This window comes from Takifugu flavidus, chromosome 12 (assembly GCF_003711565.1).
Source record: "Takifugu flavidus isolate HTHZ2018 chromosome 12, ASM371156v2, whole genome shotgun sequence".
NCBI lineage: Eukaryota > Metazoa > Chordata > Actinopteri > Tetraodontiformes > Tetraodontidae > Takifugu > Takifugu flavidus.
Window position 1 is genome coordinate 11,398,907 of NC_079531.1, and position 72,089 is coordinate 11,470,995.

General features: G+C 42.5%; 3 protein-coding genes across 11 annotated transcripts in view; all 3 read left to right on the forward strand.

Annotated features, from left to right (window-relative positions):
• The first annotated feature begins 4,690 nt into the window (after positions 1–4,690).
• Positions 4,691–49,633, forward strand: LOC130535032 (galactosylgalactosylxylosylprotein 3-beta-glucuronosyltransferase 1). Of its 8 annotated transcripts, XM_057049819.1 has the most exons (10): positions 4,692–5,138; positions 26,002–26,144; positions 35,032–35,077; positions 36,987–37,125; positions 38,680–38,822; positions 40,420–40,491; positions 40,581–41,092; positions 44,586–44,882; positions 46,842–46,948; positions 48,500–49,633. In XM_057049819.1, the coding sequence occupies exons 5-9, from the start codon at positions 38,711–38,713 to the stop codon at positions 46,926–46,928; spliced, it is 1,080 nt and encodes a 359-aa protein (XP_056905799.1). In that variant the 5' UTR covers positions 4,692–5,138; positions 26,002–26,144; positions 35,032–35,077; positions 36,987–37,125; positions 38,680–38,710; the 3' UTR covers positions 46,929–46,948; positions 48,500–49,633. The 8 variants fall into 8 exon arrangements, with proteins under 8 accessions (XP_056905802.1, XP_056905800.1, XP_056905799.1 ...); XM_057049822.1 differs by lacking the exon at positions 35,032–35,077 and having other exon boundaries at positions 4,691–5,138; positions 40,459–40,491; XM_057049820.1 differs by lacking the exon at positions 35,032–35,077 and having other exon boundaries at positions 4,691–5,138; positions 36,987–37,121.
• A 12,349-nt stretch (positions 49,634–61,982) lies between these two features.
• ilvbl (ilvB (bacterial acetolactate synthase)-like) lies at positions 61,983–67,913 on the forward strand. Its single transcript, XM_057049201.1, has 14 exons — positions 61,983–62,380; positions 62,740–62,941; positions 63,059–63,186; positions 63,312–63,562; positions 63,664–63,763; positions 63,856–63,953; positions 64,128–64,264; positions 64,550–64,684; positions 64,820–64,934; positions 65,295–65,464; positions 65,647–65,717; positions 65,859–65,930; positions 66,680–66,785; positions 66,901–67,913. The coding sequence occupies exons 1-14, from the start codon at positions 62,267–62,269 to the stop codon at positions 67,077–67,079; spliced, it is 1,878 nt and encodes a 625-aa protein (XP_056905181.1). The 5' UTR covers positions 61,983–62,266; the 3' UTR covers positions 67,080–67,913.
• Positions 67,914–68,524: 611 nt separating this feature from the next.
• The window catches only part of fam118b (family with sequence similarity 118 member B), a 10,123-nt gene continuing 6,558 nt past the window's right edge, over positions 68,525–72,089 (forward strand). The window contains exons 1-3 of one of the 2 annotated variants that reach the window (XM_057049203.1): positions 68,525–68,749; positions 69,516–69,605; positions 71,159–71,411. In XM_057049203.1, the coding sequence (XP_056905183.1) occupies positions 69,523–69,605; positions 71,159–71,411 (336 nt within the window). In that variant the 5' untranslated portion in view covers positions 68,525–68,749; positions 69,516–69,522. Of the gene's footprint in view, positions 68,988–69,515; positions 69,606–71,158; positions 71,412–72,089 lie in introns of both variants that reach the window. The other variant, XM_057049202.1, reaches the window with a different exon arrangement.

Sequence of the window (72,089 nt, forward strand, 5' to 3'; positions counted from 1 at the left end):
GCTTCAGATTTAATTTAAAGGTTAATGTTTAATGGTAAGGGGCCTGGAAATGTATTATGGTGGTAAAAGTCCCCACAAATATTGATAGTGTGTGTGTTTTCTGTCTTCATTCCATGCAATATCAGGATTTTAGAATCAATTTGTACATAAATCTACAATAGCTGAGTTACAATACAACTGACTTATTTTGAATTAGTTTGTCTCGCTGTGCCAGTTTCTATTGACTAATGTTCTCATAAACTAATGGGCATCATTTCCTGTAATCCTGAAGTAAAGATGATGACCACCATCCATTTTCCCAAAGATGAGCTCGTCTGGAAAAATGCTGTAAGGAAGAATCCCAGTTTGTCCACCCAGTTAAAAAAACAGTGTCAATTCAGCCATTTCAGTCCTGCCCTGCTCTCATGGTGGAGGGAAACTATTTACTTCTATGGAAAAGAACAACGTTTTAATTGAGTTTAATGGGGGGGCTATCTTTCTCTATCTCTGCCCAAAGAATGATTTCAAGAATTATATTTCTAACATCACAAACAAGCTCATCAAGCCCCATTAGGGAGGGTTTTTATACGGTGACTCAGACATTTTAGAAAATGTGGTCACTGTTTATTTGAGCATGCTTATGACACCTCTTTGTATTTTTAGAAAAAAAATTGCATGGTTCTGTCTGACTGTGGGAGAACCGACACGTCTAATATCTCTCTCTGCACCCCCGGGGGCCTCTTGCAGAAGTGTATCTAGCACAATGGTGCACCGTGTAGGAAAATTAAGCTGTTACACATAGAAAATGTTTTGTTAAAAATGTGGTTCTTTGTTATTGATGTAATGAGCTCTGACCATAGTAAATGAAATCTATTATAAAAAATAATTTATGGATGTAAACTAAGACAAGGAAAAGCTATGGGGATGTAAATAATCAAGTTAAAATTTAACCTTTTAGAGAAATAGAATTATAAGAAGTCGAAGGAGACTTTAACTAAAATCGTAAACAATTTGGTGAGTATTTTTATGATAAAGTCCATAATTCTCAAAGGAAAATCTTATCAACAAATGGTGATACTTCAAAACGAAAATGTGTTAATTTAACATTAAAAGTGTAACTGTTGGCAGTTAAACATTTCATTGATAAATGTAAGGATCGACCTTCCAGTATAGATATTTTAAACGTTAAAATGGAAATGTCATCGCGGTCCCTGTCAGCCAAATTAAGAATTGAAGAATTGGAAACTATGTTCATCACAGGCATTTAACAAAGAACTGTAATTCTGATAGAACATCACTCCAGTAGCTCTTTATGATTGTTACTGTTTTGGTGTGTTTTAATGTTATTTAAGGTAGTGCTGGAGTATAGAAGGAAATCTGAGTGTGTAGGATAAGTTGATTGATTTTGTAAATCTGTCAAAAGATGAGCATTAGATTTTCCTCTCCGTTTTGCTTATTACTGTTGTTTTAGCTTTGGTATTTACAAATGTAGGTACATAAGAATGTTTTGGTGTATGCTGCCTGTGTGCCGGACCCTGGGAAGAATAGCCAATGCTGTTGTGGGTGCTAATGGGGATCCAAGTAAAAGGAAAGAAAGGACATGAGACTTTCAATGGACCCCAAGTGGTGCATGCCCAGTGGGCTTGGCTCCAGTGCCATCAGCATATCATGGCCTCTTCCATCTGTTGTCTTTGTCTCTGTGTTCCCATCGCTGTCATCTGCAGAACACTGATGCCTCTCAGTGTTTCCCTCTTATCAGGCCTGAAAAGAAACACCAGATGGCTGATGGGAAAAACAAATCATGCTCCTTCCAGAGGGAAAGAGTCCACCACCCGCAGCTTTGATTTAGCGCTGAAAGATTCATACGTAACACACACATGTAAAGATCCTGCCAGATCACAGTTGACCAATGACGTCACTTTCCATGAAATGACTGACAGCAGCAGATAAATCAGACAATCAGTGTAGAGACAGATCGTTGATATAGTGTCCATCCACACGCGGCCTTGACTTAATGGCCACGCCGTTTGTCAGAAAAGCTGGTGTGTGTAACCGTGTTCCATCTGTGATCTGAATGGTGACGTCAAGTTTATTTATAGCATCATTCAGCGCGTCCATACATCAAACACACTCGACCTGTACAGCGGGCGCGCGTGAACACGTACGGGGCTCTGACCTCGAACACAGCCGGAATAAAGAGTGCAGACCACTTAAAAATACAGATAATCAGTTTGCAAAACAAATGAATGAAAAGCAAAACCCTCAACAATTTAAAATTTAAAGAAATAGGAGGAAAGAGCATAACTAGGGCTGGATGAGAAATTAACAGATTTAACCAGTGTGTTCCATAGAGTAATGACATTAGATTACATTAGATGTGTAAATTCCACAAAAAACGTATTATTATTTTAGTTCATACATTTAATTTTTTTACATAAAAGAAAAAAGCAAATGTATATTTACATGAAAACTCATTTAAATTGGGAGTAGAGAGAATAAATGTTATTTTCTCCCCTTTAACTTCTCCTATTAGCGTCCCAATTTAAATACATTTGAATAAAATTGCCGTAATTCCTAATTATGATTTTTTTAACCTTCATCTCACACAGTACCCTAATTCACCATGTTATAATATTTAATACACTTGATTTAATGCGTTTTTACAAATATACTGATTAACCTTGATTCATTTTTTCTTGAGATTCTTCCATAACTTAACACCTTTCACTACAATACTCACACCATCACTTTGGTCCTAAAGCTGAATAGTGAACAACTAATAGTATCAGTTTACAATTGCACTGTTGTGTTTTCTAGACCCAAATTCAGCAATTAGCAAAAATAAAAGCTTCCACAGTTGTTTGTGCTTGTCTAAGCTCCTGCTCAGGTCACGGTGAGCATAAGTTGCTATGGGGAGCAATCCAGATCAAAAGAGACACACTCCTGATTCTGAATCTGAGGTTTGACTCATCCCACCCCGCTCACACTTCCACCCCTCAGCCCTGACACAAACGCTCCCTCGAACAACACCTGATGAATTCATCTCTCTGTCGAGCACCTGTGTCACACTCTACTGTTTTTCTTTGGATTCGGCAGCATCGAGTCATCTGACTGACAAGCTGGAAGCTGAAAATACCACATAACACTTTTCAGCAAAATGTAGCAGGCAGTTGCAAGAACATCTGAAGGCATTTTCCTCAGGCTGTCCAGGGGTAAAGCGCATAAGCGCCACATTAACGACAACATTAATTCCATCAATGTCACTGTCTACATTTTAACCTACTTGAGGGTACTTGATTAAAATGTTGGCAAGACAACATAAATCAGCGGTAACTGTAAGATTTCTGTTCCAGATGTGTTCGTAATCATGTGACACACTGTGCCTGTCTGCATGGTCATGTTTCAAATATTCTAATCTTCCATCAGGCCTTTAAATCAGAGGTTGCAGCAGCCTGACTGTACTGTAGTCACATCAAGGTGGGTTGGCTAGTTGTCTTAATCTTCAGATCAAAGAAAGAGAAAGATACCATTGTTGTTAATTTGTACAAGTTATCTGCTGCTAAATATTGGTGAAATGCTGGGTGATTGGATTGAGTCAGGCTGATGGAAATGTTATTTTAAAATCAAATGCCTATCAGACCCTCATCACAGGCTGCGGTGGCTTCACCTCTCCTTTGAAAACGAACATAAAAACAACAGACACAGCAGGTAAACAGTCATACATGAGCAACTCTGTTAAGCCTTTTGCTGATTGGATTTCGTAGAGTTCAAAGAGAGACAGGTGATGCACGGCCTGCAGAAAGCTTCTGGGAGTATGTGTGATGTGATGTGATTGTGTGTTTGCTTCAGAGTCTGACCACAGCAGGGGGTCACATGGTAGCAGATCAAATCCAGTCCTGTATAGACTGACTGAGCTTAGTTCCATGGAAATATTTCTGTACATTTTGTCCCAGTTATTTTCTTCTTTGCTTTTATTTTTTAGCATGAAAGTGTTTCTCTAGGTGGCCCTGCCAGACTCCCACACAGACCTGCCAAAGTCTCTTGCCCCCGTCCCTCCTCCTTGTCCACCTGTTTGGCTGAGCTGAGCTCTTCAGATCTCCTCTGCATGCTCTGAGGAGGCAAACTGGCCTTTCATTCTCCCGCCAGCCGTTGTGTCACCTCAGCACTTTACAGGCATGGAAACTTAAACTTTTGGACTTCTGTTAGCTGAGACCACCTAAAATTTTATTTCTCACAATATTATGGGGGGAAAAGAGAATCAGAGGTCTGCATGATTATTTATTTATTTATTATTTATTCGTTTGTTTGTTTGTTTGTTTGTTTGTTTGTTTGTTTGTCTGTCTGTCGCTAAATCAGCTAATCGTGCAAGGTTAGAGATATTTCAATGTACACTGTATTTATTTAGATTATTTCTATGTTTATTTTTCACATCAAATGCATCATCAATAAATCTTTTTTTTAATTAAATAAAACTGATACAGAGATGGATGTGGGATTTTTTCTTTTTTAGAAAACAATAATTTTAATAAAAATTAGTCCATATGTCACAACACACATTTTTTTCTGGAATGTGATGGAGAACCCTGTCAACATAATAGCTGTCTCTTCACTACATATTTTGACAACCCCCCCTCTCTCGGCAGAATGCTGGAGCCCACCCTGCTCTGAGGTTTAATGGTACGTGCCATTATAAAGCTGGAAGGGGAGGAGGGGAGGGTGGTCTCAGTCTCAGCTAAGAGGCTACTTTAGAAGCACATTCGCTGGCGGATGCCTCTGCAGATGTAGAGCCGTCACAAGAGTTGCAGTGGACAGAGAGAGGGACTCAAGCGAGAGGAGAGGAGAGGAGAGGAGGGGGCTCAGCAAGAGAGACGGCTTCCTCCACGCGCCTGTTTCTGCGGCTGTGCGAGCAAGACGAGGATAAATAATCCCGGGAGCCCGTGTCCTCTTCCAATCTGCATCAATCTGAGGAATGCAGGCGGGCGTGAGCTGGCATGGCAGAATAACAGAGAGGGATGCTGTGACTGGTGCCTCCTTCTCGACAAGGGACAAGCAAGAGGAAGTGCACACAGCAGGGACAAAAGCAAAGCTAACTAGAATGAATGGGACTCCTTCTGTCGCATGCGCTGGGAATAAGAGTCACTCTCAAATCTCTGAATGAGGTAAAACAAACCATGCTACTTTATTTTCAGCTTGATTGGCTTGCAAGGTCAGATGCAGATCGGAACGGCACTAAAAAGGGTGCATGCATGCATGCCTGACAGACAAACCAATTTCCATGCTGATCAGGTTGGGAGCAGCAGTGGGGGAGATTGCCATCTTTGTCCCTGGGTCTCTTTGTGCAGCAGGAGCATTGTTGAGGTGAGGAGACTTATGTGCTGCATGCTGCAGAGTGGCATCATGAGCAAGAGACAGAAGAGCCGGTGTCAATGCGTTTAATGAAAGGAATTGCTGATAATCCTCGTGATGAGCGCTTGGTCAGTGAGATAGGAGCAAATTGGGAGATTTCTTCTGAGCTGTGGAGCAAAGCTGCCACTGATCAGAATTTAGATGCTGCAAGTTGAGCTGATAAATGCAAATTAAATTTACTGTCTCAAAAAAATTCCTTCTTAGCCGTCAAGCGCAGTAAAATGAGGAGTGGGGGGTCAAACGCGATGGAGACTTGGTGACAAGAGTCAGACACCAGTTTTTCTGGTGGCCCAGGGGAGCTGTACACCCCCCAGACATGAAACAATGACAAGATGGGAAGATAGGCCAGTGTCAAATACCTGTAAAACATGGCAACTAAGACTATGTGGTTTATATAGTGCCTGCCCACCTATACATGCCAAGAGTGTTGCAACACAGGTGGGAATTGACCCAGAGTCACAACGTCAAGACTCGTTTAGGAGTTTGTTATCATGATTAAAAGCACTTTGACACATATGCTGCAGTGGCTGGGAATTGCCCCGCCAACCTTCTGATCGCTGGACTCTCAGCTGTCTCACTGGGGGAAAAAAATTGTGCACAGATGGATTTCTGTGCCAGATGTCTGAGCTCCTGTCTGAAAGTGTTCCTGCTGGTGAGAGACTGATGTCTGACGTAACATCTGACCGGTGCAGGCGCACCATGTTGACACCCTTCACAGAGTCCGTTTGACTTGGCAAATAGGACGCTCATGTCCTCTCAAGCTCAAGTTTGTACATTTAAATGGCTGTCAGTCACAGAGGGAATGCTATTGTTGTCATTTCTAGAAACATGGACAAAATATGGATGTGTAGCTCAGGATAATGGAATGTGTCATTTGGACAAAAGCTGATGTTTTCAGTAGAAATCAGGGGAAAAAAAGCCTCACATCTAAAGTCAAAATGTTTACATTTAGTCTAAATATGAGCTTAATATCAAGATGGTGGGGTAATTAGCACTGTTTCCTCACAACCAAAAGGTTTGTGCTTCAAATCCCCTGGGGACCAGAGCTTTTCTGTGTTTGCATGCTGTCTGTGTGGGTTCTTCCCCCCACGGTCCAAAGACATACATTTGGAAGGTGACCTGGTTATTCTAAATGAGCGTCAGGTCCGAACGGTTGTCATTTCCTTTGTGATGAGCTGGGGACTTGTCCAGACTGTACCCTGCCTCTTGCCCGTAGGCAGCTGTGACAGGCTCCAGCCCCCTCCTGCGACCCCGTTAAGGCAAAAGCAGTATGGATTATTTATGTTTTTAGAATATCAAAGCCAGGATATTTATTTTCAGCTAACGAGTATACCGAATTGTCTTCTTCTGTGGTGCAGAGTTTCAGCTACGGTACATGATGGCAGTCACGCCGAGCACTCGCTCCTCCTCCTCCTGTCGCCGTGCACACGTGCCAGCCAGCCAGCCAGCTGTTTCGGGCACTGGCCGCTCTGCAGTCGATGGCCACAGATATATTTAGTTTCTGCTAAGTCTTTCCCTGACAAACGGCACCCAGGCCCCACTTATGGAAGCTTGTCACTTCCCTTTGTGTTCACGCTTGCCCCCCAGCCTAACCCTGTAAAATACAGAGGGATGAGGTGGCACTAACACACACACACACACACACACACACACACACACACACACACACACATGCGCACAATCACGCAACCTGGCTACAGCTCAGCCCACAGCCTATTCGGCAACATCACACAACACAATTCATATACACAATACAACATATACTTCTTTATTTATGAGATATTATGTGTGTGTGTATGCTATTACTTTGTACTTTGTGTGGAGGAACCAATCAGAATATTCTTACTGCATGAAACAAGCTTCTCCAGTGAAATCAAGCCTTTAACCAGCATTTGTTTTACTGGAAGCAGAATACTAATCTTCCAGCAGAGAGTTAAATCTATAAATATTTTAGCACATCATAGGTGTAGCACATAGAAATGCAGAAGTTGCACATCTTGCACAACAGCCGTCCCCAGGAGGAGAACGGTGCACCCATATGATGAGAGAGCCGTGGCTGCAGAGGCGCCAAGGGCAGTGTGTTGGATGGAAGCACGGTCGCTGCTCCCAAATGCAGGCCCGGGAACCGGTGAGGAGAAATTCACCAGTTTGAAGTGTGATCAGCATATGCGCCTTCAGTTTTTCCTTTTAAAGTGGATTCACAAGTCTGGACATGTCGTCAGTGCGGCTTCAGGCAGCAGACACGAGAAATGTATTTCATAGCTCACCGTGACAGAGAGCTCAGACGTGCAGCAGTTTATACAGTCAAATTCAGTCGACACTGAGGAGGAAGACACACCCAAAGAACACTCCGTGCTTTCTTTACACAAATGGATGAATTCAGCAGCTTATGCTAGAAAAGAAGTGAAACTGGCAAATATTCATAATCATAAATATTCATCGCTCTCCCTGCTGCAGCCGTGCACAGACAGGTGCACACCTTGTAATACTGCACAGTTCTCTTCCCTCTGATGGCTGCAATGTTTATTTTCACGATTTAGTCCCAACATTAGGTTCAAATAATACATCTGATTAAAATGACCCTGACAAAACGGAGCCCAGCAGGGAATCGCTTTATTTGAACGTAAAGAAAGTGCTTTGGTCATTTTCTCACCATGGCGCCCGTGTACACAATCACCAGTGAACAAACCAATGAAGGGAACGTTAAATTTGAAATGTTGTCCTACCCTACGATCCCTTCCCGATCATAAAACAGTCGATCATTATAATCTGAATTTCTGCTTTTAAAGGGAGTCACTTGATTCATCTCAACCTTCAAGATGACAAATGGCTTTCCTCCTCCAGTTTTGAATAAATTTTGCTCCCCAACGATCAAAGCCAGATGAGGAAAGACTGCAGGTCCCAAAGTCATCATAAAAACACAGTGGTCAAGTTTCCTGTGCAAAGGAGACAGAAGAACAAGCTGCTGCGCTGCCCTGCAGCACTGGGTGGATTAAACTCTCTGGAGCTGCCAGAGTCGGTGTGGATGGATGTATAGACGGCAGCTATGCTGGCCCATTAATGCCCTGCAGAGGAATTAAACAGAACTGCTCCCCAGACCTCTGCAGGAGCCTCTCAGAGTCAGCAGCTGATTGTCGGTGGCGCATCAGGAGAGCCTGTTTTGACCAGAACAGCAGAATTCAGCAATGATTGTCGGAATCATTGACTGGCAGTGTGTCATGACACCAGGGTTCGTTGAAGTATGCATTGACATCGCCTTCTTTAGCTGTAAATACAGCTTGTCACATTTCTTTGGGATAACTTTGAACATATTTTGTAAAGATTTGAATGTTTCTTAGCTGAGCAATGTTCCATCTATATGTTTTGATTCAACTCATCACAGTGGGAGGCTTTAGTGAAGGGAGAGCTAGATGTCAGCATTTTATGGGATTTAGCTTTGACTATATACAGTATATGAGACATGGCAGAAATGTGGGCCATAAGTTTTATTCATTATTGTTAAGAGAGTTCAGTGTGGGGTTTCTGAGGATGAATATTTGCTGCACACAAACACTTGGAAGGGATTTCCAACTCTGACTTGTGAAGTTCTTGACTTCTCTGATTAGTAATCCCGCATGTGCTGCTCCTGTTCGCCATGGTTTTCTTCTGTTACTGCATACAGTATGTGTGGTGTCCTGTGATCACTAGGTCAGGACCATTGTTTTGAGTTTTGGGTTTTTTGAAGGAGGTATTAGGGGCAGCTGGCAGTGCGCTATCAGTTGTGTTCTCATTCATCAGGCTTGCTGGAGATTAGAAAACAGCAGAGAAATGGCTGGAGGCGTACAGCATGTGCATTCAGGAACCCTCCCCACACACACTGACAATGACGCGTTGTCTACAATATCTACAGGCGCCAACACAACAGAAGCTCCTGATCCAGGCCTCAAGCTGTACCTCCCCCCACCGAGCCACACACACAGCGATGACGATCAGAAAAGGAGAAGCAAAGCATATATTCTCGGGTTTTTTTTAAGAGCTCCACTTTGAATGCTTCCGTTTTGAGGAGGGATGGTCTGCGTGACCATCTGACATTTCACATATGGGCTGAGGTCATCACTCCTCATCTCTCTGTCCCCCCAGTGATGTGAGCTGGTGCTTCACACACTCAGCCCATTTACACGACAACAGAATAAAGCGGGTTTCGAGGTTAATTCTGGAGAACTTGTAAATCCCTCAAATCTACCAAGAACCAACATAAAGTGAGCCGCCTTTGCGGACATTCAAAGATCTCTTTAGAGGCTACAAACAATGTGACTTCTGTAATGTCTCAAACACCAGCCTTCTGAGGACAGTTTAAATCCATCTAATCCACAGAGCGTTACAGATGGAGCTCTCCATACATATTTGTGATCTGCTTCAGTGGTCCTAAACAGCTTGACTTCAGGATGGATTCATCTGCTGCAGGAGCATGCTGGTGATAAGTCAAGTCTCGGTTGGACAGGTCAAACAGAGGTCACAGCTGAAGGTTCAGGGATACAGGCTCACTGTTTCCCTGCATATGACTAATGACCAAAGCTTTTTGGTGGATTTAAAAAATAAAAAGTCCACTTCACTTTAGTGTTTTTGAGGCTGGGCGTGTGGAGGAGCCCTCGTGTAAAGGTGGTCTCAAGCTGAATGCAAGTGTACTTCAGCGCAGCCTCCAGGAAATGGGAACGCATCTCAAATACCAATTATACCGCCTTTGTGTTGTTGCAGTGAGGACAATGTAAGTGCACTCCTCCGTGCCTTCCACAAGTGTTCCAACGTATGCAACAAGGTCAAAACAGACTCGCAGGGTGGAGGAGGGGTTTTTGTCTCTGTCACTCGTCTCATTTTGCATTATTTGAACCAGACATTCGAAACTGATGGATTAAAGACACCGATCCCAGAAACAGATGAGTCATCATTTCAAATCCATCTTGGTCACTGTCATAGTTCCAAAATTTTAGCCCGTAATTGTCTCATTCCGCCCCGGTTATCTCATGCAGGGAAAAATAGGAGCTGTGTGTCATGTTTGGCCAGCTTTTGCTCTCCTGCTGCAACACTTTCATGCTGCGTTCAGGCTGCGTCGGCTTTTGCTGCTGCATATTCATAACAGTGATCTGGAAGTTGACATTTTCAGCTGGGATTCGCGATAATTCACCTTGGTTCACGCTTCAGTCAGGCAGAGCTGTGCGGCTTATTAAGTAAACCCCACCCATCCTCCTGAAAAACAACAGTATTAGAGCTCCATTTTTTCCCAGCAGTTTCTTTATTTTTCTTTCTTTAAAGAGCAGCAAAACACCACAAATAAATTAACAAACAAGTAAACACGTGTAAGGTCAATAATTAGATTTACTCCACAGTAGCTTATAAATATAGTGAGTGACGTACCCAGGAAACTGATGCGAAAAGAAGAGACAAGAGGAAAATGAGGATAGCTAAAAATAGGCTATAGTGCAAATATCTTCTATTCTGTTCACATAAATTAATGTTTATAGCAGCACACACACATTATGACCTGGGGAAAGAAGCCTGATAATATTCAACCCCACAGAGAAAAGTAACTTACACTGAAATCCCTAATACATCTTTACCAGCGTTTGGATTTATTTACAGTAACTTTATGGCTGTCGAGTTCATATGAGACAGTGTTCAGAAACAAACTCCAACGTCTTTAAATCCCTGTTATGTATGTCCTTCATCTGTTCTATAGAGTCTATAGAAGAGCTAAATGGAAGGAAAAAGAACTTTCATGGTTGTTGTATTGATGCTGGCTTTTGTTAAAGGTTTCAGTTTATAGTGAATCGAAAATTCCATTTTCTAGTGTTCAAGAACTGTCTAATCACTGTAGTGTGTGTATGTGTGTGTGTGTGTGTTTAAAAGTGCTCATTTGCTGCTCTGGCACAATGGGCCTTGATGCCCACTGAGAAGCTGGCCTGGGACACACAGAGCTGACTGGATTTCTCACTGAAAAACTCGAAACAGAGCTCACAATGACTGCTTCTACGTGCACACTGGGGTGTTTGTGCTGCCCTCCAATACTTCAGGCATTCAGCCATGGACAATGAACGTCTGCATACACGTCTTTCCACAAATGTGGTCATGTGACAGCATTTTGTAATGTTTGACAATCCTAGCACAAGTCCACAAGTAGCAGGGACTGAAACCCTATTTTAACTTGATGGCAAAAGGGTTCGAAAGGAAATTTTGGTGTCTGGAAACAGAATTGCGTTCGAGGTCAGGAATTAAAATTCATAAATTCACATTGTGTTGAGTTTGATTGACAGAAGAAGCTAATAAAACAGCATGATGTGATGCTCCTAAATGAGGAGGAAGATGACAGGCATGAACTCGCCTCTTGTTATTATTCCTGTTGTTGACACTTCATGTGCAAGAGGTGCTAATTACGCCTCACTTACACTGCTGCATTCATGAGTCATCCGGACGGACGCGTACCTAAACACAATGTCTTCACTTTCTCCTTGAACACTGGGATTTTATTGCTGGTGCAGCGTGAAGTCAATTTGAAGAAGTGGCTGTTAGAAATTCTGGATATTTGCTGAAGTATTTTAATCACAACAGCTTAAAGCAAAAGGTGTTGCAGAGCCCGTGTCACCTCGCCAGGATGGGCTTTAATTATATGGGTAATAATCAACCGGCTCTGCAAAATACATTCACTGCTTCTTGAGAACTAATTACACAACTGTAACACATGTAAATGGAACGACCTCAGTCTGTTCCAAATAGCTTGGGAGTGAATTAAAAGTGAATTACTAAATGATTGTTCTGAGTATTTGCAGAATTATTCACAATTTATTCCTCCACACCAGCCTTTCACTGGTTCTTCTCCCTTCAGCATCTCACTAACCCTCACTGAAATCTGAAAAACTAAAAATCTATGGACATGATGGAAGAACCTCACCTGTGGATGGAAATACTGGCAGGAACGCTGACCTTATGGCATTAGCTTTTGCTAAAACATGCACATTCCAGATGTGCTACAACAATCTTGCTGACACTGTCTTTGACATCAGTAGATGGTGCCTTCACTGTCAACCTAAAAAGCTAACATTCAGAAAGCAGAGTATGTATACATGTTGTGTTGAAATGCTTGGTTGACAATGATAACACACTGTTTATCCATCATCCTCCCAGTGCTGCCAGCTTCTCCACTCCAGCTTTTAAAGCTATAGACAGCAGGACCTTCTGATGGGTCATTTGCTTTGCCAAACTGGAGGATGTCCATGACTTTGGACGCCCCTTATGTATAAAGCCAATCTTACCGGCATGGCAGAGTCCTTTGATAAATGGATCCTGGACAAGATGTTAGCTTACAGTTGGTTTAACATCTGTTGGTCAGATGTTTTACAAGTGAGTGATGACAGAAATGATCATACTGATGATGTTCATGATTGTTCCACTAACCCATCCTCCAGTTACATAAAGTTTTATGTACTTCAAAGATTGTAATATTCATTCAAAATGTCCCTTTAGGAAAAAGCCCTTATTAAAACTATTGTGTAACATTGGGAATGGAGGGAACAAATCTAATCAGGTCAGACTAACTATCAAATTAAGTTGGAATTTGTGCAGAAAAGCTGTAAAGAGCCAGGATTTCATGTAAGAAGCACAAACTCTTCACAAACAGACATAAACAAACAGGCTTACATATTGAACACTGTCTTGCTTAGCTAGAGGATAAAACACCCTGGAGGTGATGATATGTCAGTGAACTTCTGGACATGGGCCTCTCCTCGCTGCCTCTCGTCACTGTTATTGACCGACGAACGTGCACAGATGTGGTGTTCGTGTGTGTGTGTGTGTGTGTGTGTGTGTGTGTGCCTGTGGTGCAACAGAAAGTTCAATATCAGGCCAAAGGTTATGCAGGGTGAAATCGAGTTAAGTCTGCCCTGAACAGAAATGTATATTTTGGATCCGTGACATAACTGTATAGATCTAATGCATAGCACCTTTGTTTGTTAAAACGATACTGAGATGGATCACAACAGTCTTCTCATGAATGTCGCTTCTGCTATCTTCCCCTTCATGGAGATTCCACATCACTTAGCATTAACTAAAGAGGATCGCTGAAACAAACGTCAAGATGCTGTGCCCAGCGCTTCGCAGCTGCAGATGGCACTTATAACTAAAGATAACTGTAGACAGAACAACGTTCACACCGTGGAGAGGAGTTGAACGATAATACACTGGGGGTTGGAAGCCCGGAACAAATGCCCTTATGTGATTGATTACACGCTACAAGCTAATGAGATAAACAGAGCCTGAATCGATTCAGTTGAATCATGCCAGTGGGATGCACGCAGCCGTGTGCAGTGGCTGTATTGACATGCTCATATTCAAAGAGCCAGTGAACGAGACCAATCTGTGCTTTTGGCTGCGAATGGAGCTGTGTCCTTTTTCACTGCATGGATCCGATCCCCCTCCTTCCCGCCCCACTCGGCAATCAGGGTCAGTACTGCTCAAATCAAATTCAAGGAATCGGATCTGACAAGCTGGAGAGCAACCGCTGAGCCATCGCTGCTGAGAAAACCTTTCTTTTGTCAAAGACAAACAGCAGCAAGGCTGCGAGGGAAGAGATCTTCATTTGAAGACACGCACGGCAGGTTCGGGTTCCAATGAAGGAAATACAGTTGAACCATCAATGCACTGTTTTATTATTTCACCTGGCGTGTCGGACCAGCGTAATAATTTGCTGAAGCTGCCAGAGGAGTGACAGAGGCAGGAGACGGTAACCAGTTATTGCCCTCGTATGTCAGCAGGATGAGGGTGGCAGCAGGGGCAAGGCTAAATGCTGCACTTTAGAAACACAAAGATGGTGGTCAGGCGGGGTAAATGCCTCATCTTATCTCTGTTTTCATTCTTTAAGGATCAATTACATTGAACCGCATGAAAAGGGATTTTATGTGGATCATTGGCGAAGGTGTTAAGACGGTGACGGAGTGGCCCAAGGGGGCAAATGATTCACCAGTCACATGATGGCGAGGAAAGTTTGAGGACGATTTGTCCATTTCCTGATTCCTGAGCATGGGCCTGGGAGTCTTTGTGTTGCTCCTGGGTCTTCAAAGCTTTGCAAGGAAAATGTATTTTCTCAGAACCCAGCGGCAAAAATAATCCCGCTGTAGTGTCACGTCTGATCTCCAGCTTTAAAGGTAGAGAGGCAGCAGGGCAGAAGCAGGGGCTCTTGCAAAGGAGGACATCACAGATTTCCAGTCCGCATTTGCCCTCTGATGGCCGACATTTTTTTTCCTTTCTTTGCAACGTTTCGGTATATCCGAAGTGCAGCTCTGAATTTAAAATTGCGAAACCATCACCCATCACTGAGTGTAAATGAGGTGTTGGAGTGCTGAGACACAGTGAAAGAAAACAGGCCCATAAACCGTCTCTAAAGCAGGGGAAGGCTTGAAAATCAATATGGGTCCAGCCGCACAACGCTGCAAATGAAAAGCATGCACGCCACCACAATGGATATGGATTTCTGTGTGGCTCATGTTTTATTCCCACAATGAAACCTGTTATCCTGGTAGTAATGACACATAAAACACTGGACAGGGACAGCAGTTCCCTGGGAATGCAGCTTTTCAATCAGACCTATGTTGTCTTTAGCTCAAAGGTGCAAATTAATTTCATTTCTATTCACGCAGATGGTTCGAAATGAGTACTTTTAAAATGTGTGTCTCATATCCATGCTGATGAAAGTAATTTTATTTTGTTTGGACTCTTCTCCTCCTCTGCTAAACCCTGTACTTGACATCTAAAGGTTACTGCGCTGATGGAGTGACGAGTCCTACTGGGGAGGGGAGAAGAAAAAGATTTGTATTAGAATACAAATGTCTGTGAGTCACAGCTGTTGCAAGTTCCACTGGATATTTAGATTGAATAGTGATGATATAATTAAGCAGCAGTCGTGTAATGTTCAGGACGGCATAAAGGGAGCATCCTTTCTTCCATTGTGGCTACATTTGTCCACTAAACAGTTCAGCCTTTTCTTCACTAAGGCTGCATGATTGCATCAGTGTAAAGCTTGGGGGTCACGCGCACGTCGGCCTCCACCTAAAAAGGACTAAATGAGACGGAAGGATACCGTTGAAAAGATGGCTGGCATTGAGCTGCAAGGGAAAGGAGCTCTTGAGACAAAAGCAGAAGGGCATGATGAAAAATGTCACTAAGCAGCTTGTTTTATGGAAGAGCAGGAGAAAGAAATGGCGGCTTTTGAAAATACAGTTCTCTATTGATTCTTAAGTTAAGTCCAGTTAGGTGCCTTGTCATTACGACAGACATGAAACAAAGCAGTCTGCTTTGCTAAGCCGAAAATCAATAAAATGCTATTCACACCGTTCCTTACTGGTAGCAGGCAGAGATAAATTAGTGTTGTTGAGCTCTCCCTGGGAAACAGCACACACAGAGTCCACAGTCCACGGTAAAACCACTGCAGAGGAATGCTGACGTGCGCGTCGACGGAGTCTAAAGATACTTACACAGTCGCGACTCGTCTGCACATCCGATGACGTCGCCGTGATCAAGCAGGTGCAATATCTAACTACATCACGACTCTCTTACGCCTACATTACCCTAAATTATGTTGTTAAGTGAGCACACTTACCGCAATGAGGACAATAACACAAAATCTATTCCACCCAATCACTTTGCCTTCCTGATATGAGAGGTTACACTGAGGGGAGAGTAATTTCCTCACGCTCAGATTAGCATAAAGAACAGAAATGGAAGTAGAGCCACGCAATCAAGAGCAGTCATCCTTTCTGTTCTGTGGGGCTTCTTAAGACCACCCGAGTGTTTCCTCCCTCTGCAAACCCAGCAGCACATCTAAAGGTGTCTGTTCTGCCCGAACGTTCCTGATGACTCGCTTCAACTGTAGAGCGCATTACTTCACAAATGGTCGGTGGACGCGGCGAGCACCAGGTGTATTTACATACAGTAATAGCTTGTCACTAGCACCGCTGATATCGCTGGAGCTTTATGTAAGTGTTCTGTGGTGGTGTGATGTGTAAGAGGCAGCTGGAGCAGATGATTAGCTGTCAGGATGGATGCGTAGGAAGCAATAATCCCACATTCTTCTTCTACTTTTGGCTGTAGTCTCCATCTCTGTCCTCGGAGTCCTCTTCCCTCTTATTACTTCATGTTCTCTTCAATTAATCTTCTCTTTGGTCTTCCTACCTGGAAAGATGGATGGATCACAGCATCAGCCTACTGATACAGTCACTGTCCCTCCTCTGGACGTCTCCAAACCATCTCAGCCTGGCCTCTCCGGCGTTATGTCCAACTCTTCCCCTGATGGACTCCTTCCTGCTCCTCCTCAACCTCAGCACGTTCATCTCTGCCACCCCCAGCTCTGCCTCCGGTCTCCTCCTCTGTGTCTCTGTCTCTAAACACACAACACACATACTCTGTCCCGCTTTGAATGTCCTCTGCAGGACAGACCTCCACCTCTCTCGGTTCTCCTCCACCTGCTCCCTGCTATACATCACAATGTCATGCAAACATCACGGTCCATTGAGATTCCTTTCCTGCTTCATCTCTCAGCCTTGTTCATCACCATAGCAACAAAATGGTGCTCAAATCTGATACTTGGTGCAGTGTCACCTCTACTTTTCACCAGCTCCTTTGTCATACCTACAGCCCACATCACCACTGACAGCTCCCATACATGTCCAGGACCACTCTAACATTCTTCTCTGCCACTCCAGACCTCCTCCAACAGTTCCACCGTTCCTCTCTCTTCTCCATCAGCAACCTCAACTGCAAATACTCCATTTTTTATTCTTTTGGGATGAAACTCAGCAGCAACACGCTTCTCCTTACTCTATAAAATCTATTAAAACAGCGGGACAATCTCCCTCTAGGAGACATTTCCATGTATCATTAGGATGAACTTCTTTCCAAACTAAATTTAGAAGGTGTTTTAACGGAGGTGACAAGAATGGAGAAGCAGCGTGTCTCTTTTAGCCATATTTACGCTCAAAAACAAGAAGAGTTTTGCTTTAACTGTCATTTTTGCATAAATTGCCGCCTTTATTTAATTGGCTGTGCTTTTTTGTGACACACTGCTTGGATGTCTTTGCACGCGGTGATTCAGTGGTTCCACTTTGTCAACAATGGATGGAATGGGGAAAAAAACACCATCTGAAGTCTAATCGAGAAAAACAACCTTTTTCTTGAAAGAATCTCGCTGCCAGAACTCTGTCAGAATGGCAAAAGCTGGCCCGGAAGAATTATTTGTCTCCAATGCTCTGAGTTGATGGATGGCAGAAAAGGGACAAAGGTCCCAGCTACATTCATCAAATCAAGACAGTCTCCTGAGGCACTGTGGCAGAGGTGACAAATGACAAATTTAGCTCTCCGTTGTGGGGGCATTTCAAGGACCCAGATTTTTTTTTTTTAAAGAACCATTTGAATTTGAACCACTTGCACCCCCCTGGCTGCTTATTATGACACATTTCCAAAATCTTTTCAAACACTTTGTCTTGGGCAGGATTTGCACAACCAAGTGCTCATTTCTCTTTAATTTAGGTTCAGCGAGGTCTCAGATGGAAGCAGGAAACTGTGCAAATGTAGGAAAGTGCCAAGACTCTGGTGGATGTAAATCGCATTTTACATTTGGAAGCATAAGGAAGCCAAGGGCAGGCAGAAATGATTCCATTTGAAGCCCTGTAGCAGCCTGAGGCTTTGAAGCCTATTGTTAAAGGTCTGAAATAGGATGAGAATGTGCTGGTCAGAGGGGAAAAGAAGACACATCAACTGGAACGTTCAAGCAAGAAGAATAATGCATGAGTCTTTCCTCTCAATGCCGCAACCTCTGAAACTCCCATTCAACCCAATTCCCCAGTTACAGCGTGAGCACACATCCTTAACGGTAGGTCAGAACTATAGTTCGGTTCAACTATCACTCAAAAATAATTCCATTTGTCATAAAATCATCATTTGGATTCAAGCGACCGATGGATGGATGGATGGATGGATGGATGGATGGATGGATGGATGATGGATGGATGGATGGATGGATGGATGGATGGATGGATGGATGGATGATGGATGGATGGATGGATGGATGGATGGATGAAACTCATAGGAGTGTTTCTCTGTGAGATTTTACTCCTCTAGTTAGTTTTATCTGTCGAAAGATCTACATATGGTTTTGTGCAAAGCTGAAATGTTATTTATTTTTTCTCAGGCAGTGAATAATAAGTAAATAGTGCCTGTAATTTAAATTTGAGAACCAAGGCCCCACGGTTTAAGCACCAGGTGTTTATTAAGAAAGAGCGAATAACAAATAACATCACATATTATGATTATCTTTGCAAGGGTCCACTGATTTACAGTGATTTTTTTTCTCTTTAATGCTGTAAAAATGCTGTGGAGAATCGAAGGCCAACCTTTGTGTCAGTCCCATTATAAAGCTGCTCTTCTCTGCCTGAACTGACTGACGGTTATACACGGTTGAGAATCGTCACGGAGACTCGGTGAGACGTGTTATTTCAGAAAGACGCGGAACCAAACCTTCAGTTTAAAGTTACTTTTCACTGTACACAGCCATGTTTGCAGTGGATCTGCTGAGTCACTCTGTCTCTGTGCAATTATAATCCCCCCCATGAGAAGAAACGCCACCCTGCAAGTTCCACAAACACACATTGTGAGTGAGGAGCAATTAATTGGATAGAACCAAGTGGGCATTGGTTCATTCTCCTGTCCAACTGTGCTCATAAACAAGCAGAAGAAAAGCATTTTTGCCCCAATTATGGTTGGTCTGCTGAGTTTGTCCAACAATCTTCCTTCAGACAAAAAGCTCATGTTCATCGGAGCAAGAGCATCGAGTTGAGTCCAAGAAGTGCAGCGAATCAATTAAAAGATCATTCAACAACCGCCGCGGGATACATTTGTAAAGACTTCCAGAAAGATTATATAATTCCAAAGCCTCATTACGAAGAAACTTTTACAAAGGATTTAAACAAATTGAGCGTGAATTGCTGCAATCTCTGCAGCTTTGTGTGTGATGGCCACTGTGACCTTTCACCACATCAGCACCACTGTAGTGCACTGTGCCTCCATTCATGCCCGTCTCCGTCTCCCTTCAGGCGAACATATTTTCCTTGCTGCTCATTAGCCAAAATATGTCTCTTTCGCCAGTGTGTCGGGTCAGAATGAAACGCGCAGCTACTCTGCAGCCAGCAGCCCTCTCAGTGCGTCATTCTTAGTGTGAGGTGGAGGCACCACGTAATGGACATGCAGAGGTCAGAACCCCCTGATCTAATGTGAATTGTGTGGGAGAAAAGCACTTAAGAGGGGTACATACACCAAGATAATCCGGCTGCTTTTTTCCCCGAACGTTCCAAGCAACAATCGTCAAAATTAAACTTGTTCAATATTTACAACCAAAAGCCTTCATCTCTGTGGGGAAAACTGATGAATCCCGTGTCAGAATGTTGGAATGTAGCCCATCGAGAAGCGAGCTGATTGAGGCGCAAGGAAGCATGTTGGCGCTGCCTTCAGGAATTTCTCCAGTCTTTTCTTCCTTTCATTAAAAATACTCTCCCGACCACCATCAATCCCTCTTCTCGCATGTCCTCTTCCATGTTGTGGGCTGTCTTTTTCCGGTTGTTGCTATGTTTCTAGTTAGATCTTCGCTAAGGTCTCTTGGCAAATACACCAATAATGACAATAATAATTTCTGATCTAAATTATTTGAACAAAAATGAGCAAAATTCCATTTATTTAGTTAGAGCTTTATATGGGATCAGGAGATAATGGAGGAACAGTTTTGTGGGGTTTTTATCAAGGATTTCTCTTGGTAGTTTAAGGTCAGATATCTTTATGTTATTGTATTTGCCTTTTATCTTTTTACAGAATACAGTTTGTCCAGGAGCAACCTTATGCTAACAATGTAGTCCAGGCACTGATTAAACTTCGTACACTAGTAGTCTAAGATGAATGAAGCTACAGTATATTGAGTAGGGGAGGGCTACAATCCCCAGGCTGCCATAATTGTGTGCTACAGCAGACGGTATATTACAAATCTAAGCTGTCACATAGGTTTCAAGGTCATTCGGAGGATTTCCCTATTGTTTGCCTGTGGAGTGACTTGTGTGTCGACTGAAACAACTGATTAGAGGCTGTCTCTGATGCAGAGGCATTCACTGCAGGCCACTACCATACAGCTGTCACATCAGCAGCAAACGCATGATGGCACGTTGCCAAGTTGACAAGCGCTCATTTACCTCATTAACCTCATGTAGCAATTATCATGTCTTACACTCATTAGATAAGAAGCTCTCCGGAAGTGACACTGTCTGCCTGCTGGTTGGTCAATGCAACATTCTGGACTGGATCAACATGGCACACTCATTTACTCCCCTTTATATATTTCTTTAGACATATATTTGTACAAAATCCATTTCAGAGGAGCTTCACTGTAGCCTGGATTGTCTTGGCCAAAAAAACCCATATTTGTATTCTGCACAATGTTCATAAACAGGTCACCAGGATGAATGGTAGCACTCTGATGGCAGTTTGTGTCAGAGACTTTCAACCAGATTGGAGCACTAAAACCACTGAATATGAATATACAATAATATACACTCTTGCTAATGTTGTGAGCTGCTCTGTGTTGAGAGCTGAGCCTTGATTTGTGATGGTCTGTTCCTGAAAAATAGGTATCACGGGATTGATGCTGTCCAAGTTACCCCTTTATTAAATGAGGCATATGTATCACGATGCTGTGTGCCGCTGTGTGCAGGACTTCACTCCCACTGCTCTTAGCTGCTATAATACCTGTATGACAGATCTGTCTTCCTGCTGAGACTCAAGTCCTGAAACTTAAACCAATTGTCAGCATGAACAGAAAGAAAGCGTGTGCCCCCTTCCGTTGTTTGGTTTCCTGTTTATTCGCTGACATTTCTCTCCCCTCCTGACGGAGCTGATTCATGCTGATTGGGGAAGCGTTGGCATTTACACATGTTCGGTGGGTCCCTGTTCACCTTCATTCACCTAAACATTTACACCTGTGCTTCATCGCAGTCTGTCTGATTGCAGTCTGATCCCCAAATCCTCGTGGCGGATTAGAATTTAAAGGTGAAAAATAAGATGTGCAGAGCCTCGCTGCTCTTTGACAGAAGCATCAAAGGTTAGAAAATAACAGCTCATAAACATTCATAGCAGAAAGCCGACTCGATTGCACGCCTGCAGCATGCTGTCGCCTCCAAAATAGTGTCATTCTCATCGCTCTGCCGATGTAAGACGTCAAAGCAGACAGGAAGCCTGCCGAGTGCAAACAGCACTTACAACAGCACCCGTGATACGGACGAGCCCTCTTGACCATCTCCCCCTCACACAGCAGCTGAACGTGACCATGGGAGACCTAACAACAGCTGCGAGGATGAAAAGCACGCGCTGAAAGCTTATTGTTGCTCACTCAGAAAGCGAGCACGCAATTACAGTAATAGTCATCACTCTCAGTCTTAAGTGGCCCCTCAAGAATGAAGGACAATGGTGTTGCAGTGAAATTCACCTCAGTCTCTGTCAGACTCCAGGTGAATGTCAGCAAGCTCACAGGAAGCTTTTTTAAAGCTCCAATAAATCCAATAAATGCGGACACAATCACACCAATAAGCCTTAGTGGCCCTTTCTGAGCGGCATAAATACTTGACCCAGCGAGATTCAGGTGGTTTTACCTGCGGCTATTGCTGAGTGCAGCTCCGGAGACCCAGCAAACATCATGGAAAAAAGTTTAGGTGTGTTTGCCAACTCCTGGAGCTGGAGGGCTTCGCTTTACGCCTACGAGAGTGCCAAAGAAAAACTATTCGAACAATCGATTTAATCTCTCCAGCAAAAAGCAGAAACGGGAAGCTTCCACTGGGTCAAAAAGATAGTTTTCTTTTAAAAAAAAAAAAGTTGACACAGTTTAAAAGACTTTTAACTGTGTTTTAGCTGAAACCTGCTTTTTCAGCTATCATTATTATTATTGTTGGTGGTATTATTGAGATTATACTATGTTTTATTTCCCATCTCCAGTATTTTCAATTCAATTCAAAGTCACTCAGGATTATAGGACTATATAGGACTATAGGACTATTGACATTCAATTACATTGACATCTGGTTTAACGCCTCCATCTTAAGGAGGGAACATGGAGGGATGGTGGCTCACTTCATGAACTGATAGACAAATTTTCTACTCTCAGACATCCACAAGCAAGTGAACATTCAAATAAACTGATTTCATATGTCAAGCCTTTAATCTAACACAACGTAACAGGAAGAAAGTAGGTCAATACTGAATAATAACGAGAAGATCTCAACGCAAAAAAAATATGTAGGACAGCAGCATCCTTGGCAATTTTATTTAGGCCATCCCTCCTTTCTTTCATTCTTTTTTCTTTCTTTCTTTCTTTCTTTCTTTCTTTCTTTTCTTTCTTTCTTTCTTTCTTTCTTTCTTTCTTTCTTTCTTTCTTTCTTTCATTCTTAAGAAAGCACAAGTGTCAGGTCTGGCAGAGATGAGCACAAACCAAATGAATTCAAATGATTGATTCAAACTGTGACATGCTGGTGCTTGTGCACCAGCAGACTGGGCCCCTGTGAATCTCCATGGCAACTGATGGTCAGGTTGAGCTCAGCTGAGTTTAGTTCTGGTCCCGAGGAAGCCTTAAACAAAAAAGAGAGCTGTAATGTTAAAGCTCAGCCCAGCAAGCCACATGTGAGGAAATGATGTCAGCGTGTGGAGCCTGTGCTCCATCCATCATCTCTGACCTAGCTCATCGTATCAGCACGCATCACACGGCTAAACTTTATACCTTGCAGAACACAAGAAGGCCTGGGCAGATTATTAATGTACTCAAATGTTTCACCTTGTGCATAACAACATCGTTCCTGAATCCCTGACACTTCCATTATTCTTTGATCTCAATGAAAGGCTCACATTATATTCAGGCCGATAATGGAGAAAATGTGTAATTATGACTTAACGGCTTGTCTGTGAGTGCTGAAGGGTGACCTGCACGCTTGATTATAGTTCTTGTGAAAGGACAGACTGTTCCTTTGCAGCTTGGCCCGCACTGAGCTGTCAGGAGCTGTGGGGGATGTAGCACCGCCTGTGAGCACCACCATCCACAGGATCGATTGAGCTGCCTCGTAGAGAAACCCAATCGCCATAGCTTCTCCAATTACTGTTGATAGGTCACATCCCTCTATCAGAGGCATTCAGGATGGATAGAAAGGAAAGAGGTTACAAATGCAGCAACAAGTGAATGCAGCTTTCATGTTAAACTTTGCCAAGAGAGTCTGAACTTGGACCCCTGTGTGCATTATTAATATTGACTACTTGCACCGGAATAAAGATGCATCTACACGAAGAGAGACGTGCCTGAATTAATCATTGAGTCACAGTCAAAGGCAGCATAATTCCTCTTTCATCACAAACTTGGCAATTTTCACAGAAATGATAGATGTCTCCAGAATGAAAGAAGGCCACCAGGTCTGCCATTATGTGGAGCAGCATCAATGATTCAGCAGAGGACAGGCTTTGTTCCTCGACACACATGTCAGCATCGTTGCTCTAGAGCGGCAGTAGGCCAGATAAAGCGTCATTATCACTAAAAGCAAAGTGTAAAATTACCATGTCGATGGGATCCAGCTAAAACACCAAAAACCTTGAGTGAAGCCTGCAGAATGAAGTGGTTCTCCCTCTCCTCTTTTTATTGTCAGGCTGAAGCTCATATGAGTGTAAGCTCTTGTACGTCTACCTACTTAAACATGTCGTGTGTCCTTCACACTGATCCATTTCACTCCCAGCGGGTCCATCAGGACGAAGCAGAGTGTGATGAAAGGTTATTCCCACAAGGCTTGAGCTCCTCCCAAGTTATTCCAGAAAGAAAATTGCAAATTTCATCAAACAATAACCAAATCACACCCAGGAGGCTGAACCAAATGACGCTTTTAAAAGAAATTATTTGAATTTCCCCCAAAAAGAAGGTCAATGCTACATAACAACAGTTCTGAATATAGGTGCAAAACTGAATTAAAAATCCCACAAATACTCTGCTGGATTTAGATTTTTAAGCCAGTCAGTCTTGCTGATTTCAGCTTTTTATCACTTGAACAACTCGGCATCATTTCTGCCTCTCAGAACACATAAATCACACCGTTCTTGCACGATGTGCTTATTTTCAGCTTTTTCTAACAATAGGCGGGGGGTCTATCATAATATACTAACAGCAGGAAACAAATTTCCTCTTCTTGTTCAAGATAAACAAACAAAACTTCGGTTTGTCTTCATGATGAGCCTGTTGATTGTGATATTAACCATTACTTGGAGCATAATTACTCTCGCAGTGCTTCTGTAGGGAACATCACTTATTTCCCCTGACTTGCATCCATATTAGAAGCTTTTTCATCCCATTTTCTGTGGTTCGGATTTATGACAGCCTTAAAAATCTTTAATAAACAAATGGCCAGCTGTGTGAAACCATGGGTTCTGGTTTGTCTATAGGTTGTTGACGTGGTTGACCTTCGTCTCGTTTTGGCTCACATAGCATCAGTGGGTCGCCTGCTACAACCGCAGTGGCTGCCTACAGGCAAGTACAGCCAACACTGTGGCAGATGAGGCCTACAGCGGAAGTCTCATCAATTATTGAGAGTGGGAGCTGGGGCATCATGCAGTGGGACTGTGTTGGCGAGTAAGAAGTGCAGCTGCTCATTTCTTTCAAATTTGAAATGACATTTCCCCGAAGGACATGCACAAGCAGACTAAAGCTATCAATAGCTAATGGGCTGAATAAGTTATTAAACCGCTGCTTAGATATCATCCATTTCCAGAAGTGAAACCCAAGTACAATCAGAATACAGCAGACACCGGATGCAGAAAGGCCGCTGCTCTCTGGAATCAGGCATTAAATTGTTCTGTGGTTTAACACATCAACTTTTCTAAATGAACCCTTTTGATGAAAATAGAGGGGGAGCATCTGTGCTGCACTGAGCACAAAGATCTAAATCCGGCATCTGTGCACACATTTTGGTTACATGAATCTATCTGATGTGTATGTAGATCTTTGATAAGCGGAATTGTGATGAAATGACTTGATCGTTTCAACAAGAACGTAGGAAACCATGTTCTCTATGTGTGACTCCTGTGAAATACAGTCAGAACTGCTGGTGATTGGTGTTTTGGCAAGTGCACATGCATCCTGCCAAAGTTGACAGACTGATGTGACGCTGTGACAGTGTTTACTGACGCTTTTGAATGAGTCTTTTATGGCAGAATGTCTCCAGGTGTCCCCTTTAATACATGCTGTCTTCAGCCCATTGTCAGCTAAATGCACATTTCAACGAGATGCTTCGTAGCAGCTCTGTAAATAACAATAGAAAAGAAACACTCAGAAACAGCAAATCAAAAATTTCATCCCAGTTTCATCAGAAGGCCAGAAAAACACAATGATTATCCCCCTGACAGCTGTCCAGATGTTGCTAAGAGTGCCACAAAGGCTGCGATGGTACAACAGCATCTCTAACCAGCTGCCACGCCGCTCGCTCAGTCGTACACTGAAGAATGGGCCCATTCTTATGCACATCTCCTGTTTCTGTTGGGTTTTTTTAGGCGCCGTTAGCGTCCCGTGTGGGTGTCAGTCTGTGACCAGCTTAGACCCCAGTTTCAGGCAGAGATGAGGACTCGTGGCGGCGCCTGATGACTGCTGCGTCTGCATGAATACTGGAATTACCGCTGATGAGACAAGAACTCGCGTGAGTATCCTGTTATTTGTTTCTGGGGAGCATTTTTGGAAAAGGAAATCCAAATGAGGTAATTTAATGAACAGGCATTAATTATAATGACTTGTTATGTCACTACAGGTGGAATTAAATTAATACTGTCCAAAGATCCAATTAATTAACTCCCTGCCAACCTGATAAATGTGGAATTTTCATGGAGGCCGGTCCTGGGATTAGGTGGAAAACAGAGGCGAAATGATCTGACAGATCTACTTAGAGGTCGATATAAATACAGAGGTTTAGCAGACTGATGCATTGGGGGAGATGGTTGCAAAGCTGAGGTGCCAATCCTGCTGATAGCAAAGCCAAAGAGATAATCTGAAGGTGTAGAGGCAGAAAATAATGAAAGTGAGGGGCTGGAGAGAGTCATCCCCACGCTCACACTTAAAATATAATAGTTAGTTACCCGTCTGCAAAGGTTGCTGATGCAGTTTTATACTTCTGTCCAACCCAATGAACATAGTCGGGAAATATATACATGTCTAATAGTTAATTACTGAATAGTTAAAGTAGACATAGATGTAAACATGTGGTCAGCAGCAGATTTGGCGGTAATTGATCACAAGCCTCCATCGTACTAAGATAAAATGATCAAAACTCCAACAGCGAAGGTCCCCGTTAAAATCTTCTTCGCATTATGTATCCCAACACAGCAGAACCTGTGACGAATGCTTCAATTTCTACGGCGTTCTGCTCTCTGGAAAGTCATTATCGATAATCCCAGCAGTTTAGAAATAGAATCAATAGAACGAGTTGCATTAAACTTTAAGGAAATGCAACACAAACATCACCTGAATCCTGTGAAACACAATTGATATTTAAAAAAATATATTGATTTAGTCCCTGAGAATGTGTTTTGGGATGTTGTTTTATTAGGGCAATGTGTTTACTTGCTTACTGCACCTTTTTTATGACATTAATTGCACAGAAAAAAAAACAGACACAGGCGGTCTTACTGGAGACTGCATGTTCTTGCCTGTGTTCATTACCCAACTACCTATCTCATTACACATTCACAGAGAGGGAGAGAGAGAGGGAGAGTAAGTAAAGCTCATATGCAGATAAGGTTTGTCTGATCCTATAAGTGTTCTCCAGAGAGCCGCTTCAGAGCCTGACTTTGACTTGACTGAAACCGAGACAATGTCCTTTTCCACATCTGCAGACAGCAACGGGGGCTGAGGGATAGTCACATATGTTTGGAGGTAGACTACCAGCAGATAGAGGTTTTCCTGCTTTTGTCAGGAACCAGAAAAATGTAGAAAGTAGAATAATCTATTTTTACTTTCTCTCTTCTGCGTATAAAACCTGCAGACATAAAGCAGAGAACCTGCTGGCAGACACTGGTGCAATAATCATAAAACAAGTACAAGTACTGCAAATGAAAGGAAGAAATTGGGTGGTTTTCTTGCATTTGAACCAGCTGCAGAAAAAGCTGCTCTTCAGCTCATTTTCCTCTTCTCTTAGAGGTCCCTCTGTGCACCACTCTCACTTCATATTTATAGTTTTTTCCTGGTTTACTTTTGCACTGTTTAAATGTTGTTTGCAAAGGGCTCTAACAATAAATCCTGACAGTAATTGGTTTAATGCTACGGTTGATAAGATATGAAATCATTACACATATGAAAGAATCCCATTTATTACGAAGAACTGAAGCAATCATTGATTCATTGATGACAGCTTAAGTAATGGCAAATATAAAAAGACTGGTATTGTGGCTTTTCTTGTGGAAATAACTGCATGTATATATATATATATATATATATATATATATATATATATATATATATATATATATATATATATGTATATCACAGCTAGAGATTGACGAGGCACACCTCGTGCCTCACCCACGGTACAAATATGCTACGGCAAGGGGGAGCCAGGACGCCAGGATGATGGTGCAGGATTTCATCATCACCCCCCAATATCGAGATTGGGTACACAGCCCTAATGACAGACGGACTTGGGACAAGGGCAGCTGACCTGAGAGAGAGAATCATGGAGTCCTGGGGGAACTCAACTACCTCCCTGCCAAGGCTGACACACAAAGTACCAGACGAATCTCTACTGGAGGACATGAACACGGCACTGTCAACCATCCCTACCACTACCATCACTGAGACCAATCAGCTGATGTACGCAGCGGCAACGGTAATCCTACAGATGCTTGGTTATAAGATGAAGAGCATGAACAGCCATAAGGATCAAATGGCCCCATGGAGGAGAAGAGGCAAAATCATGGCCACACGGAGAGAAGTTAGCCTCCTAACAGAGCTAAGTAGAGGCGTGAATCCAAGGACAGAGCGGCCCAAGAAGTACAACAAACTGTCCATACCTGAGGCACTGGAGACTGCTAAGCAAAGGCTCACAGCCCTGGCTACCCGACTAAAGAGGTACACAAGAGAAGTAGAGGAAAGGAGAATAAACCGGGTGTTCTTGACTAACCCGGCAAAGGTCTACTCTCAATGGCAGGGCAACAAGATGACAACAGACCCCCCAGACCCCAGTGGCCAAAATGAAGAGCTGGACAGCACCAGGGCCCGATAAGATCCACGCCTACTGGCTTAAGAAGCTGACTGCACTCCATGAACACCTGGCAGCACAGATGAACCAGCTGCTAACATCAGGGGACCACCCAGAGTGGCTAACCCAAGGCCGGACAGTCCTCATAATGAAGGACCCCCAGAAGGGCACAATACCGTTCAACTACCAGCCCATAATCTGCCTCAGCCAGGTTATGGGCTGGTAGCCCAGATCATTACCAAGAGTGGCTATGGGTACTAGTTCCGAAGTGAAATAACCGTCAGCCACCTCCTCTACATGGATGACATCAAGCTGTATGCCAAGAACGACATCAACTCTCTGATTCACCTCACTAGGATCTACAGCAAAGACATTGGGATGTCATTCGGGCTAGACAAATGTGGGCGGATGATATCTAGAAGGGAAAAGGTGATCGCAACTGACGGGGCTGAACTACCTGAAGAGAACATCACAGATGTGCAGGACAGCTACAAATACCTGGGGATCCCGCAGGCAAATGGTAACCATGAGGAGGCAGCTAGGAGGTCAGCCACAGCCAAATACCTGCAGAGGTTAAGACAGGTCCTGAAAAGTCAGCTGAATGGTAAGCACAAGATCCAGGCCATAAACACCTACGCCCTGCCAGTAATCAGATACCCTGCTGGCATAATACCCTGGCCACTGGAAGCTGTATACAAAGCGAAAGGAAGGGGGCCAAGGACTAGTAAGTGTCCAAACTACTGTCCAGGAGTAAACAACAAGCCTCCAAGAATACATCAAGAAGATGGCCCCCACTGACCCACTGCTGAGTGAATGCCTCAGGCAACAAAAGCCCACCAAGGAGGAGGAACCTGAGGGGCAATCATGAAAGGACAAGCCCATGCATGGAATGATATTGAGAAAACCTACCAGTGGCTGACAAAGGCCGGACTGAAAGACAGCACAGAGGCCCTAATCATGGCTGCACAAGAACAGGCCCTGAGCACCAGAGCAATAGAGGCCAGGGTCTACCATACCAGACAAGACCCCAGGTGCAGACTGTGTGGAGATGCCACTGAGACAGTCCAGCACATCACAGCAGGGTGCAAGATGCTAGCAGGCAAGGCATACATGGAGCGGCATAACCAGGTGGCTGGCATAGTATACAGGAACATCTGCACTGAGTATGGACTGGAGGTCCCAGGGTCCAGGTGGGAGACACCCCCGAAAGTGGTGGAGAACAAGCAGGCCAAGATCCTGTGGGACTTCCAGATCCAGACTGACAAGATGGTGGTGGCCAACCAGCCTGACATAGTGATGGTGGATAAACACCGAAAGACAGTGGTGGTGATAGATGTAGCAATCCTGAGTGATAGCAACATCAGGAAGAAGGAACACGAGAAGCTGGAGAAGTACCAAGGGCTGAAGGAAGAGATAGAGAGAATGTGGGGCATGAAGGCAACAGTGGTCCCAGTGGTGATCGGGACATTGGGGGCAGTAACACCCAACCTGAGTAGATGGCTCCAACAGATACCAGGAACCACATCAGAGATCTCTGGCCAGAAGAGCGCAGTCCTAGGAACAGCTAAGATCCTGCGCAGAATCCTCAGACTCCCAGGCCTCTGGTAGAGGACCCGAGTGTGAAGGAAGGACAGTGTTAACGCATGCACACACACACACACCACACACACACACACATATATATATGGTAGATAATAGCTGTCATCCAGGTCAATTTGCAAACACTTCTCTGCAATTGTTCATAGATAACACTCTGCAATTACAGGTAATTCAGCATCAGCTGCCTGTATCAAGAACATTTAGATCTCAGACGGTTTGTTAAATACCAAAGAATTGACGCTAAGCTAAGTGCCAAACTGCTTCAGCCTTTATCTCAGCTGCAGCTTTTGGATTAAACTTCTAAGAGGTGGAGCATTATAGAAATCTCTGAGGAGGTATGCATGTATAGAATGGTGCAGTCTATATATAGACTGTACAGGCAGTAAAGTATGTTTTCACCTGAGGCTACAGCGCACATTTAGAATAGGTTAATTTTATATATCTCATCCAGCACTGGTTTCACCAGTAAATGCTTTTCCCATTCTGGCAGTCTACCTGCATGATAAATAGAAGAAAAATATTTTTTGTGTGCTTTTCATCAACAAAAAGCTCCAAATATCCCATTTTTCTATGCCTTGAAAATCCTGCTCAGACTGTCACTATATGATGGTTTCAATTTGTTACTCTCAGAGGGAAAACAGCATCACCTTTCAAGAAAATCTGCACCATCTTTCTCTCTTCACTCGAAGAATAGAATAAATAATTGAATGGGTGGAGTTTTTTTATCATTTAATTACTGTTTACTTGCATCAGTGCGCTGTTGAACACAGACAGCATGAATGTTCTGCTTTTATTCACCACAGTTATTTACCACATTTGTCCCCTTGGCATTTTTCTGGAGCGTTACTTCAATATGCTATGAGAACAATGCAAATATTTGCAATAATTCCTGGGGAGGGGGGGTCGATGTGAGAACGCCTCTGACCTGTAAGCTAAACTATCAGCATCTGCTGAGACAGAGATCCGTCTTGGATGCAGTTGTGTGAGTCTGGAAGTGTCGTGAAGTGATGCAACGCTCGGAAACACCATTGTTATCCTGAGAAAAGTCTCTGCAAGTTGTGTCTTCAACCCTGAATTATTGAGCGCACCACAGCCTCGTTACTTTGTGTTAAAACATTCACCACTGAGTTAGATGACACACTTTGTGTAACAAGCAAAAATGCCCACATATGGTGCAAACACAAAAGAATAGGTCCTTCCACCTACACTGTGATGTCCTAAATGGAAGGTTTAGGCTTGGAGGCATTTTTTAGATTCACTTGAACTGCACCCCCCCACCCCCATCTCACCACCGTCATGGTAAGACATGAGAGACTGCTGAAAGGATTTGTGGTGAGTTTGTTTTTTATTTGATGAAGTACACACATTTAGAGACAGCATGCTTGCCTCAGCTCAGTCCAGTACAGGACAAAGCTTTCATCTCAGTCCCCCACCCCCTTCCCCACCGTGCAGAATCTCCACTGGGAAGCAAATATGCATATGCCCTGTGGTTCTAATGGCAGCTAGAAATGCACCACAGCCAGCTCTGTACGTCCAGCACGGCCTCTTCATATCTGTGGCCATGCAGGACTCCTGCTGAAGGGAACATCAGAAACAACAGTAAATTAGAAAAACCTGTGTGGTCCAGATAAAACCAATAATGAAAGTTAGGTAGTAACACTGGCCTTCGTGTGTATGTGGTAGTGCTTCTGGTCCTCTGGTGGCCCTGTTTTATCTTTCAAAGCTTATCTGTTCCTAAGAACATATGTGCCCTTGTCCTTCTTTTTTTTCTATCATCCAGTTCTATTTCCCAAGACCGGTTCTTTCCAGCTGTTCCTATGTGCCAAGGGCATCGTGTCCTATGTCTAACAGTCAATGCATTTTGATTTGGACCTGTGTACGAGACCTCGTTTTTCTTTCCTATATCAATTACGGTATATTGTACGCTATTATGTGTGCTATTTTCACAAATGATAGTTTAGGTAATGATGAAAGGTTCAAGGGATCGAACACAGAAATGATTGCAGCTCAAGATACTCAAGCCTTGTTCTTTGCTTTTCTTGTCGTCTCTGTCATCTTGTTTTTCACATGGGTTGACGGCCTAATTGGTTCTGTGATGACTGAAGGTGTTAAGCCGATAACTCATCCTCGTTTGAAACTGAATTAAATTCTGTTCGTGTCGAGCTTTTGCTCCATGTCCAAAGTCAAAAGGTTGCTTAAACTACAGGATACTCTTATCAAAGCAATAGGGACATTTGATGTAATTGGTGAGGCAAATCAGTCTGTGTAACTTGCAGTCAAGCAAGAGATCTACATTTAAGCCCCAGTCAGCAAAGTGGAAGTAATCAATGTTTTATGGGAAAGAATGATTCCCTTCTGCCTTAAAAGCTGATCCTTATTCCTCTTTTAAGGGGTGAAGGTGTAATAGCTTATCCTTTGCAGAGGATGTATTACACCCGACTGTTGTTCAGGCTGTGTTATTTCCTTAATAACCATTGTTATCCCAACTGTTGTGGAGACTCTGCAGCTGGACAGCAAAATCTCAGCTATTTCTACGTATAATGCGGCGATCCCCACAGGGGCTCATTATATTGGCTGATCCAACTCAGCTATTCTTCAGCGACCCTCTTATCAAAGTATTGTTGGTTCAGTCCGGTGAGGGAATATTTCCTACAGCCTGCAAGCTATTGATCACTATTTTTATGATGAATATGCAGGTAAATACTCCTAGCTGGCATCTTTGTCTGTGTTAGCTTTTTTTGGTATCTTTCAATGTCAGGCAGGTGCAAGAGGGACATGCTGCAGATACACTAACCTTCAAATCAAAAGGGAAAAAGAGACATGCCCGAGTTTAAGTCTGTGCATATTTAATGACTTTCTTAAGAACGTTTAATTGGGCAGCTGTGTCAATATAAAGATTTCCTTGTCGGTGGGTTTTATGTTTTTATTCATTTTTTTCTGCGGGAAAAGCACTTTGACACCCACAGCAGCCACGCAGGTGAAATCTGCCCTCAGCTTTGGCCAGAGCGCAGAAGACGTGCTGTCGATCTCAGCAAAGTCATCCCTGCAGTGAGTCAGCCACACGTCGGCAATGTAGCATCAGCAGTCACACAGCTGCTGTGTCAACATAGTTCCCACAGTGTCATCTTTCTGTGGCCTCTGGGTGCTCGGTCAATGCCAGTGCGCATAACACCCGACAAGAAAAGGACAAATAATAATAGAAAGTGATGCGTGATGACAGGAAAGGCCAGCGCAGGGAAGATTAGAAAGGCTCAGGTGAAATGCCAGAGGTGTCTTGTTTGAGACTCGACTGGAACCAGTGCTGCATCATTAGGTCGGCATTCAACAGCGTCACTTACCTGACATTTCACCACCGCCTTAAATGTCAGCGCTTAAATGTAGCAACGAGCATTTCAAACACACATCAAAAAACCACCAATAAACCTACTGGAGTGAGAAAGGTGATTATATGGTTTACTGGGAAACTGTGACCACGTTTCACGGTGAACCACTGCGATTCTTAAATTCATATCCCCCCCAGTCTGGCTAACTGAAAAAGACTTTAACAAATAATCGTGATAACAACATCTCCACTCATGGAAGATAAATGAGGAGCCAACTCCGGAAGGGCCGTATTTTAATGTCAAACACCCAGGTCACATTCACATTTTACTCATTATGTTTTAACGAAAACATCAGAAGGGGACTTGACAACAGCGGCAGTGGTGTTGAGTACATAATTGTCATGTGTCAAGTTCATCCGCCTCAATGTCCGATGCGTCCTAATAACCCCCCGCTTATCCAGCCGAGCGTGCGTAATTGTCTCTTCACGCGCGCGCTCCTGCTACAGCAGTCATTCAAAGACATTTTCTTCCATTTTGTTTTCACATCCGATGCAGTTCAGCTGTGACAGGATAAAGTGCACCCTGTTTAATTTACATTGAATTTTACTCCACTGCTCTGTCAAGACGTCGTTCTTTTTACAAAGATGCTTTGTTTTCTGCTTCAAACTCAGCTGAACTGTCACTGCTCTGGATTAGGTCCCCAAGGTTTAATTAGCCACCATCATAATCATACATATTTTCCTTCCACGGGGGCATATAATTGGAGAACTTGAACGCAGGGGAGTCTTTCGTGGAAGAAATCCATTGTCTAACCCCTACTAAAGAGGTCAGACCTCTGAGAACAAGAATACGTAGGAGACAGTTGAAACAAAGTCCTGCTCAGGAAGCTACATTAATTAACTCGAATGAACCTGGGACCTTCCTCTGCCGACTTTTGACCTTATTCTGAAGCTTAATAAGCCCACTTCCACTTAAAGATATGTCACACGTGATGGAAATCAATGCTCTGCACACGAAAACCAATTTTAATGAGATAAACACTGTTGTGCCCCCTCCATTGTTAATGCTAGAAGCCACATCCTGGAATCACTGCTGGAGGATCACCAGTGGTGCCGATGTATCAATTTCATTTCCAACAAAATACTTGGCTCCAGAATTAATATTGGCTGCCATAAACCCAGTGACAATATAACCGAAATAACTCCCATGGGGGCAGTCAGAGTGATTTGAAAATCAAACATGAATATAAGTAAAAAGAAATCATACAGAGAGAAAGAAAGGAATATTGACATATCATATTTTAGGTCATCAGCCTGCTATTGTTTATGTAGTCTCTTGCAAGCGTGGTGCTGTCCAGTTAACACTCATTTTATATGTGATCTCGTAACTTGTGTTATTCTCCGGGTCTGGGGCAGGAACCATCCGTGCGCTGCCTGGTCCAGTTCAGTTATTGGAATAAAGGTACTATATATACTAAAGGTACTATAATAATGCACTAATGGTGTTACATTATCCACTTTATGGACGTATTTACTGTATAGAATGCCCATCAAGTGGATAATCTAGTATGTTTACAGTATGATTATTCGTTTTATCCTTTTTATTCTATTCTGTTCATCTGTTCATGTGTAAATTAAGCATTTGAATCTGCGACCTGACTCAGTTCCTGCTAAGAAACGTCGTTAAAGGCGATCCATTGGCAGTAATTTCTGGCTCTGGGCTTTCATGGACCACAGGGGTGTGTAGGTATAATGTCTAAGTTTCAGGCTTGCTGACTTTGCATGGCACCTCTGGGCCTCAGTGGCAGCAGTTCCAGTTCTGGTGGGCCTCCTTTATTCTGCTAAGCCAGCTGAAAGAGTCCGTATGTTGCTCCTAGGTCAGCGTTGGAAATGTGCCCCGAGTGGACTGTAAATTATTTGCAGTAAGTTCAGGCTGCCTCTGTTGCAATTCACAGAAGAGATAAGTCTGCCAGACGGTTGGCACAAGCATGCGCATTAGCTGTATTACAGCATTAGGGGACCATTAGAAACAGCAAGAACCTAAATGAGAAGTCCACGTTAATTGGTAAAACAAGACCATGTAAAAGGAATCTGTTTTCATACTAAACATATTACACAAGATGCATTTGTTTTTACTGCCCAGATACCAGACACTCAGAGGGATTACATAAAGAATTCTCACATCGAGCAAGTGAATACTGATGATGGGGTTTTGGGCCAAGAATGACTTTACTGATGCCCTCCTATTTCAATCTTTATTCTACCGAGTAATCCCACTCAACCATATCAGAGGAAGAGCCATGACTTTGTCATGGTATTAATTCCACAACCGGTACAATAATTCTTCCATGCGCTGCTGTTGCAGTGATTCTTTATTAATCAGCAGCAGGTGCTCCCGTCACAGCCGGTTAACTCAGATGGACCGTGGAGGCTTCCCGTCTGCCACCGTCTGTGTCGCTTTTGTCGACTTTTCTGAAGACACCTCGGGATAGATGTGGTCCCGAGTTCACGGTGCTGCTGTCCGACACAAAGTGTCTTAACTCTCCTGGACATCAGTAAAAGTGGACAGTCAAAAAGTTCCGCATCTGCAGCTTTTTAGAGCATCTTTAATCCCCCCTGACTTAAACACACACACACATCTTTGGCTTTAATCAATGCGTCAGAAAACACTAAAAATAGATTGTGACTATTGTCTCCACACACTCCTCTGTTAGCAGGTCACAGGTAATGTTATAAATATTTATAATTCTGGGATTCATTCCCCGCAGAGCAGATTTACATTTGAGGTGATTATATATTCTGGAAATACAGTTTTATCCTCCCCAGTTTTCCCAGCAGAGCCAGCTTGGATGCATGACTGAGTGAAGCGTGAGCATCCACCCAAGAACATTCCCTCAGATGTATTTGAATAAGACATGATGCCAGTTTATTTTTGTAACATCCTCCACCCCAGACTGTTGGCATGCCGAGTTGTGACTAATGCTCTTCTAGTTTCCACACACGGTGTAAAAACATGGAATAATAGACAGCCTGTCTCTGAGCAGTGGCAAAATGGCCTTTCTAAAGGCCATACCTATACTTAAACATCCATTATTGTGTGTTAAACAGTTCATACAATGGACTGTGTTTCACAAAGGTAACATCCTGAATCCTAAAATGGAGAGGATAAAGTATGTCATGCATATACGTAAAGTATGTCATGCATATACGTGTGTATGCAGAAGGCTGACTGGATGGGACGAAAAGCTAATCCTCAAATCAGGCGTCACAGATTCTCATCCTGATTTTTTTTCCTGTCCTGAACTGTGATTTCTCTGAGTTTAACCACACAAATACCAACTTGCCTTTTCATTTAAGTCTTTATGTTGCAGGTTGGAGTCGGTGTCCCCTATTTCCATGAGTACACAGCAGTGGGAGAGAGAGAAGAAAGATGTTGGGTTGAGACATCATGGAGCTGTCTCCACGTAGCTGCACATCATCAGTGAGGCCATGATCCCGTTATAGCTGTGGGTGAGCATCTCTGGCTCTCTTCCAATCCAGCTTTTCCTAATGTGGCCGCTAATGATATTCAGGATGAGCTTTGTCATGTTGGATGAGAGAAGTTGAGAAGAAGTCAGAGTGACATCATCGGGGCTATTTCAGCTTTGGATTAGAGACCGCGAAGGTGACGAGACTGAAAAATGTCCATTTTCGCCAAGCATGAGAGATATAAATATTAAACCCCAATGTGGGAAAAGCTGGATAGCAGAAAATCTCTTAATTAAACTGTCTACTTCTAATCTGCCTTCCAAGTTGTATTCATGAGGTACATATGGATTTAGTCTTTTCAGAAGTATCTAAAAATAATTTCTCTTTGTAGCATTAATAATATGTAAGATCCTAACAGGCCACCTGTCCTGAGGAAAGAGCTTATTTTTCCCTTTAACATTATGTGAATGAGCATTCAGCTCAAAGGCCCGTGCTTTTTTGTGCCTCAAAAGCAGATCTAAATGTAAAGCATTTCTCCCACAATATAGAATGGAGGTAATATCATCTGAGTTATAGTGCAGCTTTATATGCTTGTGTCTGCAGAAGCATGTGCATGAATGTTTCCAATGCAGATGCTTTTGTAACTCGTAGAAACCCCTTAGGATGTCTCCAGAATGCATATGCAGGGGGCTTATCATGAGAGTTAAGCTGGTCTTACCTGATGGATTAATGCGTATTTATTTACATATATTTAATTTAATCAGTGTAGAGTTAGGTTACATGTTAATATATCCTGTCAGCAGGATGACTTTGAAGATGTTATGGCAAGTTTTATGTGCTGAAGCAGCTGCTGCTCTTGTGCCTGCTGTCCTTCTGTCTTCAACAGAGCAAATTGGATAATAACAACAATTTTCACAACCAATGAATTTCTAGGTAGTTATTAATGGTCGCAGGGGGGAAAGAGAAGAGGTGGATCATAATTATAGTTTTAAATGAGCTGTGTGGCAGAAAATCACTGCAAGAAATGGACAAAATGGCATCTTGATGGCTGATGTGTCAAAACCAACTTTTATTTTGTCCAAGATTAGAAATAAAGACTCTCTTAAATAAGATCAACATTTAAAAATGCTTATCCTTTTTAATCCATGTGTAATTAATAATATTTAATTTTTAAGTTTAAAAGATGCTACATGAGACATTTATGTTCATAGACCCAGACTGAAGCATTATAAAGCTGGATCATGGCACAGTCAGTCTAAAGTCTGGTGACATCATTTCCTGTCAAGTCACTGCCCATTCAACTATGGCACAGCGAGCTCATTTAACTGGTGGAGGACACGTTGCAGCTCAGTGACCTTCCTGTCACTGGTAGTGGCACAGTTTTATTTGAAATCTTTGATTTTTGTCAGTCTTTTTCATGACGATGGTGCCTTTCTCCATCGTTTAGACACTTTCAAATTGTCTTTTTCTGCTGCAAGTCCTTCTAACCATCTGGGTAACAACCTGCCTCTCATAATAAATGCGTGTGTGGATCCTGAGCATGTCCAGGTGGGCAGAATGAGGCGTTAACTCTGCATCGGTATTTTTTGTCCGCAGGTAATGCCAAGCGAGTTAACCAATCCTGGAGATGCCGAAGAGAAGAGATATTCTGGCCATCGTGTTGATCGTGTTACCCTGGACTCTGCTCATCACAGTTTGGCACCAAAGTGCAATAGCTCCGCTCCTGGCCATCCGCAAGGGTACGCACTGGTCTGTTGTTCGGCAGCAGCATCAGCAGCCCCAAAGTGGCTCCTTGAACCTCACACTACACTGCAGCCTGTTCATTTAGAGGCTTTTAATAACACTCGTTCGGTCATTGAAACCTCTTCTCTGTGGACTCTGCACGCATCACTTCAAGTTCCATTAAGCACTCACACATATTTTTCTTTTCCTGGATTCTTGTCGAGTGCAGAACATTATAAAATTCAAGCAGTGTTTCTATGACTCAGGAAAATGACATCAAAATTAATGGAATAACGCACAGAAAATGATCCCGCGGCAGGTTTAGATGCAGAGGCAGTAACTCAGATACAAACTTCTGACCACCCACAGACCATAAATCTGATGCCAAAATGTCAAGTATGATAAATGAGACAGCTAATCAGTAAATCTTTTCTGACTGACGCGCATGCAGGTGTAAGCCGCAGAAGGGTTCCACAAATGGCACAAATACACTCTGAACTCATAAACACTCAAAATAAATATCTTAAATTGAAATATTCCCATAAGAGAGGATGGAGGATATTTAGTAGCTCATATACCTGAAGCTGGAGTCTTGGATTTTAAGGATGCACTCCCACAGGTGAGATCTCCCAATCGAGATCATTTTTAAACTTTATAGCTGACTTTTGTCAGAAGTAAAGCATTCGTATGGTTGATCTGAGGAATGTCAAAGATCAAATCCACTGACAGGCTCCTCAAAGTGCACCGACTGACAGAAATGGTGGCAGGTTTTGTTGTTGGAATATACGGCTCAGAATCAATGAGGCCACTCAGGAGGGAAATGATGAGATTTTTGATTTCTCAAAGTCAATATAGCAGTTTTTGCATTTTTATCAGCATAATATTATACTTAGATGCAAACCTTCTTACTGTTTCCTGAGGAAAATATGTTAAGCAGATAACAAGAGTGAAAATCAAATTGAAAAACTGATGTGTTAATGTTGACTAATCAAAAGTATATAAAGAAAAATAAGGGATGTACATCCAAACTAGGCGTAACCATTTCATTGCGGTACTTAATTATGGCAACAACTTAAACCCACAAATGGAAATATACATTATCGTTTCCCGCTGTCTTTTTCAGTTAGAAATGAGCAATAATAAAACATATGAAATCATATAAACTGATTCCCATCTAGAATCCGGATCACATTTTGGAATCACATCACATGCTAAACCTCCAAATCCAAATCTTTTTTTGATGTTGGTTCATCCCTGCAGTGTTAAAGCCTCTCCGGTTTCTTTGGTGGAGCTTTTAATCATCCACACACTGCAAAGCTCAGCTTGTAAAAGACTCATTTTCATCTTTGGATCGCTGTGATACTTTAATTGCATGCATGGGAGTTCCAAAAACAGTGAAATATCTCAGGAGAGAAAACAATGTAGGGAAACCAGAGACAAGAGTCTGAATGAGGGAGCTTGTGGTGGATGTATTTCCATTTCTTTAAAAGGAAAGGCCAAAAGTGACTCCAGAACTGAGTCAGAGGGCACTTTATCCCTCAGCTCTTCCTTACGGTGTTTCTCGGTCCATCCGCTGCGCTCTCCTCTCACAGTGACTGCTTTCACTTTTTGCAGCCTGTCACCACCTAGTAAAAGAGATCTTTATCATTCCAGAGAAGCTTGCAGTTCGACACCACCGGCTTTCAGGTACATTTATGTCACCTGAGGCACATATACAAAGAGCAGCCCAAGGTGGGACTAATGCATTCCATGTCTTTTTATCCCCGCATCTGCAGTTGATGGAGCTGAGGGCAGGAGGGAGACCGGCAGCCACGTGCAAGACTCCAAGGAATACTGTGCCTCGGATAAGGACATCGTGGAGGTGGTGAGGACAGAGTATGTGTACACGAGGCCTCCGCCCTGGTCTGACGTGCTGCCCACCATCCACATTATCACTCCTACGTACAGTCGGCCTGTGCAGAAGGCGGAACTGACGCGACTGGCAAACACTTTCCTCCATGTGGCCAACCTGCACTGGATCCTGGTGGAGGACTCGCAGAGGAGAACGCCTCTCGTCACGCGGCTGCTGCGTGAAACGGGGCTAAACTACACCCATCTCAATGTAGAGACACCCAGGAACTACAAGCTTCGGGGTGACACGCGAGACCCTCGAATCCCCAGGGGCACCATGCAAAGGAACCTTGCGCTGCGATGGCTAAGAGAGACATTCAACATCAACAGCAGCCAAGCAGGAATCGTCTATTTTGCTGATGACGACAATACATACAGCCTGGAGCTGTTTGAGGAGGTGAGCGCTGGGATGTTTTTACAAATCCTAATGGAAAAGTAAAGTGCCTGGTGACAAATGTGAGCCCTGTTTGGAATGGAAGCATGAGGTGTGTCAGGTCATCAGCTGCAACGATGGTGGTATGAAAAGGAAGACTTCTTCTTTAGACCCCTAATTGCATCGTAGATGATTTCATCAACCTTCTAAAGTTGCAAGAGCCTCATTAAAAAAGTAAAGATGTGTTGAGTCTGGACCATGACCATAACGGCGGTATTCGAGCCTCAATGTAATCTCACTATCAGCAAACTTTAGCATGGTCAGTTTGAGCCAGAGTGGGAGCAAAAACTAGGAATAGCTGGACCTGTCTGAGACAGACTGGCTGTAAATTGCCAAACAAGCCTCTCATAGGTCTGTATGGTGCAGGGGAGTGAAGGAAAACATGCACACAGAGCTGAGATGTGTTCAAATGCCATCGGGGGCTCGTGGGATGTTTTTCCAGATGCAGAGTTGGAGAGAAGCCACGTTCCAACAGCTCGGAATAGCAGGTCGATTGTGAGCCCCTTAATGAAAGAGTTTATGCTAACAAAGTTAATTTCTCAACCATCGTAAATGCTAACTCTTCAGATTGAAAGTAGGACTGTGAAATAAGGAATTTTTCAAATCAGACCGCGGCTCAGAAATGTACCAGATAAATTTAGATTTTCTTAATTCATTCCTAGGGGTGAAGTTGAATATGGCACATTTAGCAGAGTGAGTGCAGCCTCAGTTACCACATGTTTAGAGATGCTGCTTCAAGGTCAAGGTTCTTCTGTGGAACAGTGTGCACGAATCACAATTTTCCATGTGTTATACACATAAAGCATGAAACTGTTGTTATTTGACAGCCCTATTTACAAGTGAGAACACTTCAGCCATAATTAAGTTGGGAATTTGACTCTCCAGGTCATCTTCCAATACTGGCATTCCCACCAGCACAATTATAGCCTGAACCACGGCGAACGCATGTAACCATAATGATGATCCGCACTTTATTTATTCAATACCTCCTTATGGTGCCATATACAGTAGTACAGGAAATTGCAGTCTAATATGAGGAAGGGTATCTAAACTATACATGACCAGATAAGTGCATTTTCTTCTTCTCCATCAGCATTGTCATGATTTATTTTGTGCCTTGCGTCATCCATCCAATGGAGGCACACTTCCAGATGGATTCCATCCTGTCATCGGCTTGGTTACCTGAGCGGACCTGCTCTACGTGTGCTGTTCTTCAGCCTCAGGTCTTGTTAGCGGTGCAGACAGGGTCCGTAGTAAATGGAGCGCTTCATATTGACGCGGCCTGTCATTACCTTTCTCTGGGAATCAGCCAAAGTGCTTAGTCGCCATGGCGGCACTCTGTCACTCCCAGCACTCCTTTTACAGGCAAGAATAAGGACAGAGCAATATGGATGATGGAAAGAAAGAGAAAAGCTGACAGGAAACAGATAGTTGGCTAAAACTATAGTCTGCTGACAGCAAAGTAAAGCTGCAGTAGCATCTGGACAACTTCCCTTTAGGTAAAATCCTCCCTCCATTTAAAACATCCCTTTGGCATTTAACAGTCAACCATGCTGCAACTCTTTTATTTGTCATTATCAGTAAACGTCTGAAATCTGATTATGATCGAAAGGCATCAGAGCTGGACGTGAACATTTCCCAACATATTTTCTCGGCTACAGTGATGGGTAGATTCAGTACCTGCTGCCCGCAAGTTTTACATATGTGTGAAAAGCTCTGTAACTAATTCACATACATCTACACATTAAAAGAGGAGGAGAAGGAGTTTGTTTTGTGTGCTTGGGAGCCAAAAGAATAGGCATTTGTGCCATGTGCTCTAAATTCCCACCAGAAACTAGGTTATGCTGTTTTTTTTTAAATTCCCCAAATATTCTGCCCTTTAGAGCATTCTATCTAAATAGGTCTACATTAAAGTATGAATACTTTAATTGAAATATTTTGCCAGTCAACAAGAATATATAGGATATTGCTTCCTATGGATATTGCTCGTGTACACGAGTGTGACAACCCAGTGTTGCTAAAGCGGCAAATCCTCAATTTATGAAGCACAAGCACGATAGTTTTGGGTTCAGCCGGCGTCAGTGAGGGCGTGGTTCGTCCAATCAGAGACCTCTTCACACAGCACTGTACCAATCACAAGCACACACTTATTTAGACAGAAATTATAGGCACAAAGGAAACAAGAAAATAGGACCACAGTCCTAACAAAGACTGATGAGTACAAATAATAATCCTGAGCATAAATGAAAGTGGCACAATCACAGGATTCACGTGTGTTGTGCACACTGGATCCCTGTAATCAATAACAGCCCCTTCGGTGAACGCGGACATACGTATGTACTAGGACAGAGCTGTCATCCCTGAAGCTCAGATTCCCGTAAGCCCCGGGGTTGGCCCAGGACAGTTCACACTCTGCTACTCTCTGATCCGCTCAAGTGTCCCTGCAAGAGCCTGTCAGCTCACACGGCGTCTAATTCAACAGCTCACACACGTATTTTCAGAGAACCATCAGGACAGTCCACTCTTTCACCATCAACACAACCCGATATAAGTTATTTAGCTTGTTTCTAGCTTTTCTAGCATTTTAATATCCTCTGTAAGCAAGATATTGATTTCATCAATTGGAGTTTCACCAACTTTGCAGAAGTTATGGAAAAATCAACCTTTGCTTGTATGAACAGTTACTTTATTTTAGAATAGATCTTTTAAGTAGGGTATTTTGATTTTATTTAGAAAGAAAGAAAAATCCCATTTTCTATTGATGACCCAAGACAACAATATTTTTTATTAAGTTTACTTTCAATAAAGACCTTCAAAGTAGAAATACTGTTTAGACTGTAGAGTGCTTCAATCCCCCCCGAAGATAACAAAACATCTAATTTCATGCTATGATAAATGCACATACATTCAGCTGATAAAGAACTATGCTAAAAAAAATAATCACCAGCATCATTAACTCTGCCGCATGGGTTTGATTAAATGGCTGTAGTGCAAATCCTTCATTTTTTATCAGAGTAAAAGCAGCAAATTCTCTGACTGCAGCAGCTCTTGCTGGGCAAATACTCAGTAGGAGGCAGTCATGGAAGAAACAGACAAACTCTTTTATGCTTGAAGATTAAAGGACTCAGCAAAATAAAAGAGGACGATGGCGGATGGTTCTCCCTTAAAGGAGCTCTCTGGTCACACGTTGGCGGCATCCACTTCTTCTAATGGCTTGGCTCCTTCGAAGCCTCTTGGCTCAGACTCTCATTAAACATGGTTGTGTCTCATTATCCTTTGTAGGGCAGCTGTTGAACAATGTGTGTCAGCTGCCCACAACTAAATGAGCAATATTCAGTGTTGCAGGATGAAACAGAGCAAAAGCAGCGAACCTTCTCTGCAGATGTCCGTTGACGCTCTTCTCCAGGCGACTCTAATCCTCATCTTGCCTCATTTTCTCTCCCCAACTCTCAACCAGATGAGATCGACTCGCAAGGTTTCAGTGTGGCCTGTGGCCTTTGTTGGAGGATTACGCTACGAGTCCCCCAAGGTCAACGCGGCTGGGAAAGTCTACGGCTGGAAGACCGTCTTCGACCCTCATCGGCCGTTCGCCATCGACATGGCCGGCTTCGCCATCAATCTGAGGCTCATCCTCTTCAAGCCCCAGGCATACTTTAAGCTTCGAGGGGTAAAAGGAGGCTACCAAGAAAGTAGTTTGCTCCGAGAACTTGTCACACTTAATGACCTGGAGCCGAAAGCAGCCAATTGCACTAAGGTAATTTATTTTTGTTATTTATGTTTTGTATTTCGTACAAGGGTATGCAGGATTTACTGATTTATTTAGGGGTTTTTATAATGATGATGTGTTTGTATATTTGGTTTTATGAGTTTTATGACTATGGATGGTAGAAAGAGTAGCTCTTATAGCTAATACAATGCTTAAACAGATAAATACCTCATTTTATAGAGAGAGATGTTAAAGGAAACACTTCTTTGCCTTCTCACAATGTCATTATTGTGAGTGAACGCAGGAATATATTTTAATATCAGACGGATGTTTTCCAAGAATATGATCTTAAATGAGTCTGCTCATTTGAAAAAAAGAATCAAAAATTGAAAAAAAAAGAAAAAGAAGAAATTCTCCATCAACTATATTGGAAACAGTTGAGTAGGGGCTGTAATACAGCAGCAGTATCCCAAACGAATTGTTAGCGTGCATGTACATCGGGGCATATCTGGGCAAAAACCTGTATCCACATATTCATTCTGAAATTCAAATGTGAATAAATTGGAGGCTGAAAAGATCGTTGTCACTGATTATACCTCTTCACTGGCCACGTGCACTCTTGCCCAGTCAAAGATGAACGCGTCAGTGGCAGCTGCACCACTCGTCTCGCTCCCTGCCTGCTCCGTGTTTTCCTGCAGCCTCTGTTCCACGGAGCTCACGTCACTAAACCTCTCTAAGCAAAGAGGAATCAGCCAGAGGGCTCTGGTTATGGATGGATTCCACATTTACGCATTCAGGAAGTTCATTCACAGGAGTAAATGAAAAAAGGCGATTAGGATTCAGATTTAGATTTGTTTAGGCTGTCACACTGATAATAGATGAGGGTGGAGATGGACTAATGGGTGGAAAGGCAGAAGATAAAGCACTGGTAGCTCTGTGTGGGCATCCCACCTCATTATAATCTACCACTCACCATGCAGCAGTGACTATTAACCTTCCTCTACACCTGAGAAGAGTGGGAGTGGGCTCCTGGCACATCTCAAACACAGCTCATGCATATTTCATGGTGGCTGCCACAGAGAGATGAAAGGAATCAAGGTTCCAACACATGGAATAGTGTAGAAAATGAACTGGCATCCTTTTCCCTCCTGTGATTTTCCTTCTCTGGGTGTGTGTCCTGTCCCAAGGGCTAAATAATCCAGACTCACAGACTGGAGACCATACTAAACAAAAGTGGGTCATTATTGTTGAACGGTATTTGATTTAAAAATAGAATTCCATTACATCAGAATTTTACTGTGTTACATTTTTGCACTTAAGAGTATGCTCGTGTAGCTTTAATACTTGCTTTCACTTTAACAGGATGGAGTCACACATTTATACATCAAACTGCTATAGCTCATGGGCACCAATTAGAGATAAATGATGAGACAGTGGACAGCAAGAGATCGAGATGGGATGTGAGGAAATCTAGTAGAAAACAAGATAATCTGGCATTAGTGCATCCTACTATGATTCTAGCTATCTATTATAGGAAGTGCTTTTCCACCCCAGGTCAAACAAAGAACCTGTAAGGTGAAGGCTAAAAGACTGAGCATTCTTGTTAGGACATATACATTATTATTATTACTATCATTATTATTATTATTACTATTAATATTATTATTATTATTATTATTATTATTATTATTATTATTATTATTATTATTATTAGCAGTAGTAGTAGTCGTAGTAGTAAATTATGATGGATAATATATAATGAATAACAATTAATAATGTTTTTATTAGATAAATGTCCACAGCAGATCCAACAAATAATTTATATCGTTTGTCCAAATTTCCATAACCTAAGAGAACATAACTGTTGCTGGGGGGCAGAGGCAGAAAGACGTTCTGGACCGTTGGTCAGTGTCATTCGAATGCATAGTTGACTGAAGATGAAAGAACATTATGCATGATGAAAGCAGCACGTTTCTAACGTCTCCCATTGCTGTTCTGTTTTTCCAGATACTCGTTTGGCACACAAGAACTGAGAAGCCTGTTCTTGTAAATGAGGGGAAAAAGGGATTCACCGACCCCAATGTTGAGATTTGACCAGTTTGTCTCAGACTAAGGTAAATAACCTTTATACTTTTTCACAAATGCAAACATTCTTTCCTGGGTTTAGTATTCTGAAATGTTTACGGCCTAAATAAAAAAAGGATGAACAGATCTTTTGAAATCAATCTAATAGAAAGAAATAATTCAGAGTATTGATTGTGTTTGTAGGCATAAACCATTTGAAAAATATGGAAATTATATATATTATATTATTATATAATTATATTGTTCTTCTCTGGTACTTATATGGGTGAGCTGGACTGTATCGCCCCCTGTTGGTCTGGCATCCATGCATCCGTCTATCCTTCCAACCATCCACCCAACCATCCATCCATCCATCCATCCCCCATCCATCCATCCCCCATCCATCCATCCATCCATCCATCCCCCATCCATCCATCCATCCATCGACCCACCCAACCATCCATCCATCCACCCACCCATCTATCCACCCATCCATCCATCCATTCATCCATCCACCCAACCATCCATCCATCCATCCACCCAACCATCCATCCATCCATCCATCCATCCATCCATCCACCATCCATCCATCCATCGACCCACCCAACCATCCATCCATCCACCCACCCATCTATCCACCCATCCATCCATCCATTCATCCATCCATCCATCCATCCATCCATCCATCCATCCATCCATCCACCCACCCATCCATCCATCCATCCACCCATCCATCCATCCATCCATCTATCTATCCATACACCCATTGACCCACCCAACCATCCATCTATCCATCCACCCAACCAACCATCATCCACCCATCATCCATCCATCCATTCACCCGTCCATCCATCCAACCATCATCCATCCAGCCATCCAACCATCATCCATTCACCCATCCATCCACACCCACCCACCCATCCATCCATCCATCCACCCACCCATCCATCCTTCCATCCATCCAACCATCCATCATCCATCCTTCCATCCATCCATCCAACCATCATCCATTCACCCATCCATCCATCCAACCATCCTTCCATCCACCCACCCAACCATGCACCCATCCTTCCATCCATCCACCCATCCATCCATCCATCCAACAATCCTTCCATCCATCCTTCCATCCAACCATCATCCATCCACCCATCCATCCATCCATCCATCCAACAATCCTTCCATCCATCCTTCCATCCAACCATCATCCATCCACCCACCCAACCATGCATTCATCCATCCATCCTTCCATCCATCCATCCATCCATCCATTCACCCGGCCATCCATCCATCCATGGAAGCCTAGACACAATAAAAGAAAGACATTTGGAAAAGACTGATGTGTTGTTTGATGGTGTTTGGCTGGAGGCCTTGTGAAGATTTCTTTCTACTCAGCTTTAGCTTCATCGGTGTTTCTGTCGAGTGCGAAGGGCGCAGGTGTTCTTAACGTATTCGATATTGTTTCGTTTAATTGTGGTTCGTGTTGGGGTAATTACAGCAGCTGTTGCCTGTAATTAAATGTCAGCAAAGGAATGAGCTGGTCCAATTAACTGTAATCAGGACATTTTGCTGTTTCTGAACTATCCCAATCTTTTCTGTTACAGGTGATTGCACCTTCCCAGGAATAAATTGGCCCTTGATAATTGCAACCGGTCATCATGTCCTTATTGTACGGGGGATATGATCCTCCTAAATCAGTCCAATATTTTTAAAATGGGGACTGAAGCAGCATTAAAAGCTAATATAAAGCACAGTTTCGTTGAGGTGGTGGAGGACGAGTCAAGTTCAGAGAGGATGTTCTGTAGGCAAAAGCTGCACCTTCAACACCTGCTGAAGAAAAATGGAGACAGCACAATGGGAAAATCATGTAGCCAGTGGATTCATCTCAACAAACAGATGCAAGGACGTCCTTCGCTCCCAAAATACATTCATAAGGAAAAACCTGCGCCTGCACTTGAAGCAAGAGGGAAATTCTATTGGATGTAAAGACCATATCCTCTCCCTGGATGAAAAAGCACGAATCTCATGGGGAGTTTCCTTTTGACTGAACACAGTTAGGGAAGGAATGTTCTTTTGATAAGTCTACGGTATTTGTTTTGATGTCATTTTATTTGTTTCGGGAGGTTTCCCAGCCACTCGACTTGCTGACTTTTACAGACTCTTACCCCGCATTCACTCCATGCTTCATTTCGTAGCATCACTCTCATTGGGAATTCAAACCACACACACACACACACACACACACACACACACACACACACACACACACACTTGAAGGCATACTGCTATTTGAAATGTACCCCGTGTTGTGTTTCAGAGCTGAAACACACATGGCCAGATCCTAACAGCACCTAAAATACAGAAATATGGAAACCTGTGTAAATAGCAACTCCAGATGAGCGCAGGAGATCATTTATAAATAAAAACACTGTTCTGTAATTACTTTAGTTAGAGTTAAAAAAAATCCTCCACATTGAGAATCGCTCACCATGAGGTGTGACAACGCACGTGTGCATACCAGGTGCAAATGCATGAATTAATGGTACGTGTTTAACTAATTGGGTGAGACAAAGTTCACTATAACAGTAAGCCACTGTTTGCATCTGGGTCTGTCATTACTGGACCACCAACAATGACGATCACCTGCAGCTCACAACCAGTTCAAACATGGATCGATGTCATGCTCCTGGGCATAAATCACTAACATGTCACATTAAAGTTGGTCCTCATTTCTGAAATTTCAAAGTTTCAGCCAAAAATGACAGCGGATGAAGTCTAATATGCTTATTTCTACAACAATTCATAGAACTACGTGATGATGTATTAATATCACACTACTGGTGGATTCTAAGTAATATCATGTGTTAATTAGTATTGATGCCTTTAAAGTGAACCATCAGCACTGACAGCTGAGCTCTACTGAGCCCAGTGTAACTGTTTAAATTGTGTCACCAGCAAGATGTAAGGCCTTCTGGTCTTATCTCAGTCTGCACTCAGTCCACCAGGGAGACAAAATGAAAACTGAATTTAGACGTGTAACATTGACACAAGTGTTCAGAGCCTTTGCTTGGAAGGACAGCTGGTATTGTGGTGCTTGGTTTAATTCAAACATGATGAATGAAATTAAGGCTTCAAAGTTGGGTCTTGAGTGTCTTTAAATGATGAGAAGTTTCCAACAGAGGTGGTTGACCTGCTGGAATCTTCTGCCACTTGTACACGGTAATCATTGGGTTCTTGGTCACATCTCTTAACAGGGCCCTTTTCTCCAGATTGTTGGTTCTTTCAGTCTTCCAGTTGTCGTGGGCTGGATTCAAGCCGGGTTTTCTATCCTACAGGTTGTCAACACTTACACCTGGGGTTCCACTTTCCTTTGTGAAAGAAGTTTCTGCCTAGTAAGACAAAAACCTGCCTTGAATCCACCCCTCAAGGACTGAGCTGCCCATCCCTGCGTGTGTATTTTCCCAATTTGTGTCCAGCCAGTTGAATATACCCCAGGTGGATTCCATTTAAGGCGCAGAAACAATTCAAAGAAGGTCAAGAGAAATGGAGGAGCCCAGAAAGCTGAAGTTTAGCTGTGAGCCTGAATACTCTAAAATTCAGCTGTCACCTTGTTATTCTGCTGTATTGGATATTGATTGTTGAGAAAAAATTTAATTTCTTTTTTACAAAATTTTAGCAGAACAAAATGTGAAAAAGCAAAAGAATCTGAGAACTTGGGCTGTGTGTCAGTGTACAGGGCAGAAGGACATAAGAAGCTTATTGCCAGCAGCCTAAAAAAGCTTCATCTTCACATTTATGAGATTATTGGTGGACAAGCCACCTTAACACATAACAGAGACATAAAAACAGCCGGTGGAGACGGTAAAACAGTGTCAAATTAGCCTCCACAGAAAATATGACGCATGCTATTCTATACCAACAACAGGCTGAAGAAAAGCACAAAAGAAATAGAAATCGTAGAATTTTCAGTGGATGGAAACGTTAACATGCAATCTTCCTGCAGAATGATGCTGGTATTATTACAGTTTCTTTATGTTAGACATCAGTTCAACATTAACTGGACTGCAGGAAGGAGCTGCTTCATCTCTAAAGTGAGACTCCCTTATCTCTGAAGGCGATAGTCTGGAGACTATAACAGAGTTATTCTCTACCAACAAAAATAAGATCTCTCCTGAACATGATAAATCACCTGCCCGTGTTTTAATACGCAATGGAGCTTCTCATTAAGCACCCACTAAAAATAGCTGGAGATAATTCAAACACCACATTTCTGTAACGTTGCCCGATTATCGCTGTTCGTCTCCCAAGAAAACCACAAAACATACTTCTGTATGTACAAAGATGTTACATCTCTCAGGTTCTTCAGTGCAGACTGTGTGTGTTATTGCATATTACATAACGGTTTTTTTTCTATTACATAGAAAAAGAAAGAAGAGCTTTGTTGTATCTCTCCTATAAAATGGCTGTTTTCAGATGACACTGCATTAGAAAAAAGACCACAGATCACTGTCCTTGAGATTTATTTTTCAACTTTTCAACTCTCATTATTTATTAGGAAAAAAATATATATATATTAATTTAAATATTTATTTTGAAGCAAAGTCCATCCTTGGTATCCATATCTTCCAGCTGCACTCTGTGACACTGTAAAAAAGGCATGCAGATACAATTTAGAGTGTACTGAACATGTAGATTATTGTATGGAAGTATAGTAGATCAGAGAATAGTGCCACCAAAAGGTGCACAAACACACAAACATGCACGCACACACGCACGCACACACACATGCACACACACACACACACACACAGAACCTTTACATCAATGCTGCTGTATCCTGACAGCCATTAGTAGATGTTAATGGAAACGAATACATTTCAATGGGAAACTAATTCAGATGCAGTCCAGAAAGTGTAAAATATTTAAGCTCTTTTGCAAAGTTCAACACTGACGATCATTTCCCATCCTTCCTAAAGCAGCAGAACAATTTTTAAGGGCTGTATCCTGAAATATATAGTTTCTCCAACAGATGATAGTGTAAAGCAATATCTAATATTCACTAATAGTGAGATGGTCTGCTGGAAAGCTACTCTGTTACTGTATGTATACAGGACAAGCTCTATTCAAGTCCGCTAATGAGCATCCACTCTGACAGCTCCAAGGCACAAAACAGTCAACACACACCACTTTCCTTTTTCTCATATCTACTGTCACCCTCCAGACTCATGATTCTCACTTTATGCATGTGACTCTTATTGTTGTTTCTTTGACCCAGCAGTTCTGTCTCAGAGAAAGTTGTTAGTTGAATTAAGAGAAATAAACTACTGAGAAGAATCTCAGCTGTTTTGTCTTGCTTTATGTATATATTATTAAGCGGTTCTTTTCTAAATGTGTTTTCAAATAAGGTGTTCATTCGCTACCAACAGACAAAATCTAGTGTTTGCGACTTTCAGTCCTTTGTACAGTGGTGTTTTTATAGATCTACTGTCCAAAAAAATTCCCTTCCTCACCACATCTACGCAAGCCGGACATTAAAATCTAGATCATCTTTGGCATTACTGAGCTCGCCTGAGAAGGATGAGATTTGGACTTTGGGTTGTGTTATTATGTGGCGATGACAAAAGTAATCGTTTATTTTATAGTTGTGCTTACTTTTAATTTGACTTGTGCTTATTGCCCGTGTAACACACCAGAGTATTCCTGGTCTGGACTATACCCGGAGGTAAAGGATCTGAAGGTTTATTGGGGGTTTAAGCTTTGTGGGTAAGGTAACTGAGAAGGTTACATCTTGTAATAAGACCACAACTCTGAAGAGATATGCTTTTATTAATTCAAACCACAGTATAATGTTCAATTAATTTGACTGTAGCCAAACTGCATCCAGGGTTAATGTCAGCATGGGTTAATTTGGCCCGTTACACCTGTAATAAAGGACAGGGGCTTTGTCTGAACTCACTCATTACTACACCGGGATTAGATTCAATCAGTCATTTAAAAAACATCAGAGTGATGCACATAATGTAAAACTGTTTAGTGAACTCATTGATAACCGTCAAGAATTCATCATCAAGGCTCAAAAAAATGTGTTGGACGTTGTTTCATGGTTGTGCAGTAGACAGTCTGGTCTAGTCCGTTATGGTAAATGCTTGATGGAGTTCGGATTGTGTTTGTTATGTGGCCGTCTTCTATTGAACCGTGTAATCAGAGAGCAAATTGAAGTCAGTCAGTACGTTCGGACACACCGTTCGGTTTATGCAATTTAATGGGTCTATTCCTTTTTTCCCAGTAAACATGTCCAGTAGTGTAATAGATTTATTGTTGAAGCCTTGTTGTCTCCGCCATGATAGGAGGACATTTGTGCCCTTTCAGCTTGTTAATGTTGGGTCATTCAGGCTGATATACGACATCACAAACCCCGACCACCGCAAAAGCGAGACGGCAAACTAACAACTGAGGCGGCGCAAAGTTTGTCTCTTTGTCCAAAAATGCAATTCGGCATTCGCCATCTACGTCCGACCTCCTGTGTTAAAGTTCTTCTGTTTACCTTTTTACATGCTGTTCTACTTCAGGGTTTAAGACAGCACTGGCAGGACTTCTCATTCCCTCCCACTCTGAAACTCTTCACTTCTGACAGCAATACAGGTTTTAACTATGGCAGGTATAGAAAGCACTGACACCTGGCATGGAGTGAAACTCAATATAATAGAAAAGACCTGACAATCAACATCTCTTTTAAAGTCAGGCTGCATACCCAGACTACAAATAATGAAGTCTAAATGTGTTTGTTTATCTCAGTATCATGAGTCACAGCTGCATTGGGACTGCGTACAAAGCTGAGACTGAACATCAGGAGCAGTTTGTACCTCTGTACCTGCTTCCGTTTTTCCCTGATTGACACATTTTTGAAGCAGCCAACTTATAGTTACAATCACATAGCAGAAGAAAACAGATATATTGCATTGATGGAAGTGCTCAGATCCTTTAGTCAGTACTCAGCACCCTTTGCATTCCTGAATCTGGGGATTTTCTGATGTTCTCCTCTGCAGATTCTCTATATAAAATATAAAAATGTACCCCAGACCTAAGTCTGTGCCAACAGGCCAAAACCCATTCCCTCTTATAGATTAAAGTTGTTTTTATGCAGGCAAAAACATGGTTGTACCTTCTGTTTGCTACTGTAAAGGTAAATTATAGTACCATTACCAACCTAAATGACAGGACTGGTATGACCTGAGAAATCAATGGAAGCAGTTCTACAAGATTAAGATCGATACCATCCAAAGTGGGGAGAGAGAAGAAATAAAGCACAGCTGCTGCAGGTACAGACTGCTGCCACATCACAGGCACATGATGTCAAGATGCACTCACCTTATTAAAACTAGTCTCACTTTTCTCTCCCATATTCTTATTGCGTGTCATATATAATGACAAAAGGTGATTTCTGTCCTCGCTGTATTTTCATTAAAAAACTTAATTGCTCTTTCCATAGAAATAAAAACCTCCTATGAAGCAATTAAGCAACTGAAGTTTATCTAAACACACAGACTGATTAGCAAACCTGGGCCCAGTCAGACCCTGCTGGAGTTCTGACCCTAAACTAATGGTTCTCTCAGTGGGAAACAAATTGTGTGATGGGTATTAAAAAATTGATATTGCCAGACATGCTCCATCACGCTTAAATATACAGTAGATCCCTCGGAAGAACATGATATAAATGGCTAAAGTATTCCAGCAAACATGAAAAAGCAACAAGTGTAACAAAACTGTCCCCCCTCTCTGCTGCTTTGCAAAAAGGAAAAATTTTTGTGCGCTGATGCGCCATGACAGCAACAACAATCCACTTTAGAGTCATTAAGTCAAACACAGATAATGACTGCTGGGCCCCCAGAAAGGTACTTTGGAGATAAGGCCTTATTCAGGGGCAGCTCATCACCAAGCGTTACTCACCCCACAATCATCCGGGAAACCGAGGAGACCGTTAATTTACATCCCGTTCTGATTCAAGGGAGGTCTGAGACCAACAGCGCGTAAGGCCCAGTAGGACCTAGTTCATAATGGCCGGTGAACCGGTTCAGCCTCGACCCTGCAGCCAAGAGGAATCTCCTGTTATCATTTACAATTGATTGTAATGTTTCGACGCTTCTGGGGTCACTGGGACTCACGGGGAGGAACAGGAGCGTGGCCGGGACTACTGAGGCTTGGATCAGCGTCTGATCATCCAGATCTGTTTGGGGGCAGAAAGCACCTGCTCTCCACCCATCCAAGTGATTTTTGATTAAAAACTTGCAGTTACACACTTTTTTCACTCCGTGTTTCCTTGGTGATTTCTTTTCTACAATGTAGTAATGTATAATTCAGAAGAAGACTAATTCTTGTATACTATCACAGTCAAGGAGGACCAAATCTTGACTAAGTGTTGAGTAATGGTGGTTCTTGTTTAATTTCTACTTAATGTTTTCTTTTCCTCTTGATTCATCACTTTGTTCATTTCCTCCAAACCTTTTCCACTATTGAAGTAAACTGTGATTCCTCTCACCAATATGCCTTGTACATGTCTGCTGGAATATCAATTTTACAAAGTCTCCCTCTCGCTCAGCTCTCTTTTGCTCATTTGGGATTTCGAAAATCTCTTCAACCATTCAGCCAGTTAGCCGTGAGTTCATTTTCACAACTGTTGTCATCAAGTGGCAAATTCCAAACCTTTAATAAAACTCACCATTTTACTTGAGTAAGCAGAAACTTTGCTGTAGTCAAGATAAAGTATCTGGTGTCTAATAGTTTTCTTCATATTTACACACAATATAAGATTAATGTTATTCAGAGAAACAACTAGATCATTAAATATGGCCAACATCTCTTTAATGGTCTAAATTAACCTTTACTGCCCAAAAGGTCAGTGTCCTCACTAGTCTGAATATAATATCAAATCTAAGAAAGCTTTTATTACATTTCTTTTGACCCAGTTATTTAGACTCAGGCTGAATCTAGAGGCTTGTTTGCAAGCACAAAATCACAATGCACTGAGTGATCATCTGCTTCATCCATGATTTGATGGTGCAAAAATATCAAAATATCAAGATTATCAAGAATTAGGTCACATGTCCGTGGTTGCTAGCCACATTGCAAAAGCTGTCTTGGACTTTTGTGTCCAAGGATTACTATCCCCCCCCCCCCACACACACACACACACACAAATTCCAACTGGCAGACAGTCCTTTTGATCACCACAACTCTACAGAGGCTGAACACACTGGCGTTATTAAGATGCACTGAGTCCCAGTTTGCTCACAAAAGCCCTATTTCCTCTTCTGTCCACAAAGAACTGTTGTTTTGCTTAAAAAAAAGGACATGTCATTGGCGATAAAGAAGAAAAAAGACTTTAGTGGGAATCAGAGCGGCATGAAGAAACGCATACAAAGTCGTATGTGTTTAATCCATGCTTGTAATGATATGCAGCCATGGCTCCAGGGATGCTGCAGGATGAATTTAACTTGAATTCTTGCTTGTGCGAATACAAATCGAGAAGCACATCGGCACAGTTCAAATGTAGCTCGACACCTTTCAACAGGCCTCAGCTTTGCCCCTATAAAACCACAAGTACTTTTATTGCTCTAAACTCACTATCACAAAGAAAAGGACATGAGGAGATGTCAGGGACCATCCAAGGCCTCAGAAATCAGGATATGATGTGCTCCAAATTACTGAGACGACCGACAATATGGTGGACAGAGGAACACTGTAGGATTATCCTGTTAGCGTGATGTAGAATAATTTAAGGTAAAGAGTGGCCTAATTAACAAAGTTCCATGTGTGGTGTTACATCTGAACGGTGTCTGGTAGAAACAGCCAAATCATGCAAAGCTGTGCTCTTTCTGTAGGAATCCTTTTAACCACAATGATGGCTATGATTGCCATTAGCAAGTGCAAGAGTCGTAACTACCCTCATAGGAGGGAGGAGCACACGTAGAACACCCCCCCACCCCGACACACCCTTTACACTCCCCACACACAAAGAATCTAACTGAACAGAATTTATAAATTGTATAAAACATGGCACTGAAATAGCGCTAAAAGTGCCTGAAATAATAACAAATTACACACTCGAGACCCAAGAGTGACAATAGCGAAAGGGCTGACTTAATCTTCTGCAAGCCAGAGCCACATTATCTACAGTCCTCCTGACCTCAGCTCCACTTCAAAGGAAACAGACATTTGGAACGCATCCATTAGCAGGTCCAGTCATTTATCACAAAGCAACGCTCACATCCATAGAAACTGCCTATGCCCCAGAACAAATTAAAATACCCACATTTCGCAGTAAATAGAGAAGAATTATGTATTGAAATTGGACTTTGGACAGATTTTGCCACCGTTTTAATGACTTGAACCCAGGACACGAGTCTCAGGGAAGAAGGATTGTGGAGGATGAGTGAGGGCAATGGGCTCGGTCGATTCCAGCTGTGCTGCAGAGCCGGCATCTGTCAGGGACGCAAATTCTCTCAGAATATCAGTCATTTCATCACGATAGCACCGTCTGTGTTTTGGGACTGTACCCTCAATCTCCTCAAAAAAGGAAATTCAAGCTTCATTAATCAGTCACAATCTGTTGTCTTCACCTTTCAAACACCCTTATTTTTACATTGTGTAGGACAAATGCTAACACTTGTGAGCTAATTATGCTGATACACAGGAATAACCCCCTGCTATGTAGCCCTATTTTTTTCCCATAAACATTCCATTGAAATAAAGAATAACTAGAAAGAATGAATTCCTCTTTGTTTTCATGTAGCCGGAGAACGTTTTGGGACATTAAACCCAATATTTCTGGCAGGATTAAATAGATAATTGCCTTAGCCACTCATGGGAAATAAATGTGTACGTGATCCACATAACAGTGGCACAGGACGCGTGTTTATTTACCAGACTAAGTCTCGGTGAGAGCCTATACAGCTCAAAAGGCCGAGATGGAGCCTTCTGAGCCAACGAATCACTAAAAACCAATAACAAAAAGGAATCAGTGTGTTTTTTGAATCCAGATTGAGGCACAACCATCAATCCTCACATACAGATGTGTCTAGATTACTAAATGTGGGAGTGGATGAGACAAAACAGGTAAAAGACAAGAAAATATCGGCACATGAGGTGGATGGGTGAGAATGGAAAAAACGATGCCGGTCAAATAATGAGCATTATGTGCTGATTAACTAATAGAGTACATTCAGTGATCATTAGTTTGGTGACGCACAACTGTGGCCTTGATAATTACCTTTAACTGAAATCATGTCTGGGTTCTCACGTACGAGGCTGACTGCACACTATCACTGCATAAGAATCAAAAAGTATACTATCTATCACAGTTGGCCCACCAGAACATTGTTTATTATCATGAGCTATTTATCCAGTTAGTGATTGTAGCATTTTAAATCTGCATTTCGCCGCAATACCGTTTTCACACAAATGATGCTCCAAGCTGATAAATAGTTTTTTAATTTAATCTCTTGAAGGTCATTTGCATCACAGAATCACTGTTCCTGCCGTGTTTGGTAAGGAAACATTTACACTGTGTGGTCCACCAGCATGAGATGACGAAATGGCGCCACACACACGCACGCGCTGTGGTCGGGTTGGTGATTTTCTGCTGCGATGACGCGTTTTGGTAGCAAAATCAGATTGATTAAAGCATTACAGTTGAAAACCATTCTGTGTTGCTGAATCTCTTCTGATTTCTCTTTTTGGTGAGGACACCAAAAAGAGACCTGTTTTCACACCTTAAAGTTACTGTTAATGGTTAATGGTTACTGTTTTTTGCTGCTAAGCAGCAGAGAAGTCAATGATATTACAATCAAACTGATTTTTGGAATGGTTCTGCATGAAGATGAGAGGCTTCAAGCATCATTTCATCTGCGGTATTAATGAAAATATAAAGTAGAAGTTCTCAGTTTTAAATTTACAATGTCAGGGATGACGAGTGGGCGTACACAAAGTACAAGAACTCCAAACCAGTTTGGACAAAATTTTGACACCTTCTCTTTTTTGAAAACCTCCTTCACAAATCAGACCAGCATAAAACCTGGGGAAAATAACCCATCAAGGTGATACCGAGGCTTTATTTCATTCATTTGTGTAGTTTAGCCGCTCCTCACAGGGGTCTGAGTCTTTCTGATCCGGGTGATTGTTACAGGAGCGTGCATGAAACACCTTCTGCAACAAGAAGAAACTTGTTCCACATATAGCAAGCTTGATTATGGATGGACACATGAAAGCAAAGAAGCCTCCTGGGTGCTTGTCTGAAGCTTCTAATGTGCATCCAAAACATCTGATGCCTTCAAAACCATCCTTCATCCAGCTCCCCTGGTGTTGACCTTCAGCGCTGACCTTCGGCCCTCATCTCGAGGTTGTTTTGCTACATCTCGGCTGTTAGTATTTCCATCCAGTTAGCTGGATAACATGGTAGCTTTTTTTATGTGTTCCTATGGCTTTTTCTTTTATATTTCATAAATGATCAGTTTCTTTGTGCAGTGAAACAGTACACGTGTGAACTGATCCAATTGTCTTATATTTGAACAAACTTGTACATTACCATGTGCGAAGTTTAGATTTATTTTCAAGAATTGCTTTGCAGCTATTCAGCCCGTCTTCTTGTTTGTGTTCTTGTGTTGCATTATATTGTTTTATGTGCTTCCTCACAGAAATGCTGCTATTGTTGCAGTCTTTTCTTCAGGATTGTAGGTTTTTCTTCACCATCAGGGGTGCAGCTGTGTGTCCCACTGCATGGCAAGAGGCATCAGGGCATCAGTCCATCACAGGAGAGTGTGTGTGCGTGTGTGTGCGAGAGAGAGAGAGGGAGAGAGAGTCTTATCTGACAACACCTCCGTGCTTCAGTCCATCCCAGTTGTCTGAGGTCAGCGGGAGCTCTGTGATGCTCCTGGACATGTTCAATCAAATGAGACAACAACACTGTTGAAACGAGACTGGTGCTATTCTTTCAGGTAATTATATCAATGCTCACTTTTTAAACAACAGCACAATGCAAAACAGAGGTAATTGGCCCATCCGTGGGCAAGACATGATGATCAGAATAGAACAAATCTGTTTGTACCTTTTATTCCCCATTTGTGGCATAAGAGCTGTATCCATCTCTGGCTAGAACTCTGATAACAGGACCACCCACAGAGTTGCACAGTGGCCAGTAAATTTAGAACACATTAAAGAGCCTGGCAGTAGTTCTTCTGTGCTAACTTTAATACAGTTGAATTTGATGAAATTAATCACATGATGATCTCAGTACCATCTTCATATAGTAGAGAGAACTGTATAATAAGAACTAAACAAAGTATAGAAATTGTGCCGGTTTCACTGTAAAGAATTACTGATTGCGGGTACCAAAAGGGGCAGAAGGGGAGTGGAGCAGAGGAGGTCCCAAGTTTACAGGAAGCTGTGTATATTTGGTGAGGTAGGATCCTTGAATGTGAGGAGCAGGAACTTAAAGTCAATGCGGAGGAGGACCGGAAGCCAGTGAAGCTGTTTAAGGACAGGGGTGATGTGAGTTCTGGAAATGATGCGTGCAGCCGAATTTTGCAGTTTATTGAGGGATCTGTGTGGCGGACCAAGCACAGGAGCATTCCAGTGAGGATGTGACAAGGGCGGTAATCAATATGGAAGTTTCATTGGGGGAGAGTGATGGGCGAGGGCGAGTGATATTGGGAAAGTGAAAGTCTGCAGATCGGGTGGTTATTATTATCTGAAGGGAAGAGGGTGCCGCCCTGATGACGCTCAGACTCTTGACCTGAGAGGAAGGACGGACCCTGATGTTATCAGGTTGTAGTGACAAAATCATTTAGACAATGTAGATTTAGTGCCAACCGAAAGGAATTCTTTCCAATGAGTTTGAGAAAGTTGTGAGAAAAACTGGTTTTGGCATCTTGTAGGAAAACGAGAAGGAGGGTTGAAGGAAGTGCAGAAGCAGGTTTGCAGGAGAGCCAGAGCTGGATGCCATCTGGTTAGCAGGGAAAATAGAGTTGGTGATTGCTAAAGATGCTACCAAGAGGAGGGACTGGAGAGGTAAGGGACCAGGAGACACGGTGTGATTTATTCCAGTGCAGACTAGGTGCTTAAGGAAGACACAATGGGAGATTGTTGTCACAAGCTGCAGTGAGTTCACGGAGATTAAGATTTAGACACGTTATTGTTCTTTCTCATAAATGTATATTCATGCATATGATGAAATGAAAATATTGTTTCTAACCAGCTTCTTGGACCGCAACTGGGATGGCAAATAGTGTGAAAAGCGTGCGGCCTTCTCAAGAGAAACAGCGCCACTTGCCTGAAAGTAGCCATACTGCAATAAAACTATCCTTTGTCTTTCTCCAGAACCAGTTTACACAAGTTTTAACACTTGCAGCTGCGTTCCTCCAGGAAGCGAAGCCACTCTATTTTTAACATTGCAAATACAACAGCGTATTTAATAATCAAAGGATGAGATTCCATTCATTGCAGCAGTTTTGCACAGACTTTTGTTAAGTTATTGGCAGCTGAAGCCATGTACAAAATAGTTTTCAGCATGTACCACTTGCAAACAACAAAACGCACTATAATTGTAAGAACACAATGACCTTTAACTCCCCAATGTGTCTCTGACTTAATCAATTTAGTCCATAAAATAATTAATCGTGTATCATGTGATCAATTCGGCTAATTAATTCATAAATTACATTCAAAGAAAATGACAACAAATGAACAGGGTGACACCCAGCCAGCATCTAATTGGAGCAGAGGGCTGTTCTTTTAATAAAAGAGAGCGCACAAAGACACTAACGTCAAGCCTGTTTGTCAGGAAGAACGAAGGATCACCGGAAAATATGTTGCTTTTCCTTAGCAATAAACTCCGGGCTCAAATATCGAGAGGAATTTTACATTAAAATGAATAACGCAGTCTCGCGTCACATTGTATATGAACATGTTTAGACGTATAATTCTCAAAAATACAGACAGAAAGAAGCGAACTCTAAAACATCTAGCGGATGCGCGGACGTAAAATGTATTTTGAAATAAACAACCGGAAGTTACTCGTGTATTTCCGCGAATTCTATTTTGTCTAGTATCCGTTGTTATTTCCCTGTCAGGGCGCTGTGACAACCCTCCTTTAGTTCCACAAGTGTTCATTACATATTATGTTGTCGCCTTTGTCACAAACTGCAATTCGTTAGATTTCATGTGCGATTAGGCTGGCAAATTGACGACTCAAGAAATTACACCAAAGCGTTTGCAGAAGAAGCTACAGTACTTTAGCCTAGCCGAGCAAAGCTATTAGATTAGGTTTGGATACTTATAAGTTTGGCTGAGTTGATAGTTTTGCGCTTAATTGTCTCAACATGGAGGCAGTTTGTTCCATGTGTACCTTTCTTGGTTGCTGTGTTGGAATAGCTGCAGGAGGACTTGTGTTTGCAGCTTACAAACTTGGCTTACTTTATCAATTATTTCACAAGGTAGGTTGCTACATGGTAATTGTAACGGTGCCTTCTATCTCTTTATCTACGTGCAGGTTGCAAATACATGTCATCAAACATTCCAGCATTGTCTGTCTATTGTCCCAAGATAGTTTTACTGGTGGTCTCCATTCAGGTAAACTTTGAGCATCCAAAAACTGTTTTAAGATCAGACAACTGCAGTGACATTATAAAGGGTAGCAGAGGTGACCTTTAGATGGGCCTCCAACTCACACTGACAGCAGTTTATCTGAGATCCACCTTTATTCTCTTTTACAACTTTGTTGAGTCCGCTCAATCAGTAACTTGTGGGGGGATTTGCTCTGGGTTTACTGGTCTGATGCGTGACCTTGGTTCAGACGGAGGTGGAGAGTCCGAGGCACGGCGGTGAGAGTGTGGCGGCTGTGCTCCGAGCCCATGGGGTCAAGTACGTCTTTACCCTTGTGGGTGGACACATCTCACCCATCCTGGTCGCCTGTGAGAAGGTGGGAATCCGCATTGTGGACACCCGGCACGAAGCCACTGCTGTCTTTGCTGCTGATGCTGTAGCAAGACTCTCAGGTGCTTTCCTCAGAAATATTCTAAATACAGCTGTATTTAAATATGTGTACACCTTGATGTTTGAAGAATTAATCGTGGGCTCATAAAGAATCAACTTTGCTGTTTTACATTCAACAGGTAGCGTGGGTGTGGCAGCAGTGACTGCCGGCCCAGGGCTCACCAACACCGTGACCGCGGTGAAGAACGCTCAAATGGCAGAATCTCCATTGTTACTCATGGGAGGCGCCGCTGGGACACTACTGCAGGTGGAGCGACCGCTATAGCGATTCGACTGTGCTCATAACGTGAACGTGGTATGCTTTTAAGCAACAGCTAAAAGTGTTCTACCTGACCCTCTCTGTCCATTATCTCTGTCTGCTGTGTGGGACAGGGCAGGGGAGCCCTGCAAGACATCGACCAGATGTCTCTATTCAAGCCGCTGTGTAAGTTCTGCGCGTCCATCAGGACCGTCAGGGAGATCATACCCACCGTGAGGAAAGCGCTCGCCATTGCTCAGTCGGGAACTCCTGGACCGGTTTTCATTGAGTTCCCCATTGACACTCTTTATCCCTTTCACCTTGTGTCCAAAGAGTTTGGCGTGAAGAACCCTCCTAAAGGACTGATGGGAAAAGTAGTCTCGTGGTACGTTTTCTGCACGTCTGTGACGACTGTTGGGTGCCTGAAGTCACACTGTGGCAGTAAAACTCATTATTTGTGCTCATTTGATACTGTGAAATCTGAAGGTACCTTAATAACCACCTAATGAACCTTTTTGCTGGAGCCTGGGAGGCCAGAGATGTGTCTCCACTGCCCGTTGACATCCCTCTAGCTACAGACAATCAGGTCAGTCACTCACAGGTCCTTCATTTCAAGATTTCTGCTTTACAGTTAAATCAGAATTTCGCAACTTTCCCTTTGGCCTGTTTACAAATTAGATTCAGAATTGCATCGAGCTGGTGAGTCGAGCCAAGAAACCTGTTGTGCTGCTGGGAAGCCAAGCGACACTACCTCCAACGCCGGTCGATGATATCAGGTACTTTTTTCATGACAAAATGACAGCTTAATGCTGGTAGAAATAGCGTTTTTCCATCAAAATAGCATCAAAGACCGTCATTTTCAGGGTTTAGTCTTACTGAAGGTACACAAATGCAAACACTAGAATGATTCTGTCACATTTACGGTACATTATCTATGTTTTTGTTTTTAGGAAGGCGCTGGAGGACCTGGGAATCCCCTGTTTCCTTGGGGGCATGGCCCGTGGAATGCTGGGTAAAAACAGTCCCATTCACATCAGACAGAACCGGCGAGATGCTCTGAAAGAGGCAGACTTGGTGCTTTTAGCAGGTAAAACTTTTACTGAGTGGTAAGAACCAACTGCTTTAAAATTACGTTACAATAAAGTGACGATCCACACGATTATATTTTTGCTTAGGAACCCTTCATTTTACCTCTTGGATGGTGGTGCATATTTTCAAAGAGTGGGTTTTATTAGTCAGAAGTGTTTCTTTAATATATATTTTACAAGGATGACACATCACAGAACTGCATCTTTCCTTTCTCTCAGATATAATGACAGTTGAAGGTAATATCCCATTACAATTCAGTCAAGACCCAAATCGGTGTTTACAGGTACCGTGTGTGACTTCCGGTTGAGCTACGGCAGAGTTCTGAACAGGCGCAGTAAAATCATCGCCGTCAACAGAGACAAAACGCAGCTGCTGAAGAACTCCGACATGTTCTGGAAACCAACCATAGCAATTCAGGGTATGTTCAAAAGGATTTCCCTGAAGTCTTCAATGTATTGCTGTCTTTTTCACAATACCTTTCAGCAGGTGCCCTTTAATAAAAGGATGAAAACATTGTTTGACAGCATCTATTTATCTGTCTGGGCTGTTGTAGGTGATGCCGGCTCGTTTCTAGTACGACTCTCTAAAGGTCTGAAGGGCCACCGCTGTCCAGAGGACTGGCCCCAGAGTCTCAAAGCCGGAGATGTGACCAAAGAAAATACCAACAGGTACACCTGTAGCAGACGTGACATGACCTTCAGCTCCTGTGTGTCTCCCCATAGCTTTTATGATGGAATATGCTTATTTCCTCCTTGAACAGGAGAATACATCTACTTTTGCTTCAAGCTTAAATGGCATTTCACTACTTGCACAACAAAAAAGACAGTGCTGCATCTTACCAGAGCCGTCCTGTGTTGTTGGTGTAGGTGTGTGAAGAAACATGTAGATAAATGTGCAGCGTTGTGCAGGTGTATGTGCGGTTCATAAGTGATCCTTATCTTCTCTCTAGGTATATACGAGGCTTTGCATGACCTTGGCTGACAATTCAAATCATGTCAAACTGCCATAAATGCCTTGTTTTATTCCAGAGCTAAAGCCGAGGAGAAGACCGAGCACCATTTAAATCCCCTGAAAGTTCTGCATTGTGTGGACGAGCTGATGTCAGAGGACAGCATCATCGTTGCTGATGGGGGGGATTTCGTTGGGAGTGCAGCTTACATAATGAGACCAAGGGGCCCACTGCGATGGCTCGACCCAGGTCAGATCTCTACACAACCTAACGACAGTTGTGACGTGTAGATGTGTCAATGTGACGTGTGACCGCGTGTGGTTCCAGGAAAATGACATCACAAATGACTAAAAACCAATGAATAATGAATCTAGCCACAGCATGAGGGTTGCTTGTTATTCTAATTTTTGTTATTCCTCATGTAAATATAGGAGCCTTTGGAACTCTGGGAGTTGGAGGAGGATTTGCCTTGGGGGCAAAACTGTGCCGGCCGGACTCAGAGGTGTTTTACTATTCTCTTTCTTATCACTAGAAGTAGTAGCAGCAGCAGTTGGAGCATTAGGAGTAGTGATATTGTCAATTTAATGGATTTTTTAATTGGCTCTCAGTATTGCCGCAGTGAGTTACTTTTCTGTCCGTTCAGGTCTGGATCGTTTATGGTGACGGCTCCTTAGGCTACAGCGTCGCAGAGTTTGACACTTTTACGAGACATAAGGTAAAGTATCTCATTCTGTTATGTTAACTTGTTTGCACCCTATTTATAATCCAATGCATGATTCCTGTTGTGTGATATAAGGATGCACTTAATAAAGGTTGTGATCCTTTTAGGTCAATAGCAAAATTATTCAGACTGGTAGCAGTTTAACAGTGTTTAAAGGTTGTTTTTTTTTCACAACGACTGGCTATATGTGGCGTGAGGCCTGAACATCTTCTAGTATGACCTGCACATGCAGCCAAGGACTAAGAAGGTTAATTAAGTTGACAGTTTAAACCTGTCCGATGTAACTGCGGGTCAATAATGAGTGTAAATATACTCCTGAATCTAAGGTTGCTAATGCTAACCTAATGCTGCAACATGCTGGGACGCAGTCCTCAAAGCTACTGTGTGACTTTTCTCTTGGTTCCTCCTGGTGCAGCCTGGGTTCACTTCCCACGTGACAAAGACATCCATTCCATTTGCTCGACATGTCAGCGTGCATATGGCCCTGGTGCCGCCATGTATGACATCAAACAATCAGGGATCTCAGTGATGACACTGTTGCCTGTCTCTCTGAATTACACAATTACTGAATATGGAATAATCCTCATTTTAAAATAGTCTTATTGTTTAAAATATTGTTAATTGTTTGAAACCATAGTTTTTTTTCCTCAGCAGGTCTGATGTACAATGTTGAATTGAACTTATTACTCATTTTCCTGCATATTTTCATTCTACTCGTATCATGTTTCTGTCACCTCCCCCAGACTCCAGTTCTAGCTGTGGTGGGAAATGACGCTTGCTGGAGCCAGATATCCCGAGAGCAGGTTCCCATTTTGGGCAGCAATGTGGCGTGTGGCCTGGCTTTCACAGGTCCATATATTTGCACAGAATATTGTAACAGAAGGAATAGGAGTTGGTTTGAACAATCTATTTTGGGCCGTCTGGTAGTTTCTACCTATATTGACAGGTTTTCTCTTTTTTGCAGATTATCACGTGGTGGCTGATGGTTACGGCGGTAAAGGCTACCTTATAGGGCGTAACCAAGAGGACCAGCTAAGAGACATCATCAGACAGGCTCAGGAGGAAACCCGGGAGGGAAAAGCAGTACTTCTCAATGTTCTGATAGGTAAAACCAACTTCAGGGAGGGTTCTATCTCAGTGTAGAGAAGCTGGGGTTAACAGCCCTCTTCAGAAGAACTGGATGTGGAAATCCTCGTCCTGAGCAGGCCTGTCCCATTCCTTTGTGCTCTTAAAGCCATATTTCACCCTATGATAAAGTCTGTTGTCATTATTTCCCCCCAGCAATAAATTGAACAGGTTGCACCTGTAGCAGGCAAAAAAACCATTTACAATAATTTTACAGTATTTCCTGAACAAATAATGAGTCACTATTCTTAAGACAATTGCTTCAATCCAAAAAGATTAACTCTCAGCACACTTTGTCATCTGGTTCGCTCACGTAAATACAACAGCTCCAGAGCAGTCGGGTCTAAATCTCTCTCACTACACTGAGGTGCATGTGATGTTAAAGGGAATCCATCATCAAATCATCTTTTGAGAGGTTGTTGGGGAATAGATGCAACACAACTCTGCCTTTTTCTCCTGGTATTGAATGAACTTGGGGTTTTCATTTGTGATATTAGATTAAATCTTCCAACCGTAGTTATGTGAGGATTAATCATTTTGAATTAGGGGATGTTGATTTTTTTTGGCCTTATAATGCTTGATTGTGTCTTTGGTAATATTTATAAATTGATTCAGTGTTGAATGAGTTATGTATTGAAATAAGAACTTAAGAGTACTGGATTTTATTATGATGTGAAAAATGTCTGACAGGTTGTATTGCACCATAACATGACAGTCATTTAAATGAATGTTTTGATATTGTCATTTTAATACTGATATTTCACTTGGTTATCCTAGGGGAGGAGTGTCAGACATTTCTCATGAATATTTTGATAGATTGCCAAATAAATTAAAAAAATAATTGACTCATGAGTGGCTGTGTGTATTTTTTCACTTACCTATACAGAAAATAACATGTATTAGTACGCCTGAAAAAGTAATCCTGCTTTTATCTTCAAACTGGAGCACAAACATCAGCCTTTAAAACTCGGTGCAGTTCTGGTTTTGAACAGAAGGTGGCAGTAAAGAGTGGGTTTCATAAACTCAAGGCTGACGTGTTGGAAAAGTTTTAATGTGGAACAGAGTGTGCAGGGAAAGAACGGGTCACTTTGCTATCACCGCACTCTCTCAGTAAAAGACACCGAAATTTTGCTAGTGCCGGTTGAAAGATCTAAATCTTCCATCCCCCGGTCTCTGCCTGAAACATTGAACCTATAATCAAGAGCTTGTCCACGTCATTGTGCATTTACGTCTCCTATATAATTAGTTCAACGTCACACGTATTGATGCTTTCCCTACTTCAAGTACGTTTTCATTCCGGGTGTGAAATGTAAATAAAAAATAACCATTTATTGATAATTAATGGAGTAAAAAATCTTTTCTTGGTAAATGCTAGTTATTAATTTAAAAATAATCTTTCGTAATTACTGCGATACATAATCTGAACGTCAACTCGTGTGGTATCATTCTATTTTACGAGCAGCCGTGAACGCATCACCAGAGCGCCGGCTGAACATGAGCACTGACGGTGACTTGAACAGATCCACTAAACTTCAACACACTCGGCTAAACATGCCGGAGAGGGTCTGGGTGGGCTGACAGGAAAGTGCTATATAACGGTCCTCCGGGGGAGCTGGCGCTGAGCTTTATAATATTGGCTAAAGACGACGCACATACCGTTTCCATTCAGCGTAGATGAAGATGAACAAGTAAGACGCAGCTTGTTCGGTGCGCTGAACTTCGAAGATTGCTAATTTAGCTCAAAGCAACTGTTTTGATTTCAATATCAGCGAAAGAAAATGATGCAGTAGTTTGTCACCAAGAAACCCTCTCAAGTCGGTTGTCATAGAGCTAACAACGAGGGTTGCGTTAGTGATATTCATTAATTAATTCGAGTAAAGTTTGAATTTAACACTACAACCTGAGACTTACCGGACACCCATTCAGGTAAGTACATAACATGGTTTTATCAACATAAATTTGTGGCGTACTCTCGCGTTTATTACCACAATGGTGATGCATGGTAGCTTTTTATTAAGTAGCTTCGGTTCCTGTAGAGAATCGAACGTGGCATAAACAAAGTTAGCACGGTCATGCTAACCTGACCCACGGTTTGAAATGACTCTGTTTTTAAAAACAAGTCAAATGTCAGCAAACCCGATCTCAGCTCCACAACTATAATTCATCTGTACATTATATACCTTCCTTATTTCTAACTGTATATCATTGGACGAGGCCGCTTCTGTGCGGAAGTTGATCAGTTACTTCCTGTTTACAAAATGTGCACCTGACACCTGCCTGTACCTGGATTTGACCTCTAACATAGATAAAACCACTGGATTGTGAGAAGCCTCGCAGGGTGGCGGCGTGCACGATGCAGGTCTCCGTGCTTGGAAATGTTGCCACACTTGTCTTGTCGTTAGCTGAGCAGTGATCAGAGACAGCAGCATATGGTCCGTCCTGTGTCTCTTGCAGGAGCTGAATGGCCTCCATTGTTTCAGTGAAAACTGAGAAGAGACCTGCAGCCGACTCTCAGGATGCAGACTCCAATGCTAAAAAGCCCAGGTAATCCAGAAGAGCTGCTCCACAGCCACATTCGGATATCTACTTTAACTTTTTTAAATGTTTAATATACGTACAGCAAACCTTGGAAACTAAAATTCATTTCCAATATGGGTACATTTCAATGTCAACTAGCTTCTGGGCACCTTGATGACAGGCCGATGAGGAACGGACCAATTTGTGCGCTTTGCAAGTTTTTAACACTGCAGTGTTGCTTTATCTATCCATATTTTCTTCTTTGCCTAACTACTTCTTTCACCTTTCCACCTGAAGTCAGATGTTTACATGCAATTATTATTTTATTTTTCAGGTCATCGTTCATTTTAGGTCAGTTAAGATCAGTGTTACAGTTGAAGGGAATTAGTTTGACTTGTTTTCTTTCTCAGTGGGTCAGAACATTGGTAGTATTACATTTAAACCGCTTAACATAGGTCCAATGTTTCTACTGGAGTATATACTGGATTTGTGGCCCATTTCTCCTAACAGATCTGTGACAGAGTCAGGTGTGTAGACCTCCTTGCCCTCTCTCTCTCTCTCTCACACACACACACACACACCTTCTATCATGATGGACCCTCCAGTTAACTCTTCATGCCACCTTGCAACAATTACTGTGGGAATTGTTGTTTTCCATGTTTTCCTGCTCTTGACATCATTGATTTTCCATCCCCACCACAACATGGATTCTTTCTCTAAATTGTAAGTCTTCCCAGTTTCTTTAAAACTTAACTCAAGCCCCAAAAAGGGCTTCATTACTCATGTCTTTTTTTTTTTTTTTTACAACCGTGACATTCATGTTTCATCAGACTGGAGGCCATCTTTTAGATGGAAACAGATGTTCACATGTCAGCTGTAATCTGTGCTGCTGTTCTGAGGTTTGATTGGGTTGTTTTCCACAAAATAACCTCCATCCTTTGGAGGCAGCGTATCTATTTCCTGTGGGTCTGAAGGCTGCACGAGCCCATGGTGATTATGCTTGTTTGTACAGATGAATGTGGTACCATCTGTTGTTTGGAAATTGCTCCCCAGGATGAACTAGACTTTTTTTCCCCTTGGATTCTTGGCTCATTCCCCCTGACGAGTTCCCCTTGATGTTGAGCCGTGTTTGAAGGTAGGCCCTAGAATACATCCACATCCGGCTGACCTGCATTGTTATCAGCACTGGAGAAGAAGCTTCAAAAGTCATAAGAGCATTTTGTCGGTATTTTTAGACCTGCTGGAACAGAAATGAAGGTAAAAGTGTTACACATATAGATGGTGACGTGCACTACCAAAGCTGTAATTTGTAAGTGTGGTATCAGATTGGTTGTGTAAAGGTCTGACTTCAGCTTGGAGCTGCTCCCCTCTGAGGCTTCTGCTGTGAACGTTGGCTCTGTTTGGGCGTCAGCTTCTCTGTTTCTGCCTCTTTTGCCTCGACTTGCGCAGAATGAGTTACACAAACTGTTTCTAATGTCCTCGTCCTCTCGTCCAGCTCTGGAAATGCAGTGTTTAGGAAGCCGCCGCGCCATCGGAAGCGTTTGGGAAGCATCATCACTCAATCTTTGCCTGCCCCACAGGAAACTGCTGCCCAGTCTGAAGACCAAGCGAGCCCCTGAGCTGGTGCTGGTGATCGGCACAGGGGTCAGCTCTGCCGTAGCCCCCCAGGTCCCTGCGCTCCGCTCCTGGAAAGGCCTCATCCAGGCTTTGCTGGATGCTGCTAATGATTTTGACCTGCTGGAGGAGGAGGAGAGCAGGCGGTTTCAGAAGCACATGCAGGAAGATAAGAATTTGGTGCACGTGGCCCATGACCTCATCCAGAAACTCTCCCCGGTAAGTTTGAGGGGTTTTGTGCTCTCCCACTTGTATAAACATGCCGGGCAGATTGTTGGGTCTGTTCCTTCCGGTTGTCCATGTGTCAATTGGAGATAAAGTGTTGACCTCACTGAGGATGCTCTTTGTTTGGTCTTGGGATACTCTTATAAGAGAGAGAATGATTTTATATCATGAGGTGGCATCCTTTTTCAGAGCCAGAGCTTATGTTATATATATTTTTAAAAAATTCTGGTTATTTAAAGAACAAAAAAAATCCTAAAGGTATGAACCTGAACACACCTTTGGTGTTTTCAACATGTGTTTGTCTCCAAATTAAAAGCATGCAATAGTGATTTAATGCTTAGACTTAATGTTATGTGTATAATATTGTTAGAAATATCTCAACAATATTTATCACTCAGATTTGATTATTTTTTGAATGTTCTCCTTTAGTTCATCCATCCTTTTTTTTGTAATTTCTTTTTCCTGCTTATTCCTACTCACAGTCAGAGGGTGAGGAAGTCAATCACAGCAGGAGGCAGCAAAACACCCTGGACAGTTTTCCAGTCTGTTTTCCATTAAAAGTGATCCGTCACCATATTAGAATTTTACCTCTTATTATAAATTCCATTACAAAAGGTGGAAATATCACAGTCTTCAGTCCCAATATAGGAACTCATGACAATTGTTTGGCCA

Excerpts from the sequence above, each read along its gene's own strand:
- LOC130535032 (XM_057049820.1), top strand. The coding sequence starts at position 38,711 with ATGCCGAAGAGAAGAGATATTCTGGCCATCGTGTTGATCGTGTTACCC. Across the intron at positions 40,492-40,580 it reads TCGACACCACCGGCTTTCAG|TTGATGGAGCTGAGGGCAGG; the intron begins GTACATTTATGT and ends CCGCATCTGCAG. Across the intron at positions 41,093-44,585 it reads GCCTGGAGCTGTTTGAGGAG|ATGAGATCGACTCGCAAGGT; the intron begins GTGAGCGCTGGG and ends ACTCTCAACCAG.
- ilvbl (XM_057049201.1), top strand. The coding sequence starts at position 62,267 with ATGGAGGCAGTTTGTTCCATGTGTACCTTTCTTGGTTGCTGTGTTGGA. Across the intron at positions 65,718-65,858 it reads TGTGCCGGCCGGACTCAGAG|GTCTGGATCGTTTATGGTGA; the intron begins GTGTTTTACTAT and ends CTGTCCGTTCAG. Across the intron at positions 66,786-66,900 it reads GTGTGGCCTGGCTTTCACAG|ATTATCACGTGGTGGCTGAT; the intron begins GTCCATATATTT and ends TCTTTTTTGCAG.